The sequence below is a fragment of the Vigna umbellata genome, chromosome 8 (assembly GCF_029865625.1).
Source record: "Vigna umbellata cultivar VRB3 chromosome 8, Vumbellata_1.0, whole genome shotgun sequence".
NCBI lineage: Eukaryota > Viridiplantae > Streptophyta > Magnoliopsida > Fabales > Fabaceae > Vigna > Vigna umbellata.
In genome coordinates this window covers 4491537-4563625 of record NC_142172.1, presented here as the reverse complement: position 1 = coordinate 4563625, position 72089 = coordinate 4491537, and the positions used below count along the sequence as shown (strand labels likewise).

The 72089-nt window shown below is 32.4% G+C and overlaps 1 protein-coding gene across 4 annotated transcripts; it reads right to left on the bottom strand.

Moving 5' to 3' along the window:
• Nucleotides 1–23398: 23398 nt before the first annotated feature.
• On the bottom strand, nt 23399–32421 carry LOC124849220 (uncharacterized). 4 transcript variants are annotated; one of them, XM_088096087.1, is made up of 9 exons: nt 32270–32421; nt 30917–31062; nt 26806–30816; nt 25923–26089; nt 25020–25823; nt 24553–24935; nt 24139–24234; nt 23923–24057; nt 23399–23796 (listed from the first exon to the last, which is right to left on the bottom strand). In XM_088096087.1, exons 4-9 carry the CDS (start codon nt 26020–26022, stop codon nt 23647–23649), a joined length of 1668 nt encoding a protein of 555 aa, XP_087952213.1. In that variant the 5' UTR covers nt 26023–26089; nt 26806–30816; nt 30917–31062; nt 32270–32421; the 3' UTR covers nt 23399–23646. The 4 variants fall into 4 exon arrangements, with proteins under 4 accessions (XP_087952213.1, XP_087952211.1, XP_087952212.1 ...); XM_088096085.1 differs by having other exon boundaries at nt 24523–24935; nt 32270–32420; XM_088096086.1 differs by having other exon boundaries at nt 24523–24935; nt 25020–25805; nt 32270–32420.
• Nucleotides 32422–72089: the final 39668 nt, after the last annotated feature.

The following is a 72089-nucleotide window of genomic DNA, read 5'->3' as shown; positions in this document are numbered from 1 at the left end:
AATTAAGGAAATAAACAATTAAGAAAGAATTAACATTTAGGTTGATGACTAACCCGACCTTTCATCATGTGATGAAGATGAAGGCTCACCACGAAAAGATGAAGCCTCACCACGAGAAGACGATGCACCTCTAGTTTTAACCATTTCTATTAACCAATTATATGCAAAAATAAATTATATTATATTAAAAATATGATAACAAAATAATAAATACAAAAAAATTAAAACTTCATAATAAAATAACAAAGAAATAGAAAAAATAACAACACAAATTACTTAATAAATAATACTTAAATAATTACAAATTATAACAAAAACATTAAAAATTAAAAATAAATTAAGAAACAAAATAAAAAATAAAACATTTAGGCATAAAAATTATTATTTAAATTAATTAATTAATTAAAAACACTACATATTAACAAAAAAATATAAATTTCAAATTAATTACATTATAAATAATATTTAAATAAATATCAAATATCATAAAAATTATAAATTATAAAGATGTTAAGAAAACAATAAAAAAAAGTATAAAAAACCACAAAAATACAACAAATCAAACTTAAATTAATAAACGAATAAAAAACTAAAAACAAATACCACAAATAATTAAATAATAATTATTATTGAAAAAAATATGAATAAGCAATTATAGATTAAAAAAATTAACAAACAAATATAAATTCCGAAATTAGAAAAAATAATTACATTAAAATAATATTTAAATAAATATCAAATATAAAAAATGTTAAGAAATCTATAAAAAAAAACACACACAAACACAACGAATTAAACTTAAATTAATAAACGAATCAAAAACTAAAAACAAATACAACAAATAATTAAATATTAATTAATATTGAAAATAAATATCAATAAATAATTAGAGATTCAAAAAAATTATCAAACAAATATTAATTTCGAAATTAAAAAAAAGTCATTAAAAATAATATTTAAATAAATATCAAATATAAAAATAAATACAAATTAAAAAATATTAACAAATAAATATAAAAATATAAAAAAACCAAAAACAAAATAAATATTATTTAACCCTAAAGCATAACATAAAAATTAAAAATACGGAAAATACAAAGATAAATATAAATTTTAATAAAAAAACTATATAAAATATTAACCAAAATAAGTTTAAAATATTAACAGAATATTTCATATATATATATATATATATTAAACAAATTTAATATTAAAAATAAATATAAAAAACAAATCAAATTCAAAATTTAATTAAATATAATAAAGCAAAAAATAAATAAAAAAGCAATTAAAAAAACAGTTAACTGCAATTCCAACTACGGCGACTGTCAACCGCACTTTCAAGTGTTGTTATCATCAACAACATTTCTAAGTGTGGCAAGCTCTCCACCGCACTCCCAAGTACGGCTAGCTCTTCAACCGCACTTTCAATGTCGGCGGGCCCTTAAGCATACTTCCAAGTGCGATTAAGGCCTCCAACCTTCATCTCCGTAACATATCAAGTCCATAAATGCATCACAGCACAAACAAACGAATATCAATCCTTCTACCACACTTCAATCATTCATCATCCATCAAACAATCTATCATACATTGATCTCAGTTTAAGTAAATAAAAACTAACCTTGACGCCTAAGCAAACGGAAGGCTTGATGTAAATTGTGGGAAGAAGAACTACCACTTTTGAAAGGTGCTCACCACCACCACGACAACCATTAAACGAACAATGAGGAGAGCTTTGTGAGAATGAAGGGAAAATGAGGAAGGAGGGAAGGAGGCACACGAGAAGAGAGGAGAAAGGGGGTGTAGGGTTTGGGAATATGAAATGCGACAGTAAGTGATGGAAGCAGCCTCCACGTTCAAGATTGGAGCGACTTCTCGGACCAGAAGTGGCAAAGGAATGGAGAATGTATGGAGATGTTTCGGTGCTTGCAAGGTGTTTGAGAAAATGTGTGGCTGTGTTTGGATGTGGTGTGGTGAGGAGCTTTCCTAAGGGGAAAGGAGCTAGAGGGAGACAAGCTAAAACATCTTTAAGCAATGAACTTGAGAGAATGGCTGGATTTCAGCAGCATTTCATTATCAAACTCAAGTTGAATTTTACAAGAGATCAAGCTCTCTTTTATAGATGAAGAAGAGCTATGATCCGTGCAGAAGAAGCTGCCAAAGTACATATTCAAAACGTGTTGGAAAACTAAATGAAATGTTCAGGAGCTGCTTCCAAAGGTGGCCATGTGTTCCATGTGGTAATTGTTGAAAACGTGTGCAAATGAATAAGCTCATGGCTGGATGTGTTTCATGTGGTACATGTGGAAAATGTGCTTCACGATTGGCTTCCATATGCATTCTTACTTGCTTCCTTGTCTCTCCTTTGCTTGGCAAACCTTCTAAGATGTATATACATGGATTCCCACCTTTATTGGTAACCTACAAAACAAGGTAAAGATATTTAGTTAAAGATGAACATGCTAAGACTTAGAAAGAAAAGATTAAGTCCTTATTCAACTTCCCTTTCGTGGTCTTAGAGTGAAGTTGATACTTCTTTGGATGGAAAGTCCCTAAAGGGGTTGTCATCATTCCCTCCCTCTTTAAAAACGATTTGTCCTCAAATCGGGAAGAAAGAAAGAAGCACAACTTTGGTTTGTGTTGTCCTCCCGGATAAAAAATATATCTACAAAAGATAGCAAAAATGAGGATGAAGAAGATGTAAACAAAGATAAGAAGACAAAAGAAAAGTCTTGTATTTTTGAAAAAGAATTTCTTAAAATTAGTCTTGGAAAAATGGAGAATTTCATATTCCCAAGTTATTTGATTTTTATCTTGAGTTACTTGTTTACACAAGGGTAACATTAACTCAAGTTTTGAATTGCCATAATTTGAAAAGGATTGCACAGACTATGGGATGGTAGTTGATTTAAAAGAAAAATTAATAATGGAAGAGTGCACAATAATTTGAAGAGAAGTAAAGAATGAGAACCCTTCCCTTTTAGGTTCCATGGTAATGGTAAGAGTAGGAGTTGCCATCATTAGCAAGAGCTTCTTCTCTTTACTTTCCGCTTCTTTCATCTTTTCTTCTTCTCTTTTCTTTTCCTCTTTCCTTCTCTCTCTTTCTTGTCTCTCTTTTTCCTTTCTCTCTTCTTCTTCTCTCTCTCTTTCTTGTCTCTCTTCTTCCTTTCTCTCTTCGTCTTCCCTCTCTCTTTTTCGTCTTTGTTCCTCCTTTTGTCTCTCAACATCTCTTTTTAGTTTTAATTCTATTTGCTTAGCTTGCAGCTCCTTAAGGTTAATCTTAAATTCTAGTTCTCTAATAAGGAAACCATTGTCATTTAAGCTTTCAAGAAATGTTTTTCCTTCTTCAATGTAATCTCTCAAGAATTGGAGGTTTCTCTTAATATGTGAAGGCACAAACTCTTTTCTCATGCAAGATTTTAATTCATACCAATCACGAATGAGGGACTTTCTACCTATCCTAACATGATATTGTTTTTCATCCCACCACTCTCTTGCATGCATTTCAAATCTAGATGTGTAGAGACTAAGGACATAAGATTCACTATTGCTAGAATGGAAATAGGATTCAAGTTTACTTTTTCTAACAATGAATGGATGCATGTCATTAATTTCCCTTTCCCAAGCTAGGTATGTTAATGCACAAATATCCTTACCAAAGAATGGAATATTTGCCCTAGCTTGTTTATACAACTCATCCTCAATCCGATCAAATTCATGAAAGGAACAAGTCCTTCTTCTAGCTTCATCAAGTTTTCTTTTAATTTCTTTGAAACTAATGGAGTGATCAAAACTAGAAGACCGAGAAGACCTATATGAAGAAGAAGACCTATAGGAATCATAACAAGACATCAAACTCTTTAGATTTTGGTGAAGGATTTCTAGACAGATTCTAGAGGTAAAAGAAACCAAATAGCTCCCAAGAAGGAGAGGTGAGTCACAATGGACATGCATAAGAACCTCTTCCTTCCTTAGCCAGAGTTTCTTTGGTTGTTTCTTACCTTAGTGTCTAGGTAGAAATCTTTCAAAAACTTTTTAAATGCAAGAATGCTATGCACCTAGAAACCAAATGAAGGTTTATCTATATGAACGCGGACCTAGATATCACGGAGACGTAAAACAGAAATAACAAGCAAAAATTCTTAAAGAAAGAATGGAAGTGGAAAGAAAAGATGAGACTCGAGCCTAAGTGAAAGTGCAAGTGACACTTGGAGCCACTTGGCACACTTTCACACTAAGATGCGTCTACGAAACTATTACAATGTTTAGTGGTGATCTTGGAATTGCTAAGAAAGCATTTTCCCAAGCCACTTAAGTTGTAAAAATAAAAGAAAAAATGATACACAAATGTTCCGTGATATAGCACAAAAGTACAATTATAAGTGTTTACAAATGAACAACCAAGTGTGGTTGCTGTTTCAGATTGTTGGACTGTCAAAAATGGTGTGTTTTTGCTGCTGACATGGTGCTGGAACAGCAAGGATAAAGTGCTCTTGGAGTCCAAGCTTGTGGCCACTTTAACAAGTCTTCCACTCCCTGAGATGCTACCCCTTTGGAGCAAGCTACCTGTAGTTGAGAATTGCACCACGACGTCACACATCCATAGAAATCAAAAAAACCGTGAGCATCACAACATTTTACTCACCAGATTTTAGAGTGCAAACCACTTGACAGCACAATGGAAAGCCAAATAAAGTTGATTTCTAATGAATTTTGGGCTGGAAAAAGAGACGGCACACAAAAAGAACCTAAGAAAGGGTCTAGAACAGATCACAAAAGCAATAAAAAAAACTCAAAAATAGTGATTGAATTGTGTGATTCGAAACTGTTTGATGAAAACTCCAAACTGTTTGATGAAATGCCACTAAGAGTTACATAATTTGTGTTTTCTGGATTATGACTTCTAAATCTGGATTGCAGGGTGTACTTGCTTTTTATGTTGGATTTATACTTGGATAAGCAGTTAAAAATCTTTGGAAACAGACTCCCCCAGCTTTTGCCAATTCAGAATTGGAAATCAAAATATGGCTAATGTCAAACAACACAACAATTATGATTGCACCAGGAACAAATGTTGAAAAAATGGAAACAACAGTGGTCAACTTGAATGCCTTGCAAAATTTGGTGGTTTACAAAGGAAATCTGCATATAGGCTTCTTAATGACCATTTGAACAGTAGAAACATATTTCAATTCACCAAATATACTTGCTCAAACATGCAAACTGCACCGAAACACCCAGAATTCCAAAATCACCTTTGTAATTGCCACCTATGTAGCAAAAGTGGCCAAACAGCACATGAAAATGAATAAAATGCAAAATCAAAGTTGGATGGATCAAGAAAAAGGTAGAAAAGGTCCTAAGTAACTAGATCTAGCTTGAACATGTTAGCTAGGAGAAGTAAAAATGGCCTAAGACACACAATGGCAGCAGCACGGTACAAAGCTGGAACAATACATAACAATGGTAGAAATCAATTTTTTTTTCACACAACTCAAACATTCATTTTGGAATTATGCACATAACAAGAGTTGTAATCATTTGAGAACGAATCAAACACATGAAATAAACTTGTGCACAACTTCAAACTCAAGAAATCTTGACAGAAACAGATTATACCAAATCAAACCAGAGAATGAGTTTTTCTGCAGAATTTGGACTGGGAAATAGTGTACAATGCTTGTGAGCTCAAATGATCAAAGCTGACTTACTGTCATTGCTTTATAGATAAACATATAGCTAGTAAGTGCACTAGATTCAATCCAAAGGAAAAAAATAAAGCTGGAACAGAATCAATTACTTGACAGAATTAAAAACTACAACGTTTTTGCACAAAACTTGAACAAAACTGGAAATTAAAATTGAAAGCTGGAATTGGACTCAAACAAACAATTTGCACCGATTAAAATGATGATTAAACGCTATGAAATGGTGAATGGAATCAAACATCCACGAAAACGAGACAAACAGAAATCAAAATTGATCAAACAGTAACATAGACGAACAACACATGACGGAAAATAGAGAAAGGAAGGAAAGAGCACTTAGCTCTTGAAGCACCGCAAGAATCGACTGGCTCTAGATGCCAAATGATCGAAGCAGCCTCCACGTTCAAGATTGGAGCGGCTTCTCGAACCAGAAGTGGCAGCGGAATAGAGAATGGATGGAGATGTTCTGGTGCTTGCAAGGTGCTTGAGAAAATGTGTGGCAATGTTTGGATGTGGTGTGGTGAGGAATTCTAACTCAGACGGCTTTCCTAAGGGGAAAGGAGCTAGAGGGAGACAAGCTAAAACAAATTTAAGCAATGAACTTGAGAGAATGGTTGGATTTCAGCAACATTTCATTATCAAACTCAAGTTGAATTTTACAAGAGATCAAGCTCTCTTTTATAGATGAAGAAGAGCTATGATCCGTGCAGAAGAAGCTGCCAAAGTACATATTCAAAGCGTGTTGGAAAACTAAATGAAATGTGCTGAAGCTACTTCCAAAGGTGGTCGTGTGTTCCATGTGGTAATTGTTGAAAACGTGTGCAAATAAATAAGCTCATGGCTGGATGTGTTTCATGTGGTACATGTGGAAAATGTGCTTCACGGTTGGCTGCCATATGGATTCCTATTTGCTTCCTTGTCTCTCCTTTGCTTGGCAAACCTTCTAAGATGTATATACATGGATTCCCACCTTTATTGGTAACCTACAAAACAAGGTAAAGATATTTAGTTAAAGAAGAACATACTAAGACTTAGAAAGAAAAGATTAAGTCCTTATTCAACTTTCCTTTCTTGGTCTTAGAGTGAAGTTGATACTTCTTTGGATGGAAAGTCCCTAAATGGGTTGCCATCAGTAAGGAAGTGCAGGGAGAAACACTCTAGAAGTTAATAGACAAAGTTTATATTTGATAAACAATTTTGTCAACTTTAAAGCACAACCTCAAGTTTACAATGCATGCTATAACATTTTTTTGTCAAATCTTTTTTATGATAAAATCTTTCTAGATTAATAACATTTCATATAAAAAGATAAGAGTGAAAAGAGATTTACAAAAGATATTATTATATTGGTTGGCCTTATAACCCATGAATATGCTCACTTCTGTATTAATATGATCAAGTTTCACTAAACAAATTAATACTATAAAGATATAAGTGAGTATTAATTGGCCCTTAGTCACTCTTAGTTAAAACAACAATGATGTTATTTGAATACGTATACACTCCTAACTGAAAACTAAATTATTATTTGGAACGCAATTACTTTCGACTAAAACCCTTAAGTATAGTTTGAAATTCACCACTCATTCTTCAAACCAAGTATTATTTAGACAACAACCTTTCTAGGATAAGAATGAGTATTTTCGATACTGTAATTACTCTTTGCTAAACTTGAGTATTATTTGCAATACAATCACTCATGGATAAATCACAAAGAAAGTAATATAATATTTCATAAGGTTTTACACTAGAAAAAAAAGGTTATATTTTACAACAGATACAAAGAATAAACACTCTTCTAGATAGCTAATGAACATAAACAATCACTAGTGTAGAATTAGCCTTTAACGTCATTTCGTAGACGTTGGTCCACCAAACAACCAACGTAAATTATTGACCGGTGGCATTTTCGTAAATAAGTGGGCATATAGACGTTCGTTAGGAGGGGCCCCGACGTCTATAATATTATAGACATCGGGGCCCCTCCTAACGGGCGTCTAGATAGCTGAAAAAATAACTTATAGACGTTGCTTAGGAAGGGCACCAACGTCTATAATATTATAGACGTCGGGGCCCCTCCTAACGGACGTCTATATGGCTGACAGGGTTGGTGAGAAGTTATTTTTTCAGCCATCTAGACGTCCGTTAGGAAGGACCCCGACATAGACGTCCGTTAGCTTCTTTGTTGATAACTTTTTTGTATGCATGTTATTGGCTTTTGTGTATACACGTTATTAGCTTTTGCGTATGCATGTTTTTGACTTTTAGGTATGCATGTGTTATTGGTTTGAATATGCATGTGATAGTTGTGTTATTATAATTGGCATGTTATATTATAATTATCAAATCATTGAGTGAAACTTAGTTTCCGTTTGAAATTTAACACAAACGATTAATCTTTTAATCGTTTGTATTAAATTTTGAAGTGTCCGATTGGACAGTTTGGAAAAATTATTTTTCATAATTTGCTATAACATGTATGTTGGAGTTTATGGATAAGATTGATAACATTTCGGTTAAGTATTTGTGTTGTTCTCCGAATGCATATTTGATTGTGGTCATCCTTGACTACTCTTATTTCGTGTATTTCAGAGACCAATGCGAAATGCTGCCGAAATCTTATCAAATTTATGATGTAGACTTCTTTGCATGTGTCTTAGCAATTTTTGAAAAATAATTTTTTTGAATGGGTAGGGCCTAACCTTGTGAGAGTTAAAAAATTGAAACTGATGAATGATTTTACGAACATAGTATGGATCGAAGTTGGATGAATGAACGTCGCATCAGTGAAGAATATGAGAAGGGTGTTTCGGAGTTCTTGCAATATGTTGCACAAAATGCTAAGTCTGTGAACGAGACATATTTTGTCCTTGTGTTCGTTGTCTTAATCAAATACGACAAGACTTAACAATGTATGTGACCATCTATTCATGTTCGGCATAATGAGAACTTATATCGTTTGGACTTGGCATGGAGAAGTAATGGACCAGCCTACCACGTCACGAGGAACGGATTATGTGGAAGAATGGATGAGTGATCATTTAGAAGACATGATACGTGATGTCGGTGAAGATAATTTTGGAAGAGCTAATTTGTATGATTCTCTTATAAATGATTCAGAGCAACCGTTGTTCCCAGGATGCTCGAACTTTACACATCTGTCTGCCACTTTGAAGTTGTTTAGTTTAAAAGCAAGGAATGGGTGGACCGATAAAAGTTTCACAGAGTTGTTGGAGTTGTTGAAGGAGATGCTTCCAGAAAATAATACTCTACCTATTCGTAATTACGAGGCAAAAATATTTTTTATGTCCAATGGGTCTTGAATATCAAAAGATACATGTTTGTCCTAATGATTGTGTTTTGTACATAAAGGAGTTTGCTTCGCTAAAGTATTGTCAAACATGTGGTTTATCCCGTTTTAAAAAGAAATCTGACAGAAACACTGCTGATGAAGGTAATGATGGTGCACCTGCTAAGGTGATGTGGTATTTGCCTATAATACCTAGGTTCAAACGTATGTTCTCTGTTAAAGAAGATGCAAAGAACCTTAAATGACACTTTCTCGACAGAAAGTGCGATAATCTTCTTCGACACCCAGCTTATTCACCACAATGGAAGAAGATTGATGAAAAATTTTTAGAATTTGGTGCAGATCCAAGAAACTTAAGACTTGCACTTGCAACTGATGGTATGAATCCTTATGGGAACTTAAGTAGCAAACACAGTTCATGGCCAGTTATGTTGATGATATACAATCTTTCTCCTTCGTTGTGCATGAAGAGAAAATATGTGATGTTGTACATGATGATATCGGGTCCTAGACAACCTGGAAATGACATTAATGTTTACTTAAAACCTTTAATTGATGATTTGAAATTGTTGTGGGAAGAAGGGGTGGAAGTGTTTGATTCACATGTTGAGGAAAAGTTCCGTTTGCGTGCAATGTTGTTTTGCACTATAAATGATTTCCTAGTGATGAGTCAATATTTTCTTGACTTCACCTAGTTTATTGTGCTAGAATTAATCAGGGAATTGTGCTTAAATGTCCGGTATTTTTTCCATTTTTGCTAACTGTGCTTAATTTGACAAGAAATTCTTATTTTAATTAATTTGAATTATTTGAGCTAATTATTTTCATCATTGATTGAAGGAAAAATTTTGGAGATACATTTTGGAACATCAGGAAGAATACAAATAAATTCAATACTCTCCACATAGACATTTTAGAATTAATTAAATTGTAATTTAGTAGTGTCGAATGTTTTTGGATTAACTTTTGTAGATTGAGCCAATTTTTGGCAAAATGAACTAGGCCCAAAAGTGGGGGTGGATGACTTGGCACCCTAGGGTTTTTTGTGTGGACCCCACCCTCATAAAATAGGACACACGACCTTGGAGAAGGAGTAGCCGCCACTCTCTCGGATATTTTTGGCTTTGCTTGGAATGTTGTTTTGAGAGCTTCTATGCTTATAATGGAACAATTTTTTTACGCTGTTACAGTGGGATGAGAAATGAAGCACATTTACAAAAAACATTCTTGGATTTTAGCTTTTATTTGTTGAAGAATGTGCACAACAACGTCCTGAATGAGAGCATGTTGATTTTATATTGGAGAAATGCTCTCACGGTGGTTGAATTCATTTTCTTTTCTTTTAGAAAGCAAGTGACGCTGATTTCATCTTGATAGGTGCACATGGTGTAGGGTCATGGAATAAAAGAAAGAAAGAAATGTTGTTACGTTTTCAATTTGGAGCAAAACATTTAAATTTTTCATTGAGTAAAGCACGGTGAGAGGGAGAAGGAGCAGCACCAAGGGAAGATGAAGTTGTGTCACGGTAGAAGATTGGCACGGTGATTAGGAGCTGGAGATGCACACATGGAGCTGTTGCTGCCATGTCCAGGAGGTGTCACGACTTGGTCCAGCATCATGTCACAACACACGACTGCCACGTCTTTGGAGCTTGAGGGAATTAGGTGTGCAGCCGCCAACCTAGGAGCATCATCTTTCATTTAGAGGGGATTCGTTTTTCTGGGAGAAAGGAAAACACGCTGATTCAAAGAAGGGCAATGGTGTCATGGTTTGGAAGCACATTCACGATAAAAGAGTTGGAACGGTAATTCAGGAGGGAGCTGGAGCAACTGCACGCGCAAGGTGTCACGGCTTGGATGGACTGTTGCACGGTGATTCAAAGGAAATGGTGATTCATTTTGTTGAAAGGTGTGCACACGGTGAACGTCTGTTGTTACGTCCAGGGAGCACCACAGTATTGTTTAATTGATGGAGGTGCAGCGGGTTACATCCAGCAGGTGTACACGGTTTGCTACAAGATTTCCTTACTTTATTTTCACTTTAGTCACACTGGAACATTGATTTTTATATTTTACATGTGGAATACAATTAGCTTTAAATGCATCTAATGTTTTAAGGTTATTTTCACCGGTTCAACAATTGCAATTTAGTTCACTATTAACGCGTTTTCTTTGTGTCATGATGAATTGCTTTTGATGTTTAGCTTACTCTTTGCCTTGAATTTCTATTCCAGCCACAAGATGCATTTTCTTAATTATAAATTGTTTTCCAAGTGGTTCACGCAATGTGCATTTCATTTTTTACCAAGTGTTTTTATTTTTATTATCAGTTGTGTTTTACTGTTCATCTTGTTTTCAAGAGTTGTTTCAATTTCAGTTTGCTTTTATTGATACTTCTATTGTTGCGTTTAATGTTTAAGTTCATTTGGTGCATTTCAATTTGGTTGTTGTTACGTTTTCTGCGCGTTTACTGTTCCAGCGTTTTGTTTTCAAATCCTGATGAATTCTGCATTTTCTGGTTTTGCTGCGTTTAGACCGTTCACTCTCTAATTGTGCCGTTCGGCTTGTCTTCATGTCTGTTTAGTTTATTGTTTTCGTTCACTATGGTGTTTATTCTGTTCGTCTTTAAGTTGCACTGTTCAGTTTTACTTTTATCGTTCGGTTTCCATTTTTTTTTTCTCCTGCATTTCAATTTCCACTTTTGGCTTAGAGACCGTTCGGTCTCAATGTTAAAACCGTTCGGTCATCTATAGGACCGTTTGGTCTTCGTGCTTTGTTCCTTTATTTCAGTGTTTTCAATTATGTTTGGTTGTATTTAATTTCCAGTTTTAATTTAGTTCATTTCTAATCTCAAAAACACTTTCAAAACCCCCCACTACGTGTTTGACCTAAGACTCGAACCACATTTGGTCCTTGAGAGACGACCTATGAGTCACTTCCTAGCACTATACTGCATTTTTAATGCACATCAAATTTGTATGGGCCGCGACAGTCTCATTACCTAGCGTATGGAAACTTGAGCTGTTATAGTGTTAAAGGTCATTTTGCATGTCCCATATGTGAAGAAAACACTAGTTACCTTCAATTGAAGCATGGTCAGAAGACGGTATATACAAGACATCAGAAATTCCTTCCTCGTAATCACCCTTATCGTAGATTGAAAGAAACATTTAATGGAAGTGCTGAGGATGAGGTTGTGTCCAGATCCCGGAATGGTGAAGAGGTGTACAACGAAGTCAAAAACATTGACATTGTGTTTGGAAAACATCATAAAAGTACCTTTGCAAAAAAATTTTTGGAAGAAACGATCAATATTTTTTAATCTTCCATACTGGTGTAAACTTGATGTTAGACATTGTATTGATGTGATGCACGTTGAAAAAAAGTTTGTGACAGTGTCATCGGAACTTTATTAAACGTGAAAGACAAGAGCAAAGATGAAATAAAAGCATGACAAGATTTGGCTAACATGGGAATCTGATCTGAGTTACATCCACAGATAATAGGAAGACGCACCTATCTACCCCCAGCCTGTCACACTCTTTCTAAAAAAGAAAAACAATTTTTTTGTAACTGTTTAAGAAGTGTGAAGGTTCCATAAGGTTATTCTTCAAATATTAGTAACTTTGTTTCTATGCAAGAGTTAAAGTTAGTTGGTTTAAAGTCTCACGATTGTCATGTATTGATGCAACAATTGCTACCAATTGTTATTCGAGGCATATTACCTCCTTCTGTTAGGGGTATTCTGACACGTCTAAGTTTGTTCTTTAATGTCATTTGCAAGAAAGTTGTTGACCCTCGAGGTTTATATCAATTGGAAAATGAAGGAATAAGACTACTATGTGAATTGGAGATGTATTTTCCACCTTCTTTTTTGGTTTAATCCTTTTCGACATCCCTATTTATGTACGAATGTCTCAATTGGGTCCTCGTTTTCTAAAGTGTATCAAAATGGTCCTTAATTTTGAAAATTGATATCAATTGAGTCCTTTTCGTTAAGTTGGCTGGACGGCGTTAAAAAAATTGATGAGTGGATGCTGAGATGACGAACGAACGCTCGTCCACCAGAGAACGAACGCTCGTCGACCTCTTACTGCTGGACGACCGTTCGTTCCACACTGGAATACCGTTCGTTCGGTGGTCGACGAGCGTTCGTTCGCTGATGGACGAGCGTTCGTCCGCTGGTGGACGAGCGTTCGTTCGTCATCTCAGCATCCACTCATCAATTTTTTTAACGCCGTCCAGCCAACTTAACGGAAAGGACTCAATTGATATCAATTTTCAAAATTAAGGACCATTTTGATACACTTTAAAAAACGAGGACCCAATTGAGACATTCGTACATAAATAGGGATGTCGAAAAGGATTAAACCTTCTTTTTTTGATATCATGGTTCATTTGATTGTTCAACTAGTCAGAGAAATTCGAATATGTGGGCCGGTCTTCTTAAGGTGGATGTACCCAGTTGAAAGATACATGAAGATCTTAAAGGGATATGTCAAGAATCAGTATCGACCAGAAGCTTCAATCATAGAGTGATACGTTGCAGAAGAAGCCATTGAATTTTGTTCAAGTTATATGCCATCTTGTGAACCAGTGGGTCTTTCCAAGAGCAGACATGAAGGAAAATGTGAAGGTAAGGGTGTTCGAGGTGTGAGAATTCAAAGTGTTAGTAGAAAAGAAGTTGACCAAGATCATTTGTACATCTTAAACAACAATGTTGATGTGATTCCTTACATTTCTGAACACATTAATGAAATAAAGGCATCACACCCAAGAATGAGTGAAAAATGGCATCTTAACGAACATGTCAAAACCTTCTTACAATGGTTTAAGAAAAAGATTTATGCGACTCCACATGTTTCTGAAATTTTATTGAGGTTATCTCGTGGGCCGAACACAGATGTCATTACATATGGTGGGTACTATATAAACAATATTTCTTTTCAGACAAAGGTAGAAGATGACAAAAGTAGAATTCAAAATAGTGGCGTTACACTACAAGCTGAAGTTGTGCACTTTGCTAGTTCTAAAGACAAAAATCCAATCACAGCATCCATGAGTTATTTTGGAATAATACAAGAAATATGGGAAGTTGATTATGTCAGTTTTAGAGTCCCAGTTTTCAGGTGTAAATGGGTTGATATAAATTTCGGTGTCATGATAGATGACTTTGGTTTCACATTGGTAGACTTGAACAAGATGAATTACACTGATGAACCATTTGTCATGGCTAGTCAAGCAAGACAAATATTCTACGTAAATGATCCAACGAATAAAAAATGATCAGTGGTTTTAGAAGGAAAAAACATGCAAGGATATGATGATGAAGATTCTCCTAATATACTTGAGACAACATCTGTTGCATCAAGACCCATTGAAGACTCAGTTGATGACGTTGCCGATGACATCCAGGCAATTCGTAGTGATCACAATGAAGGGATCTGGGAGAAAACACTATCTTAATAGGTTGTGATATTTTTTGTGCTGACTTTATATGTAGTTTCATTAGGGCCAAATGCTGATAGGTTTTGGAGTTATATGGGTAAGTTAGCAAAAAAACATGTCTCTATCCTTCATGCATATTGGGATGACGTCCCAGAGGTCGACAAGAACCTCTTATGGCAAGATATTCAGGTATTTTTACTTAAAAGAATTTTGATATACTTATTTCTTTTATCTTATTATGTCATTAACATGTTTTTTATTTAAACATCAACATTATGATATTCCAAACACAATACAGATTAGAAAGAAAGTGTTATCGCATATAGCGATAAGATGGAGGGATTTCAAGACAAGGCTGACATGACTATATGTCTTTGGAGACAGACAACATGAAAATCCATGTCAGCATTATACCTTCACAGAGGAGGAGTGGATACAGTTTCGTGCATCTAGAGAGTCTGAGGAATGGAAGGCATGTTTCTTAACATCTACAAAGTCTTTCCTTGAGTTCTTATGATTTTACACTTATGAATATACATGGTTTCACAGGGTAAAAGGTTAGCCATCCAAGAAAGGCAAAGGCTAAACGATGCACCACACTTGTTATCATGAGGTGGTTATGCAAAACTGGAAAAGAAAATTAGAAAGTCTCGAGCGGATGCCTTGGGGCTTGAGTCCCCGGACCTAGCACCTGCACCTACTAGGTACGAGCTGTGGAAGGGTACTCGGACTAAATCTGATGGGAACATGACATCTTCCTCAGCTGCCTTGATCTCACAAAGAATTTTAAGTTAAAATTCTAAACATTGTTTGATTGTGTATTTATCATAGCATGTTCTTCTAAGTAACTTATTTTTTTTATGTGCAGGATGAGTTGGTTGAGCAGCAGACTCAGGGAACATTTGTTGTCCAAGGTAGGGACGACATTCTAACAATGGTCATTGGAAAGCCCGAGCACCCAGGACGTGTACGTGGAGTTCCTGGGGCGATTGGTCTTCGTGACTACTTTGGCCCTACACAAAAAAACACTCAATCAATGAGTCAGGAGGCACTAAGGCCGATGGATCTTCAATGGGAGGAAAGGCTCAACCAAAGCATGAGATCAATGGAGCAACGATTCATGTAGCAGCTACAAGAACAAAAAGAAATACAAAGAGCGCTTGAAGAGAAGCTGTATTCCATGACGCAGGGCACCATGGGGTCCGCTGAATCTCCCACACCACCTCGTGTCAACACTAGAGGATCATGCTCTGCTGTAGAACCTAGTCAGTATAGCGATCAATATGAGTTGTTGGTTGATGGGGATCCCCCACGCATTGTGGCTGTCGGACGAGTGCTTGAGGGAGGGCAGACTATTCATGGTGTTCCCATATTACCCCACCACGTGCGTGTGACGATTGACGAGGTTTGGGATCCCCAGGCTCAGGTGCTTGTACCCACTTTAGAAATTCATTTTGTGGGGGAGGCCATAGGATCATTTATAGCCTGACCTAGAGCATTGATCATGTCACATATCGCTACTCCACAGGTATAATGTCTTTGTTATTAGTATTTTTATGTTAAATTTAAAAATATTTGTTGATAACTTTGAAATTCTTATCTTCAGTTCACACGTCCTCAAAAGCAGCTGATTCATGATACAGTCATACATGAAGATGGTGACATGGCTGAAGCGGAGGATGATCCTTTATCAAAGCTAATGACAAGATTACCCAGGTTGAAGAGAGCACCATTAGAACTATACTGGGATTTGAGAGTATTTGGTCTCCCCCCCCATGTGCCAGTATATATCACATTGACTGATGCATTTGAGGTAATTGGGGGAGACAGGATGTTGAATATTTCCATCATTCAACTGTGGTGCATGTAAGATAGTTAATTTTGTCTTCCATATTAGTTTTACTTAGATTCCTAGTTTCTAACAACTTAACTTTGTTGTTTTAGGTACATGGACACAATCGTTGTAGACCAAGGTCGGTCTTCCATGTACGGATTTGTTGAACCTCAGACCATTCAACCTTCTGGTAACACACTTGAAAGCAAACAACATTATTTGCAAACATGGATGGATGAGTCAAAAAGAGACATATATCTTGTGCCATACATTGATGGGTAGGTGTTGTTATATGTAAAAGTTCATTAAGGTTTACTTAATTAGTTAACTAACTATTTGTGATTCGTGATAGGTCGCACTGGCAGCAGATGCTCATCATTCCCAAACAATGTAAAATTATATGGTTTTGTTCACTGCACAGGAAGATGAAAATTGACTTGAGAACCATGCTTCAAGGGTAAGTGTTTCTACACCCTTAATGACTTTGAATTTGATGTTCACCTTAAACTTTTATGATAAATATAGTTATATTAATTTTACTTTGTGTTTTCAATCTAAATAGAGTTATTGGTAAATCTAGAGGTCAACTAGTTCAAATTTTGTATCCAAAGGTTGTAAGTCACTTATACTTCTAATTCATTTTCTATGTTATTGAATGATCTAAATTCTTGACTATTTAGTTTGTCATTTTAGTGTAACCAGCAGCTAGATTCATGGGAATGTGGCTTCTATATCATGTGTTGGATTAAGGCCATCATTCGAGTTGTCATTACAGATGATTGGAATGAGGGAATTATGCATACCTTGAATACATTACAAATCAAATTTATCTTTAAACATATAGGAAACCATAATGAATCTTTCTTCATTTTGCACCACTTCAAGAGTACATCTCCTATACCAGAGGACATAATTAGGCAGATAAGACAGGAGTGGACAGCTTATCTTCTGCAAAGATGGAGCTAGGATCACTTATATTTCTTGTTGAACATTAGTTTAGTTTAAGTTTATATTTTGATAGTTTTGGTATTGGATTGTTTTTTACATTAAGTAGAACTTTCTTTATATGAAACGCATATATATATATATATATATATATATATATATATATATATATATATATATATATATATATATATATATATATATATATATATATTATTGTATATTGTTCTAGGACAATTTTCTGTTTTTCAGGTGTGGTTTTATTGCAAAATTAAATTAATTTTAAAAAAAAAACATCCAGTAGACGTCAGTTAATGCACTGCCCGACGTCTATAGAAGTCTGTCAATGCACAAACCGGCGTCTATAGAAGTCTGTCAATGCACAAACCGGCGTCCAATGAGTTACAGTGAACAAAACGTTTTCAGGGCCTATAGACGTCAGATATGCCTACATCCGACGTCTCTATAGACGTTGGATATATCCAGTCCGACGTCTACATAGACGTCGGATATGCCACCTCCGACGTCTGTATAGACGTTGGATATATCCACTCCGACGTCTATATAGATGTTGGGTATACACTATCCGACGTTTGATTAACATCACCCACAAAGACGTCGGATACATATCCGACGTTAAAAGGCCAAAATAGCAGACGTATAAAGCCCTTTCTGCACTAGTGAATATTTTTCCTCAAAATTGCAAAGCTAAAGGAAACAAGAGCTTGTGCACATTCTTGTTAAAAGAGTTTCATCAACCTTTTTTCTTCATAAAGATCTTCTTTATATAGAATTAAGAAGAAAACAGTCGTTGCAAATTGTTTAGAGTATTTTGAGCCAAAATAAGGGTCTTCTTTTGTTACTGTTTCTTATTACATCTGACCATATTTTGAAGTTGTGAAACACGTTAAAGGCTCTTGATTAAGCTTTAAATTCATGTAATTTCTTTAAAAATACCTTTAGAAATGAAAAAGCTTCAGAAGCCTTACAAGTAGCTTCCTTCCACCTTCTAGGAAAAGCTTAGAGACCCATATTAACTTGGCAAAATTACATCTCACCTTTTTCTAGAAAAGTTATTTATGTGATGCAACTTTTAGTACATTCTTCAAGAAATCTCAATTTTGACAAAACTGGAATATCCTCTTAAAAGAATAAAGAAGTGTACATTTCCTACAAATAAAATGATTTGATGTGCATCATGAGATGCTGAAGTTGTCAGTTAAACAAAGTATATTCATTGTCTATCAAAAAAATTATCAAACAAGACATATTTGTTTGTGTTTGTTCAAGAAAAAGCTTGTACGAAGAATAACATTATTTTATATATTTTTTAAATTATTTTTTTTATTACTCCAATCAATTGCAAATGTAATTTATTATATAAATATTTAATTATCCATACTATAAATATTTTATTACTCCAATTCAATTGAAAATATTTAATTATCCATACTATAATATATTCAAACTACATTGCTTATTTCATAAAAAAAATCTTCACTATTTACTAAATATTTATACTCTATTTATATATTGAATTTTTTAATATATAATACAACTTTATACGTTAAATAGTTGTTTTACACCAATTTATATTTATTGACTATAAATCTAATGTTATTTTACACAAACAAAAAATTGAATACTAACTGTGTCTTTTATTTTATATCTATAATAATCATTTTTCAACTTTTATTAACAGAAATTAGATATATTTATAACATATTATAATGTAGTAAATATAATTTCTATATTTTTCTTTTTTATTAAAATTTTATAACAATCTTTATTAGTAATCTAACTTTTTAAAAAATAAAATAAAATAAAATTCAAACAACAGAATTAATATTAAATTATTTTCATTTTATTATTTAAACTTTTAGAATAAAATTAAATTTTTCAAAAATAAGTAAAATTCTATAACTATACATTTATCATTATTTATTTTTATTTTAAGTTTATATTCCTTTTAATTTTCTATCGCTTGAAAGAAATAAAAAACTGAGGTCAGAATTCGATATATACATAGTTAAATTCTAAAGTATGGCCATTATTCCCGTAACTAAAAAAAAATCATTCAATAATAACAAATTTAAAGACAAAAAAAATTAATAGTTATTGATATTTAAAATAGTTATTAATAAAAAATTATAATTGATTTCTGATAGAATTTAAATTAGTTGGCATTAACTATTAAAATTTTAACTATTTACTATGATTATATTTTAAATTAATTTTAATAATATAAAATATACCTATTTCTTTCGTAAATATACAGAAATATATTTAATTATATAATAAATAAAAAATTCGAACAAATCAAATTATATTCATAATTTGGATATATTAATCCTAGGAGATATATTTAACAGTATAATAATATAAAATCTAAATAAATCATATTATCATAATTCAGTTTAACATGTTTAACACATGTAATTATGTCTAACAATCTAATTTATTTATACTTTTTATTATTTTGCTGTTGAATATATTTTTTGCATCTAGAAAACGATATATTTAAATTACAAGACAATTTGATTCGTTCAAATTTTATATTATATAATTAAATATGGATAGATTGACAATTTCAATCAAATGAAGGGAAAAAAAATCTACTAAATTTGATATAAATATCTGTGTGTGTATTTTTTTTCTCATTGATATGTTGTAGAATTCCATGTATCTATCAGTGTAAGTTAAGTTTTGTGCATGTGGGTGTCCTTTATTAAAAAATATTTAATTTTCGGGGGCTTTATATTTATTTTTAGATACTTTGTTTTATGTGTTTTAGTCAATATACTATCGATTGAAGCAAAAGCAATTTATCTTAACCAAAACTTTGTGGACCACTTTCATTACAACAATTCAAACCAAAAACTTTTAATATTTTATAGCGTAAGTATATTAACCTCTTAACTGAATAATCGTATAAATAGTTTAGTCTTTTTGTCCTTTTGGCTGAAAAAAAATAATTCCTTGCTGTGACCTAAAATTGAAAGTTTAACTATTTTTATTTTACTAATGTTATTATATGTTTGATTTCGCTATCATAGTTTTATTTTCCACACAGCATTATAGTTTTATTTTTCACACAACATCAGTGCTGACTTGCCATGAAAAAATTAAAAAAAAAGAATAAAATAAAATAACTTGACTTTACGTTTTATATATTACGTTTAAGTTTAAGTTTAAGTTTAAATTTTTCACACATCATTTAAGTTTAAGTTTTTACATATTTTACGTTTGAAAAAAAATGTTTGAAAAAAAAATGTTTGAATGATAGATGACATTAACATTAAGTAGATGCTATGTGTTTTATATTTTAATGTATTAGATAGTGTGTGTTTGGGAGGCTAACAAGGAAATGTTCTTACTTGAATTTTAAGCAATAATATATGAAATTTTGAAATAAATAAATAGAATATGTGCTTGCGAAGCATCCACGTAAGATGAACGATGCTTAAGACCTAACCTAGTATGAATATCGATGCGCTATCATTTACTTATTGCTTTTATGTTAATTTCTTTTGCAATAACTTCTCAACTTTTATACATTTCGAATTCTTATTCTTTTAACTATTAATTAATCTTTTAACCATTTAAACAAAAACAATATTTGCCAATTAATGTCTTTGTGTCAACGACTTACAGCCTCAAGATTTTACTCCCTTGTTTTATTTACCAAGATACTCGTATATATAATTTAGAACTTGTATCTATACGATTTAATAAATATGCTATAGTTCTACAGAATCCATTTAACGTCAAAGTGATTAAATAATATTTTAAAATATATTTATTAGTAAAAATATTCATGTATTAACATAATATATTAACATAGTATAAAACTTTGATTATATTATAATATTCTTTTATATATTATGGTTAATCAAATAAGATATCATATTATTATTATTATTTTACTAATTATTATATAAACAATAAGTTATCATATTTGTTGATATTCTTGTGATATTATCACTTTATACAATAAATGTTATAGGTTTTAGAAATTCTATAAATACACAGTATTTTATTAGAAAACACATACTATTTTTCATACTCTCTTTTACTCAAAAGATTCAATAATGTATTTAACTTTTACAATAAATTTATTTATAATATATTAAACTTAATCATAACAATAAATTCTATTTTCGTAATATAATTATCAATATATTTAAAAGATTAATCCTTTTTCATGATAAATTTTGCTTATAATAATAATAACAGCTATAATAATAATACATTATTATCAGATTTATTTATATTAATGTTAGTAATATTACTAGTTTAATAAATTACATAATATTGAAATATATTTAAAGTAATAATATTAACTATTGATATCAATATTTTTTTAGTTGTTTATAAAATATTAATATTCACGTATATTTTATATTTTATATTAAAATTAAGTATTAATATATAAAAAATTAAGTTACATTCCCATTAATATTAGTAATAATAATAAATTTTAAACTTAATTTTTTAAAAAAGAAAACCAGGTCACAACTTACTTTTACGGGAATCGTATCTCATTTTCCAGTTTAAGAAAAAAAAAATGAATGAGCAGTATTCATATTGTTCGGGATCGAAATCTGTGATTAAACTTCGATAATTATTTGACACAGAGGTCTATACGATTTTTTCTTGGGGTTTATTCTGAAAAGAATTGCTGAAAGAAAATACAGAACTTTATTCTAAAATATAAAATTTATATGTCAGATTACATATAAAATATATGGAAGTGCGTGTTAAAATTATGAAGGTGTAGGAAAAAATTGTCAAATATTAAATAGATACATTAATTCGGCTTTATTGGGAGAATTTTTATTTTTAAGTTTATTGAAGAAAATATTTGGTCTTATAGCTCAAAACTTGTGCCATATTATTTTGGGCATTTCTTCCCACACCCCTTTTCTCTTCCTACATTTCATAAAATGTATTATTCTACATTTGAAATGTCTATGAAAAACACCCCAATTTAAAAAAAATATAAAAAATACACTTTGAATGGGGTGTTTTGTCCAAAACACTCCTTTTGGTATATTAAAATATTTTTTCTCATTAAACATTTCATTAAATATTTTTGGTATATTTGAAATATGTTTTGAAACACCTATTTTGAAATGTATTTTTTTATATTTAAGTATTTTAGATAATATTTTCTGAATTTAAAAATATTTTTTGAAATACTCAATCCAAAAAATATTAAAAAAAGAGATGCATAGTTTTCTCTTATAATTTAATGAGGAGGAATAGTTTGGGGATTATAGGTTTTATACAGGTGCAGGAAAAATTGTTTTCTGCATTTATTTTCTTTTCCTACTTAAACATGGTAATACACTTATTTATTGGACATGTAGTTTTTTTAATTATTAGTTGCAAAATTTGAATAGAATCATCTATAATTTGGATTAAAAATATAAATAACCTTAAATTATTCTATTAAAGTTAACGTAACAGAATTCGGAAGATAGCGACAATATGATTGTATTAATAAATTAAGTCATCAAATCTATGAATTTAAAATAAAGCTCATTAGTGTACTGAAGGATTAAAGTTAGAATGCTGAGTTCAACCTAAATAACAACTTGTGTGTTGTATATACAAACACTAAAAAACTCAGTTATGAAAGAAACTATTACATCTGACATTTGTTTGGTGGCAAATACTCAAAATCTTAGACGGAAGGTAGAAGGAATATTATTAAGGGTTTAAACCAAAAGTAAAATAAATGTATATATAAAAGCTGTGCCTCTAATAATGAATGGAGTGAAAAAATACTGAAGTCCCAAGTTTAAGATTTTGAAGTTTTACGGTAACTGAACCAATTTTTTTACACCATTATTTCAGAGAATCTAAATTATAATAATAAGCGGATTTATTAAATTTTGACCAACACTACAATAAATGAAATCGATTTAATTGAAGAATCTTAGGTGGAACAACAAAACTTTCCTAACAAAAAAGGTATCTATCAGCTTACTTGGGTACAAGACAACTCTTATAACTTCTATCTGTCACGCTCTCTCGCTTTTCCTTTAACTTTTATATTTAAAGAATTGTCAAATTCGAAAAACTGTTGCAATAGGTTTCCCTATCAATACGAAAGCTCTTTAGACGTAATCTACTATTAACGCAATTATACGAACAAAATCTGCATTTCCCTTTAAAAAGCTTTTCAAGGTTCAATCAATAAAATATGGAAGTACCATAATTTGAAGGCTTCACATAATTAAGAGTGAAGCCAAAGGCAACGAATCCATTGAGATAGAGTACCATTCCTATTACAACATGTTTTAAGAGGAAGTCTGTTTCCTTCAGTTCAAGAATATCCAAATATATGTACAGAATGATATACGTTAAACTAAAGTAGAATGAATATGTTGCTTATTTATCCTTCGTTTCCTCAGGCAAAGCAGAAGCTTTGCATATAGGACATACTTTCTTCATTGATAACCACTTTCTAATGCAACTCACATGGTAATCATGCCCACAAGCTTTCAGCGTTCCAACATCGTCCACGTTCTTGTATTCTTCCTGCGATTTTCACCATGGATCAGTTAAACAACGGACTAAGGCCATCTAAATTTCAAAAGGGGTCATCAACTAAATTTATTTGGCGTCACTATATTATTTTATTCTGAATGGAACAAGGAAACATACCAGGCAGATTGCACAAGCTTCTTCTTGACTTGGCTCGGATGAACAGTATATCGTTTCTGTCAAATACTTGGAAATCAAATCCTCAGATAATCCTGTGCTGACATGGCCTATTCTCTCTCCGAGTGCAAGGAGTTCCTGGTTGAGCCAAACATCCAAATGATTAATTTTTTTACAGTACATGATATTAATTGTAAGATGCGAAACAACAATAATTACCTCATAACTCATGTTGTCTATGTCCATCCTCATGTCTCTATGCTGATCAATCATATTCCTACCATAAAGTGAAGTGCGATCAACAATCATGAAACCCTGTAAGAACAATAAAACCAAACTTGAGTCATACACCCTCAATGAAAGAACAAATTTGAGACTAAAGCCCAAAACTACAATTTTGCTAATACTAGGTTAATAACTAGTCAACTTCACGAAGGATTTATAGGAGCCAACATGCCAATGAAGTTTGCTAGCTCACCAAATATCTCAATCAATGTTATATATAGCTATACTGGAGCCAGGGTAAAAAATATAAACATGGCACGTGTGTTTCCAATCATTACTCACAAGAACAAAGCTCTTGAGAGAAGATGCAATAGATACCTCAAAGTTAAATTGATCATTAAGACCAACCTCATCAGCCAATGCTCGATATCTATCACTATGTATTCTTGACCTTCCATTTCTATCATTGCTGTGCCAGCCAATGGTGGTCAATGGCCTTGGATGTCTAGAAGAGTAACTTTCAGCCACCATATGCAATCCATCATCAGAAGGTGCCATGCGACCCAAGCGCAAGCTGGAAGAAGCCCTAAAAGTTGGAGTAGATCTTTGAGAGTAGTTACTGCGAACTCCTCTAGCAGGTTGAGCCGGACAATTACTATGAAAACTTTGTGGAGCAGTAGGATTTCTGTTAGTTCCAAATTCATTATGAAAACCTCCAACATCTACTGGAGCATTACTAGAACCATTTCCAACAAGGAAATGATTAGCCTCATGATTAAAAGCATTTGCATCTGCATTTTAACAAAAAAGGTCACTTCAAATATAAAGTAGAGGCGATTAGAATGTATTCTGTTGGTACCAAATTACAAACTAACCTGATGATGGCACCCTTCCATGAGCAAGACACACACTCATTTGGCTCCAATCCCTTGTCAAAGATCCAGATGTTTGAGTAGAAAGATCTACCATGCTGGAATGGTCCATTTGGGGACCGGTAGAGAATGAGTTGTGTGAATGAGTATTCGATAAATGGGTCCTAGCCAGGTTGGATTCCAAATCAAGTGTAGAACGACTCCTCACATTCCTTAAAGAACTCTCACCCCGTATTGAAAGGCCTCTACCTCTAAATGAGGGTGTCATATTCACATGATCGGGTGTCATATTAACATGATCCCAAGGCATATATAGTGAATCCATAGTGGGCTTCTCAGGCCGCAATTCTGAAGATGTAGGACGATCAGCTGCATTTGCACTTGCAGCATTAAAACATCTGCTTGTACTTCCTCTCTCACAGACTGAAGGAACTCCAGGGCTCTTCCGCTTGTGAGGCCCAGGCCCTCGCCCATTTCCCATTGTGAGATCAATAAAACCACCATTAGCAACCGGAAATGATTGTCTGTCATAATTGGAACTAGAAGGCTGGTGTACATAATTTTCAGACACCGCATAAAACATTCCACCACTTGATGGATGCAGAAAATGATCATTAGAAGTGCCTGATATATCTGTTTGATGAGAGGGTGCTTCAATGTTGAGACTTGTTGAGGTATACCCATTTGACCTTGGAGCAGTGTTCCAATGAGATGGAAAAGAGATGCTATCTATGGACATATTTTCCATAGGATAAATAAAAGAGCCATTGTCGGAAGTGGTACTCCTACCTGCAATAGAGATCCAATCTAATTGATATGACTATGACTATTTACAAATAGTGGCCACAAAAAAAAGGCCAATAACCAAAATAAAAACAACAAATATGCCATTTCAAGTAACACTACCAAGGTTCACATATTGTTGATCAGTATGCATATGATTCCAGTTCTGGTCAGGTTCACCATCAAGCATTGGAGTTGAGCTATATAAATGTCTATGCCCCATGACTCGCTAGCAATCTCACGAGTCAAAATAGACAGTATAGCTAAGTTATTACAGCAAATAACTCAACCTGCAAGAGAAAAGGGCATGTGAATATATCAGTAACAAAATACAAAGTTCAAAAAAATCAAGCAACAACATTTCAAAGTTACAAAGTATGTGAAAGACAAAATTCATCCATGATAGAAACATGTTAAATTAACACAAAATAAATAACCATTTGTATTTATCTATTTTATTCCATTTCAAACACACTCACTTGAAACTGGAGAGCTTTATCATACATACATACATAATATTTAACAAGATCCAGGTAAAAATCTTATTTGAAAGAAAATCAGTGTGTATTCTAAAGAGTTGTTTGGATCTTAAATTCAATTTAAACACCCAGGGTGAAAATCCCGCATTGCATGCAGAACTTCAACATATTCACAACATGTAGAGTAAAGACTCAAGAAAAGTGAATCATTTACAGGTTAATTGGAAATATTTGCAAGGGACAATTGAGAGAGAGGACAACAAATATGTAGACGCAAACTCAAGTGAAAAGAACTAGAGTTAGAAATAGAAAGTCACATGTCCATGGTGTAACCTTCTTCCTGAAAAAAGGTAATTACTATCATAATCATAAATTGTCATTAACACGGAGTTGATACTAAGGGATAATTTAGACAATCTTGCAAGGCTAGGGAGCATATAATCTATAAATCATAATTTCAAATTTAGTACAAATACAGTCTTAGTATATTACAAAAAAAGTAGTCCTACAATTAAATCTAGCCTGACCTTCCTCTTCCACTTACAGCATATACAAGCACCACTGGCACTTCCACATGTCTAGTCAATAGAAAAATTCCTTAGATTATCGATATATTATTCATCAGTTTACATCATTTGTAATTCAATCCTTTACAGGCAAACGGATCTAGGCCTACAGAAGACCACCTAGCTTGAAGCTTCAGGTCCAGCTGCCAAGAATACCAAAGAAAATATCGAAGGGGTAAATAAGAAGTAACTAACTGATATAGGAGCTCAATGGATATCAAGATGATGTGTTTAATCAGCCAAAAGGACAATACTCACAGCATGAACTATACTATCTATGTTAGTGTTCCAATTAACCACCGAAATTGCATGATAGGTGTAGGCTACAGCCCTGTGATTTAGAACGCCATCAACAGGCATGCACAAAAAGAGAAGCATGACTACCAGCCACACAATTTGGCAGAGTGAGTAGAATCGCCACTGGCAATTATTTCTGGAGAGGAGGAAATATATGCTTCTGGTCATCAAGGCGTGGGAATTCGGTGTAAACTGACAGAAACTGGCCTGTAAAATACTAAACAGGTGCCACTCATATACTCCTTAACCGTAACAAATACCAAGAGTCCCAGTAAGTCCAATCACTTGAAGCCAAACTAATGGGATGTCTCTTCATTGACACAAGAAAATATAAATGAGGGAAAAGGGACATAGTTGAGATTTAAATTAGACGGATAACGGTTCCTCACTCTAGCTTATTATGAGTAACAGCATATGACTTAAAAAGAGGAGTGATTGGAAGTAGGATGACTCAAGCAACAGACTTACCTGGCAAGGTTTACAAACAGCAAATGTTAGCATTCCTATCATTTTCCTGCACTTGAAAAATATAATCAACTAATGTGCTCAACCAGGCACAAAAGGAAAGACTCCTAAATTTTCCTGATAATAAGTATCAGTAGGAAAGACAAGACCAACTAAACACAAATAATTTATGCAAATACAGTGTATAAACTAAAAAACAATGTATTTGAACTACAATGGTAATTTGTTATTCGAGGGGGAAATGGAATAACAAGAAGGAAAAAGGTTTAATAAAACAAGTTATATATCTCACAATAATTAAAAGATGAATCCACAGTCAGAACGAAAACAATTTCACCCAGATTATCTTATAGAAAACACAAGAGTCCGGGGAAAAAAATACTATCAAAACTAGACTACAGTTTTTACTACAAGGAAATGGAGTATTTCTCATATGTCACAAATAGTTTAAGAACCAGAACCATCTACTTCCAATACCACCATCTAATAATCTCCAAATCACAAAATTGTAACATAATTAGAGTATAGGAGAGCAGAAAGAACCCTTCATGATTATAATGTACAGATGGTCGCAACCAGGCAAGCACAACAGTCAAGAAAATAGAAGTTACATTATCCCAGATGTTACAATTTAAAGCCAAAATAAGAGGGATGAGGCACGCCCATCCTCGTGAGTTAAATTTGGTTCATTCATTTCATTTTAGAGAGGAAAGAAACAGATTAAAACCATTCAAGAATGTTAAAATCATTCATTAACTATATGAAATCAAATCAGCACAGTACAAAGATCATGCCTCTGACCATCTACATTTTACATGTCTCCAGATATTGGCAACGTCGGAAATGTACACACTTAAAAGAAGTCACTGTGCATGCAGATTGTTTTCAAAAATGTTACAAAGCAATTTTTGAAGAAAATGGGTGAATAACATAACAAAGTACAAAAGACTCAAGCCCACAACAATCCATTAGAAGCAAATTAAAAATATATTAAATAATTAGAACCGGTAATTATCATAAAAATAAAAACAGATTTAACTTGGTTTTCAATTATCAATAAACATAAAGCTCTGGGTTTACTTTCAAATTTCACTATAATCAAAATACTAATAATACCCTTACAGAGATATAAATGGATATCAAGACAGATAAAGCTGAATAAAGCCATGATGATTATGATTTCAAAACATAGGCCTCCGGTGTTTGATGTAATCTAGCTGTAAATAATATTGCATTTCTTATGAAATATATTTCTAAATCTTGTAATATCTGAATTAAATGGAATAAGAAAATAAAATAAAAAGGACTTAATTAAATTTTAAATTCCTCGAAAATTTGAGTATTTTCAATTGAATCTTTCTTAAGTTCTTTTGATATATTGAATACTCAATCTTTATATGTTTCAATTGAATCACTACCTTATAATTTTTTTCATTAATTGGGTGACATGATTGTTATATAACTCTTACTTATTTCACATGTTAAAAAATGAGTTTTTGTGATTGATATAAAATGATATTACAGTTAATGTAAAACGGTAACTTTTATTACTTTCACTAAAAATGTGTGGGATAACAAGAATGATCTTACCAATGGTGGTGAAGGGGATAGTCCCTTGGTTGTTGTAGGTGATGACATGGAAGTCAAGCATGATAACTTCATTATCCAACATATTTTCAATGAAAACAATAAAAGTCACTTCTTATTTTTACATAAACCGCAATATTATTTTTATATTAACCATAGAATCTCACCTTTTTTTAATACACACATGGAAACAAGTGGACAAGATGACAAAGTAATATACAATCACATTACCGAGTTAACAAAAAGTTAAACAACAACTCAATTGAAAAATTTTTAAAATTTGAGTACTTAATAGACCAAAAAAATTAATAGAATTAATTGAAAATACCTAAATTTAGGAGGAATTTGAAACTTAATCAAGCCAATAAAAAACTTTAAATTCAATGCAATGACGATATTTCCATATAAAAAAAAATTGCCTTTTTCCATAATACCAGCAATCAAAGCACATCCCAACATTCAATTGTAATAACCTCTCTTCACAAACCAGAGGGACAAAGTAAAAAAACTGAATGAGGCCTGCCTTAACAATGTCCACTGTCCCCAATAAGAGATGACAATTCAAAAGTAGGACGAATAAGTTAAAACTAAGAAGAATTTTGCCAGCCCTCAAACTAGCTAATACAAAAGGCAGAAAGTCCTGCATTATGGCTATGTTATGAAACACTCTTGACACTAGTTTCCATCCATTCCTCAACATTTAGGAACATGAGTGAAGATAAATTTGTGGTGATCAAACGGCTTCTCTGTCAGTAAACCCAAGGTTCATATCCAAATAAAGAATCATCGAGCACTACACCAAATCCAACAATGAGTAGGTAAGCTAATGGAGGAATCAACTTATGGCAGAATAACAAGAATGACCAGCATAAATGGAAGTTCATATCAATTCAGGGCAAATGAACAGTAGTCTCCAGCATCATATGCGCTATTGGTCCAACATTGAAGTCTATATAGTGCATACCAATGTGCAGTGAATTCTTTGTCAATGCTGTCACTGCTATGCTCATTATACATCCCCACAAGCAACACCACCACAATAGGAAGCGTAATGTCAAATTCAAAACAAGAAGAATTTGACAAAGGCATACAGAAGTCACTGGGTCAAAAGAGTATCAAGGTTTGCAAACATCTCATCTCAGCCCCCAGACCCACTAATAGAACTATAACAATAAAATACGGCATAAAATGCCATATCACGCCCTAGATTGCCCGTTGCACTACAAACCAATATCTTGCCTCACCAAACATTGGAATGTGACAGAGCAATTACCACAAGATCCTCAGCGGCCATTTCATACCAGAAAAGCACCCAGTCCCAGATGATGGAAGAACTTCATCTAAAAGGCCACATTCTTGTTGAATAAAGCCTATGCAATTCTTCCAATTAACAAAGGATCTTTGGTGTAAAATTCTTTCTGTTTCCTATATGAAAGTCGGCATATAACAATGCATACAGGCAGCAATATGCTAATATATCCTGACATAAAGGTTCGTCATGCCAAAGTCATCATTTCTACAGCCATCCCTTTAACCCAAGACTCAAAAATCCCTGCTACATCATATGTGATTCAGACAACGTAATTGAGAAACCAAATGGAGAAATTCATTCACTTCCATAACCTGTACAGTACAAATGCGAAGGCAAACAAAACCAGCTCTCACCAATGATAATAGTAATATATTACTGTAATATGAACGCAAAGGTAAAGTAATAATATACCAAGAAACTGCTTGAAAAGTCCATGAAGGGTAAATTACTAAAGAAAAGTGGGGAACAGAGACAAGTAAGAAGAATTTCCGATGCAAGTCATCTCACCAGCGCATGCAGATGTAGAGATGTATAATACACCACCAGCACCAAGAAACCTGCATAATAAAACAAATCATCTAAACCTAAGGGATTCGAAGAATATCTGAACAAAACCAGGACCAACAATATATGCCAGAGCAGCCAATATTCAAAACCACAATTAGTGTTCAAGACTTCAACTACAAAGCCATATATGCCAATAATATACAACATACAACCACAAGAGGGTGAGCCTAGGAACAACTATAAGGTTGCTGCCTTGTGACTTCGTAGTTTCAAATCCTGGGAACGACCTTTTCACTTGTGCACATACAAAAAAACTCTTTTGGCATACAAAGACAGCAGAAGTTGATAAAATGTCATAACATAAACACTTCTTTTCCTGATCAGTGTTTATGTTATGACTGTAGTTCATGTTTTTACACTTCAGCAATAAAAAAGATACTAAGCAAGAAACCACTCTGTGATGTCAATCCATCAAGCATAAAAATAAATAAACGCGTTATACATGATTTATCATAATAGTTCAAAAAAACTAAATGTACTTCCCAGGAAAATATACGAAGATAACAACATCATGCTATCCATCATCACAGAACAAAAGGGGATGAAAATGAAAAATATAATTTCATTAAAACTAAGACCTTATAAGAATTCCAATTCACATAATTTCTAAAAGCAAGGAGGGTAGAGGAGTACTCCACACAGAAGGGGATACGTCTATAAAACACAACCTCAATCAAAACACATTACACAGATGTATAGATTCTCATTTCCCCTGTTTTAATAATTACTTATTCATAAAAAAAAATGTTTGCGGTTGAGCTAACACAAACAGCGTGATTCGATGGCGACTTTGCCGCAACTACAGAACAAGAGAGCACACACGAAGAAAATCGAAATCCAAACTCATAAACAGCATAATTTCGGAGGGGAAATTTAAAATCCCACACCAAACAAACAATCCGGAAAGCAGAGAGTGGTGATACAGAAACAAAAAGCGTAAAGAACGGACAATATTCTCTTCTCTGAAGAGAAAGGGAAAAAAATCACAGACGCCCCTCGGAGAGGGCGATGACACGTTGGAAATAAGCAACGAGAAGATCGGCAGCGAAGAAAGTCGAAGCGATCAAGCGAGGGATTGTGGATTTGTGGAAGTCAAAGAAATGAACGCATATACAGTTGGATCATGATGATCATGCATGTAAAAATTGCAAGCACGTGTTGAGAGAACATAAGGTGGAATCGGTAGGATAAACGTGCCTTGAAAATCGGTTAAGGTGGTGCTGCGACGGCGGAGCTCCGATCTTTGAAAAACGGAAAGAGGAAGATAGAAGAGAGAGAAGAAAGAAGGAGAAGAAGATGTGAAATTGTCGTGAGAAGGAGACAATGAAATAAAGCGGTTGTACGCAGAAATAAGAAACAAGAGGAGGAGAAATTCGCTGCACTGCCCAATCTTACCGGTTACCTATACCATCAGTATTCACTCCTTCCATTAATAATTACTAAACACATCTACAACATTTTTCTTTTATTATTTAATTTAATTTTACTTTACTTTACTCTATGCATTTCGCCTTTGCTTCTAACTTTTTTTTTATTTGAGATTTTTTTTTACCTAAAGATTATCTAGCATATTTTCCTTTTTTACAATGAAAATTAATAATATTATCGAAATAAAACTATGTAATTCATCGATTATATTCATGTTTCAACTCTTTCATTTTACATTAGTTAGATCTGATAGCATGTTATTAATACATATTTAATTTCTCTTAAGAAATGGAATAATAGATTTCTCATTTTCTATATTTTAATAGATTTTAATGAATGGTAAAATTAAAATGCGGTAGAAACAATACATTAAAAAGTGTGCTGCTAATAACCCTCCTCTCTCTCATAAATATTAACAGAGTTTTGAATTAATTATTACAAATAATAATAAGTTAAGAGTTTTAAATTATGCTAACTCTAAACTATATATTTCAAACGAAATATCTTGCTTGCACATTAAATATTTTGGATATGCTTTTTTTTAATAAATAATAAAAATTATCAACAATGAATTTTATATCAGAAACTGTTTTTAAAAAAATTAACAAAATCAACTGAAGTTGTTATTTTTATTGGTACATATGATTAAGTTATAAATATTTTATATTAAAAGATAGAAAATATTATTAATTTTAGGTGAACTAGTATCGTCTTCAAGCATGTGTAAACTCTGATTTGTCACATGAAAAAGTCTATCTACAAAGACTTCAACATTCAAATCCGATAAAAAAAAAATATTGTGTAAGTATGAAAATAAAATTAAAAAAAAAAAGTATTGAGTGACTATACTTCATGATATCGTATAAATATTTATAATTTTTTTTGTAAATAAGTTAGTATAGTAATAAATAAAATAAACTCAATATATAATAACACATTAACAATGTAATAACTGGATTTAGTATACACTTACCTAAATTATATTTATATATCTGATATAATATTGCGTACAGATTTCATACTTGAATTTCATTTATTAAACTATTTTGGGTTTGTTAATAAATAAAAATAATAATGTAAATTTGGACAGGTACAATTATAAAAACCTGGAAGTTAGATTAATCACAACTTTAGTAGTTATATTTCATATATCTGTTAATATTTAAATAATTTATCGATGAGTAGAATATATTGTATATTTTATCTGTGTAAAATAATAATTTATAGGACATAGGAATGGAGAGAGTGTATTTAATGTGTGTAATTATTTATATATTTTGTTTTGGGATGGGTGCATGTTTACCTCTTTAGTGCTTGATTTGTTACTGTTGAATCAAAATGCGATTTGTTACTGTCAGAACGTTTTGGGCTTTGCGGATGCGTGTTGACTAGAATCAGCTAGTTTTTCAGTGACAGAAGCAAGTTGTATGGGTTGGATTAACTCACGTAACACGTGACTTCACCCAACATGTTTTTCGAATGTATTTTTTACATTCTTATTTTTTTCAAAAACAATAATTCTACTACTACTTTTACCCTTCTCAAGGATGGAAAATTTAACTTTATTGTTTTAGGAATCCAAAATATGCAACAAAATCTTCTCATCACTTTCATTATTTTAATATAGCGTACAAATAAACGGCCGATGATTCTTCATTTTAAATTCCTTACATAGAAACTAATGTTGAGGCGGTTGGATCTATTGAAAAAAAGTTCATGCAAAGATACAAAATATTATCATCTTCAAATTAAAACCTTAAAACAATAAATTAATAAGTTTTATATCTTTATATAATATTTTATTTTTTTATTTTTATACAATGTGAAATTTAGATTCAGGTTTGAACTTTCAACACAGACGTTATGTTGCACTCATATTTATCATAAAGAATGAAAAGTAAATCATATTTTTGAAGAAGAATTGTGACAAGAGTTTGAATGTTAAATATATATATATATATATTGAAAAAAAAGAAAGAAAAGTGTGACATATTGTTAATTAAAAGGATTAAGAAAACAATGAATTATTGAAAGGCATTGAAATCACTTGTTCGAATTATGGTATATATTGATGAGTAACATCATCCTTTAAAAAAATGATAGGTTGTATCAAATTTAATGCCTCCTCTCATGTGCTTATCATTCCACCAAAACACGTACGATGGGCTGGATGGAAATTTTAATGCTGGAGGACGATAATTATATATATATATATACCCATGCATTATGAATTTTTAACATATTATCATTATAAAGATGTATATAATTAATGTGTTAGATATGTAACACCTTATTATTATTCTTACAACACTAACACAGGCAAGTCTTTTTACATTTATCTTAGTTCTAATGGTACTGCAGATAAGTAAATTTACACCGCACTATATCATATTCGATGAAAATATATCATAATAAGTTCAACGTAAATGCGTCTATTTATATGGAGTTATACTGACATAAAAAAAAATACTACAATAAAATAAATATTTTTAAAATTATTTCAGTTTAGCGTAGTATGGAGAATTTTGATAAAATTGAGTAAGAGTTGGTAAAACTTAGATGAGAAAAAATTGTGAAAGTTCAAAAGTATTCAGTTCAATAAGTGATCTAACCTTTATTTCAAATTTGATTTTTATTTTCATTAACTCTTTTTAACTTTATAAAAAGTCCTTCATTTGATCAAGTTTAGAAGTATTCATTTCAATTTAGTTTTTTTATTGGTGGTAGAAATGAATTAATGTGAGAACTTTCAATTTTTATTTAAATGTTATAAAAGTCAAAAAATATAAAACCTTTTTTTACAACTACAACATATATATTTTATAATGACAAACACAACAAACAAAATAAGAGGATATTAATACAAAGTTAAGATTGAGTTTTCCAATAAACTTCCACGATAAATAAAAATGTATAGCGAATCAAAACTAACGACGACGCAAAAAAAAAAAAATGAATCCCTAAATCACTATCATTTTGTCATGGAGACCAAATCCTAATTCGCAAGAGTAGTTTTATTATATGAATTTAAATAAAAGAAATGGTTAGAAATAAGGGAAAGGGAGTTATCCCTGAAGCAGAGGTGGTTCTTTGGGGATGAGAAACAACAAATGAGAGAGTGACATGTAAAATTGAAGGTAGCAAAGTGAAGACTTTTCTTCTTCTTTTCCTTTTATTCTCTTGCCCCTTCCCTTTTAGTTAATTAATGAAGCAATTATCGTGATGAATAGAAAGAAGAAAATGCCCAAAACTTGACTTCAAGATAGGGATAAAAAATGCTGAACTATGTACAATGCACTGAGAGCAAAAGTTAGGGTGGACCCAAAGGAACATGTGCATACGCATTTCGTTTATTAGGGTTACCAAATTAACCTTTTTTTTTTTTACAACCAGGTCCCCACTTTCTTCACTTTGCTTTGCTTTCACACCCACGAATTGCAGCACGGTCACTCACACGCTTCCACCAAACCAACTCACTTTACCCTATTCTTTTTGGCACCACACTCGATCAATTTTTATATTATTCATTATTTTTCAATTGGGTATTTCGATTGATTGGATTTTTTTTATTTAATTATCTTCTAAATAAATAATTGTGTGACCTAATTGGTATCTGCATTCAATATTGTCACGTTTGCACACTTTTAATCAAATTTCTCATTTCTTCTATATTTCCACCTCTAACTCTTCAAATATATTCTTTTACAAGTCTAAAGGTTTATTCTATGATATTTTTACCGTAAACTCGCACAGTTCACTTAGGTGGAAAACTTAATTAAAACCTAGCATAAATTCAATGATCTATTTAAAAAATAATAATTAGAAATTTAATGAAGAAGGTTAAACAATTCATAAACTTACGAAGTTTTACTCATTTACTGTCTGTGACAAACTTTATTTGAGTGAAATATCGTTATTATCTGCAATGAAACTGTCTCTTTAAATATTTAATGCAAATATATATATATATATATATATATATATATATATATTAATTTGAAAATATTGACTAAACTAAATAAAATAATAAATATTAATTTATTCACATTAATATTAGTTTTTATATCAATTTTAAGTTCACAAAAAAATTATAATTAATTACTATATTTAAGCTATAGTATGTAAAAATCTAGAAAATATAGTATTAGAGTTAGTAGGTATATTAAAATAATGAGACCGAGTATTTTATTATAAAATAATTTTATAATATAAATAGAACTAAACTCGTTTCATTACTTAACACTCTATCTCTCTAAAATTATTTTTTTTAGTTCTCTCTCACTTCTCTTTAAGAGTTCCTAATCTCAAGTCATCTATTTGACGATCAGAAGGTGTTTAGACGATCACGACGTCAAGGTCTACCTTTTTATCTGAACAATTTGGCGATTAGAGCATGTAAGTTTCGTTTCTTTTTTCTTAATTTCCCTTTAACCTGTAATCATGCAAAGGATATTTTTTTGCACGAGTAGAGTCTCTCTTTCTTGATTCTTAGCTCAATTTAGGTTCTAAGGTTTGTTTCCTATCACCAATCGGTGATTTGTAGGTTTTCCTAGAGTTTCCTTACGATGTAAACAATTGTTAGGGTTTTATAGAGCTGTGCAGATTTCATTGATGTAAGGGAAGCTAGAGTTGCTTTAATTTATTATTAATTGTATATGTTGATGAGTTTAGGAGTATTGAGCTGGTTGAATGAAATTTTGTCTTATAAGTAGATGTGGAGTAGTCAATTTGTGCATTTTAAATGTGTGGCGATGAACTGTGATTGTGAAGCATATTGTATGATGATTTGGTTGTTATTGAATGTACAAAATGTTAGAAATCCTTTATAAGATTGGTTGGTTATGAGTAGGTGCAATTTATCTTTGTTTAGAGCTAGTTTTGAGGAAATGGAGTAGTGAAAAATTGATTTGGGAGTTAGGTGCTCAATTGGTCAATGGTGATAGTCTTGGTAAGTTATTTGGGACCTATTAGAGTCCTTAAAATGGTTGAAATTATGCCAAAAGTGGTAGAATGCAATTTGGGTCTATAGGTTGAGTTTTGTTAGATTTTGAAGTTTAGTTTGGTTAGTAAACACTTTAGAATGAGGTTAGGATGGTTTAGACACAATTGTTCAAGCTTAATTAAGTATATAACACGATCTAGGAGGATTAGAAGTTTGGAAAAATACCTCATTTGGTCATTTTGGTGCATGTTGCATAATTCTACAGTTTGGTGTTGGACAATTATGCAGACTCGTTGAGCGAGTGGCTGTAGGTCTGGCCCACTGTCTCAGGCCTCGACTAGTGAATTTGGGTCGTTGAGCGAGTGATTTGGGGGTTTGGGCCATTATCTCTACTTTCGCACAATGAGCTGGGTCGCTGAGTGAAAGTTTGGGGTTTGGGATCCCTGAGACTTTTATTCGCACAACGAGCGGGATCGCTGAGCGAAGGGTTTGGGGTCTGGGAACACTGTATGTGTATTCGCACAACGAGCCAAGTCGTTGAGCGAGAGAATCCTATGGTCGCTCAGCGAGAGTAGTCGCTAAGCGACTGGTCCAAGTTAGTTTTACTCTTTCCTTCTTTGTTCTTGATTGATTTTAGTTATGCCTTGTTTCCTTATGGATGATGTATAATTATGCATGAGAGTATATGATTATCATAGTTAGGTATTGAGATTCAAAGTGAAAGTATGTGGTTTCAAATTTATGTAAGTAAGTTCCAAAGTGGAATCTCTTGGTGAGATTCAAGTATGTTTAGAATGAATGCAGGGAGCTCAGTCTTGGGGGTTATCCTGAACTCCAATGGTCTTTCATTCTCAAGTAGAGAGGATTGACACATGTGGTGAGGAGTAGTAGGAGGTCTTAGTATTGGGGGTTTCCAGTATGCTCCAAGGCGTGGAACAGACTAACCTTGTGAGTGTGGTAGGGTGAAACCCGTTGGCAATGGCTTTGCAAAGCAGTGGAGGCCACCACAAGTGCACAACCCGCCACAACTCGGCAATCATTCTAAGTCCGGACAGTCAAGTCTAAGTCATAACATGTTTAGGATGTTTAAAGTTAGTTATTCTCTATGCATGATTTATTGTGTTCAGTATATTCTATCCATGTATGAATCTTTTTGTATCTAGCTTACCCTTCTATGTGTACTTGTATTTGTATGTGGCTATTTTCTTTGGTTGACTATGATCATCCGGTGGGTGTGAACAAAGGGAGATGAGCTTTCAGTGGAGCAGGCTCTTGACAGAGGATATGCTACTATTTAGTTGGCTTTAGACTAGTTTTTTGTATAAATTTCGTTTAGCTGTTTCTATATAAAGTTTAAAATTTATAGTTGGTTTTGGATAATTGTAAGTTTATACTTTATATTTTGGTCTATAATTGTTTTATCATACTAATTATGTGATGACTATGATATGGTTAAACACTATATTTTGGGATGTTACATAGTTTCTTTTGAAGTTTAATGGAAGAGAAATATATGCAAAATAATTTTTTTTATTTAAAAGTATGTAAGATTTGTGTGTACTATAACAAACCTTAAATTCATTAGTATATTTGAGGTATAGTCTTTTTGAAGTTTAATGATTGAAGGAAAGTGTATATATATATATATATATATATATATATATATATATATATATATAATACTTTTATTTTTTATTTAAATGTATGTAAGATTTTTGTTTGTACTAAAACAAACTCTCAAGTTGAGAGTTAAGAGTGTCCATTGTGAGCTTTCTTCACAAATGATATTAATGTTTCAATTTCAAATTTGCTAATATAATATTGTTATAATCAATTATCACATTTGATGTATGGTTCTGATGGACAAATTTGTAAGCACCAAAATATGATGTCACAAACTTGTTTCACAATCGGCAAGTATGACCGAATCGTTCAAGTAATAAAACTTGGTAAGACCAAGTATCGTTCTTCCCAAAGGACTCACGGCCTAGTTTAGTTATGTGGTTTCTTGATTAACTAAGACTTACAAACGAAATATTTGGGTTTAAAATGCAAGACAGAAAATAAACATGTATGCATGAATTTTGATCAATGGCAAAGACAAAAGATAAACACTTTCAATGGAATATATGAATGAATATGTTGTTGGGGGTCAATTTCATCTCATCCACTCTCATACATTTTAGGAATTCAACATTCAAATCATCATTGTTAATGCCACTCTCTAAAGTACCATTCTAGATGGCTTCTCCCTAATCAAATAGTTCATACAATTCCTAGCATTCCTAATGATTAGTTTATTTTGCGCAGGAGCTTAAGGCAACCAATATAATATTGTCAGTATAATATTGGGAGAAATTCCCCAGATCTAGATTTCCCCGTACGTGTCCGTATCAACAAAACCAATGATCATGCATTAGAATGAGTTAAACAATGCAAGCATTAATCAAAGAGGAAAAACCCTAACTAATGATGAAAGAAAGCATATGTCTTAATTTAAAGATGTACTCAACAAATCCATATATGAGAGCTTCAAGAGATTACTTTGACTCCCCAACAAACATACAAGGTTTAGTTCACCATATTCATGGTGAACCTAGATGAATTACAATGAAAGTATGAAAGAATAAACCCAATAAAGGTGAAGAGGTAGCCTGAGCATCCAAGATCCTCCTTCAAAGGGGTGAAAGAGAGAGTGTTTGACTCGTTTCTGCCAAAGATGCCTAACTATAGGACGTACAAGCCCTTATATACTAATCTAGAGTTACAAAAGATTACAAAAGTCCAAGCCCAAAAAGTGTCGCTCAGCGGTATTTACCGCTCAGCGGTGATTGCGCGTCTTCTTTCTTCCCCTCAGCGGCCATTTTGCCCCTCAGCGGTTCCAACGTCACCTCTTGAGTGCCGCTCAACAGTAGTTTGCCGCTGAGCGGTGCCTTCGACTTCTCCTTTTTGCACTCTTTCTTGTCTTTTCTAATGTCCTCTCTCTTATTCTTCACTTCTTTCACCAAATTCACCTCAAAACCTGCACAAAAACACTTAAATCAAGCATAAACCTGTCCAGCTCTCTTATTTCTGAAAATATAAACAAAAGGCATGATTTCAAGCTAGTTTCTAAGTCTAAAGGTTGCTTTTAGTATCAACTTTAAGCATGAAAATAACAGTTTTTCAACTGTTATCACAACCCCAAACTTAGAACTTTGCTTGTCCTCAAGCAAATAAGATGTAACTCCATCTCCAACCAATTCATATGATGGTTCACTCATTCAAAATCCTCTTTTCAAGATAAGTAATAACTTCACTCAAACTTAAGACCAAGAGTTCAATCAAGATGTGCACATGCTTTAGTGTTCACAAAGTCATTTAAATTCCAACAAATGCTATTTTTCATGAATAATCAATCAATTAAGCATGGATGTTCATGTGCTTATGGAATATTTCCTCACTAGGTAAAGTGTTTCACTCAACACACAAGTGTATAAGAGGTAAAGTGTTTCACTCATTCACTCCACTATCACAATGTCACATGAATCAACTTTGCCTTTCATTTAACCACAATCAAATACATTCACAAGCATGCATCATCACAAGGACTTTTCAATGGCTTATAATGTGGCTGGGCTAACAAGAAAATTGGTTTTTCTGGATCACAAAATCCTTGAGTTAAGAGAATCATAACAACACAATCTTCTTATTCATTCCCAACTTTCTTTTGCCTTTGCTTTTGCATTTGCATTGAGCTTTGCTTCTTTTTCTTTTCTTTTCTTTGCATATTCTTACTTTTTAGCTCTTAGCTCAATGCTTTTTCCTTTTTCATGTTTCCCCAATAACCCCAAACTTGAACATTTAACAATACCACACAAGATCTTCTACTTAACTCAAGGTAAAGATTTTCAATCAAGGGTGTTCAGTGTATATTTAAGGCTAAGGGTTCAAAGGATAGAACACAACGTGTTCTCTTTTAGAAGGCTAACTTTATGAATTTGGCCAATAAAAAGGGTTTCAAAAACACGGCCTTTGATTATATGATGCAAAACAAGCAATTGATTCAATCATAGAAAACCTGGGCAAAGTCATTCATGCTTTCAAAGTAATAGCATTCAACAATAACAACTCTGGAGCTCAAAACCTCACATATAAGCTCATTCACATTTGACATGCACATCCTGCTTAATTTCACAATCACAATCATGATATTATGCATTTGTTCACAAAGCTTGTGAATCACCTGTATAAGCATTTTAATGTGCACATCATCTCAACATCATTCAATCATAAGCATCATTCAGCATTACTTATCACACAATCACAGTTAATAGCAAACCATCATAACAAACCAGGTTTTAAATAGAGTACATCAAACCCTAATCTAAAAAGAAAAACAAATAAGTTCAGAAAACTTAAACCACAAAAGCATAATCATATGATAGCATTCATCAGTAAATGCTATCTCAGCTCCTCATCAGTCCGAACTCTCTGTATCTTCCTCTTCCTCTTCATCATCATCTTCATCAAATGCATCCTCCTCCTCAGCTTCATCTTCATCCATGTCTCGGGCTGAAGCTTCAGCTGCTTCAGCTCCTCCATGCCATGGTTCTTCTGGCCAAGCTACCACATTATGGAATTCATCCATAGTCCACCTGTGTGCTGGAGGGGTATCATACATCCCCACTATCATCTCAGCCGTGGCCACCTGCCCTCTGTGGATGGACTGCAACTGAGCACCTATAAGAGACATATACATGTCCCTCATCTGGAATGGTTCTGCCTCATGAGTATCAGCAGAAGTCCTGCTCTGTGCTGGCCTTCTCTCTCTACGAGCCTGGCGTGGTGGCACTGGCTGGGCTGCCTCCTCACCTCCACAGTACTGTCTGTAATAGGCCTCATCTATAGCTTTTCTTGGCCTCTCAAATGGTGGAACAGAAGTGTCCACCCCAGCTAGCTTGCAAAGGTGAGTGATCAAAGAAGGATGTCCCAGTGGTGCTTTGTTGTTTGAGGTGTTAGCACACACACTAATCTCATCAGCTATCACCTGCCCAATATTAACATTCAAGTTTCTGATAGCACAGTAGATGAAGAGTGCCCTGCTGAGAGTAATATCTGACACATGTGAACATGGCTGAATGTTGGCATGAGAAAATGCCATCCAATACTTTTCAAGAGGAGTCAAATCTGTCCTCCTAATATTAACCACTGAGCCAGATCTATTCCTTTGGAAGTGTCCTCCAGGTATGCACAATACTCTCTCAACATCCTCAAAGTCAGCACCTTCCTCCATGCTAAGAGCAAACTGGCATTGCTCACCAGCCCACACAGTATCCAGAAAGTTATTGATGGAGTCAGGATCATACCTGATAGCATGGCCTCTAACATAGCCCAAATAATTCTCAGCTGGATAATCACCAATCTTCTTTGCATTGGTGTAGAATTCTTTCACCACAGCTATGTTGGCAGGTGATGGATAAGTGGCTAGCTTTCCCCAATCATTCCCTAACACTTGCTCTCCAAATTGAGGAGCAAAGTTAGGTATCATTCCAACTTTTCTCTCCATTAGAAGTCTCCTGTCCTGAACCACCCTAAAGTGCTTCTCATGTTTCCTAGAGAGGAACCTGCCATTATGGGGCTGCTCTGGTTCCTTTTCCTTTCTCTTGGTTGCCATGGTTTTCAATCTCTTTCCTGAAGAGGATGCCATTCCTGCATTCAAACATACATCCAAAACCACAGAACATGATGTTAATCATTAGTAAACACAAAACAAAACTCCTTTTGAAGCTAAACCACCGCTGAGGGCCAGAATTTCCCCTCAGCGCCACCAGTGCCACATTCAAACACGCAACAAACCAGAAAAAGCAAATCTGGCAGAGTGCCGCTCAGCGGTAAATGCCGCTCAGCGGTGATCTGCAGATTTTTGCAAATCTCGTTTTTAAACTGTCCTAACTCCACCCAAATGCAATTTTCAGTTTTCCAGTTCATAATCAAGCAGTTTAATCGGTTCAAACATCAAATATATCATCAAATCATGCATAGAAATCAAAACCCCTAAATATTCATGCTTTGACAATCACAGTCAATTTCAAGAACCCTAGAATGAACAAAATGCATTTTACTTACTTGGGTGGAGATGCTAGATGATATGAGAATGCTTCCAAACTAGAATGCTCTCTTCCAACCCCAAACTTTGATAGCACACTAGTGTAAAAGTGAGTGGAAGAGAAATTTTTTAAAGAGGGAAGAGTAAAAAGATGTGGGAAAACCTAAGAGGAGATATGTGGGAGTCTTAGTGCAGAGAAGAGCTTGAAAGAATGTAAAAACGCGCAGCTTAGGGTTTAAAATTACCCCAATGGGCTCGGGTTCCGCTAAGGGGAACTTAAGCCCATCTGCGATAGTACCGCTCAGCGGTAATTGCCGCTCAGCGGCACTTTCTTGATGTGCCCTTCTCCTTCTTTTCTTGACCTACGTGCCTTCCTAGCATACCCCTCATAGGTTCCCTGCAATTCAATGTTAAAAATGCTTATGCAAATCCTAAAAATAAACAAACAGAAAACAATCAATCAACTGGGTTGCCTCCCAGGTAGCGCTTGTTTAACGTCACGAGCCTGACCCAAAATCCACCAACACCCAGCAGTAGGTGTTTCAAACTTACCAGCACCCATCAGTAGGTGCAAAATCTTCTCACCAACACCCATCAGTAGGTGTTACAAACTTAGTATCCTTCAGTAGATACTTAACCACCTAGCATCCTTCAGTAGATGCTAAATCCAACAAAAAATAATTACAGAATAATATCCACAGTTTAAAAGTTACAAAACCAAATCAAAAGTTTTTAAATCCACTGGGTTGCCTCCCAGCAAGCGCTCTTTTAACGTCATTAGCTTGACCCAGTAAAGTTCAAGTTCCATCTTCTGTTTCTTCTTTCTACTGAACTTCTTCAGAAATTTGATCAAACCAGGAACCTGTTGCAGTGTCTCAATCATAGGAACTTTAATCTCCAATTTCTTGAAGATTTCCATAAAGCACTTGAATTTCTTTTCCTTCCTATGATTCTTCTTTAGATGAGGATGTGATTTTTCATGTGATTTCTTCTTCTTTCCTCTCATCTTCTTTTTCTTCCTTTTTCTCTCCCTAAATTTTCTCTTTTTCTCTTCTTTTATTTTTTTCTTCCTTTCTCTTTTTCTCCTCAACTTCTTTATTTTCACACAAATTTTCTTTCCCTCTTCTCTCTCAACCAATTCTTTTTCTTTTTCTTCATCGTTATCTTTCTCACTCAATTCTTCTTTCTCTTTTCTCTCTACCCTTTCCTCATCTCCCTCTAATATTTCCTCATCAAGAATCTTGTCACTTTCAGTGATAATGACTTGCCCTTCCTCCTTAAGGTTAACTTCAGTATTAACATCATCATTTAATCTCTGACTAATGTAACGAAGGTGCATCTCCATTCTTTTACATGATTCTTCAATGCTTTTCTGAGTAGAGTCGGAATTTTTCAAAAATCGTTGAAGGGTGTCCTCCAACCTATCCAAACTTCCTGATAGAAAGGGTTGTTGCTGCCATTGTTGTTGTGGTTGGTTCTCAAATTGTCCAGCAGCTTGCCAAAATTGGCTTTGATCCATGCTTGAGTGAGGTTCCCACCATTGGTTGAGATTACTTTGGTAGAATTGAGTGCCCCTATAGTTAAATTCTTGACCAAATTGCATTCTGCAGACATTAGGCACAAAACCCTAAAAACAATTGTTAGCACAAAAAGATAGAGAAAAAAAAAAATCAAAGGATATAATTGAAAAGATAAGAAGATCGGAAATAAAAACAGAAAAATAAAAACAGAAAAATAAAATAAAATAAAATAAAATACAAACAGAAAATAAAATAAAATAAAATAAAATCTAATCTAATCAAATAAAATAAAATCAAATAAAAACCGAAAAATAAAAAAAAAAAATAAAAAACAGAAAACAGAAAAACAGAAAACAGAAAACAGAAAAATAAAATAAAATCAAATAAAATACAAACTGAAAAATATAAACAGAAAAATAAAATAAAATTAAAAAAATTCGAAATTTAAATTAAAAATAAAAAAAAATAAGTCAAAGATAATCAATAATCACACAAATTAACCAGTTAAACCACGAATCCCCGGCAACGGCGCCAAAAACTTGATGGACAAATTTGTAAGCACCAAAATATGATGTCACAAACTTGTTTCACAATCGGCAAGTATGACCGAATCTTTCAAGTAATAAAACTTGGTAAGACCAAGTATCGTTCTTCCCAAAGGACTCACGGCCTAGTTTAGTTATGTGGTTTCTTGATTAACTAAGACTTACAAACGAAATATTTGGGTTTAAAATGCAAGACAGAAAATAAACATGTATGCATGAATTTTGATCAATGGCAAAGACAAAAGATAAACACTTTCAATGGAATATATGAATGAATATGTTGTTGGGGGTCAATTTCATCTCATCCACTCTCATACATTTTAGGAATTCAACATTCAAATCATCATTGTTAATGCCACTCTCTAAAGTACCATTCTAGATGGCTTCTCCCTAATCAAATAGTTCATACAATTCCTAGCATTCCTAATGATTAGTTTATTTTGCGCAGGAGCTTAAGGCAACCAATATAATATTGTCAGTATAATATTGGGAGAAATTCCCCAGATCTAGATTTCCCCGTACGTGTCCGTATCAACAAAACCAATGATCATGCATTAGAATGAGTTAAACAATGCAAGCATTAATCAAAGAGGAAAAACCCTAACTAATGATGAAAGAAAGCATATGTCTTAATTCAAAGATGTACTCAACAAATCCATATATGAGAGCTTCAAGAGATTACTTTGACTCCCCAACAAACATACAAGGTTTAGTTCACCATATTCATGGTGAACCTAGATGAATTACAATGAAAGTATGAAAGAATAAACCCAATAAAGGTGAAGAGGTAGCCTGAGCATCCAAGATCCTCCTTCAAAGGGGTGAAAGAGAGAGTGTTTGCCTCGTTTCTGCCAAAGATGCCTAACTATAGGACGTACAAGCCCTTATATACTAATCTAGAGTTACAAAAGATTACAAAAGTCCAAGCCCAAAAAGTGCCGCTCAGCGGTATTTACCGCTCAGCGGTGATTGCGCGTCTTCTTTCTTCCCCTCAGCGGCCATTTTGCCCCTCAGCGGTTCCAACGTCACCTCTTGAGTGCCGCTCAGCGGTAGTTTGCCGCTGAGCGGTGCCTTCGACTTCTCCTTTTTGCACTCTTTCTTGTCTTTTCTAATGTCCTCTCTCTTATTCTTCACTTCTTTCACCAAATTCACCTCAAAACCTGCACAAAAACACTTAAATCAAGCATAAACCTGTCCAGCTCTCTTATTTCTGAAAATATAAACAAAAGGCATGATTTCAAGCTAGTTTCTAAGTCTAAAGGTTGCTTTTAGTATCAACTTTAAGCATGAAAATAACAGTTTTTCAACTGTTATCAGGTTCAGTATGAACTTATCACTTATTTACAATTTTGTTAGTGTTTAATAATTTAATAATAGATAATTTATTTTATAAAATAACATATATTTCAATTCTGAGCAATATAGAACTTTTACATGCAATAGAATAAGTCCCCTAATTAGATTGTTAATGTGGGTTTACCTCTTCACATTTGTTGCCAAAAATGAGTAAGGATGGGTTAACCTACATTGACTTGTGAGTTAATAGTTTTGGCTTAGCTCATAGAACTACAAGTTTGTTAGCTTACATGCCAACCTGCATAAATTTAAAAAAGTTAAGAAAAAAAAACAAAGTTTTGTTGTAATATTTTATTTCCAAATTTGAGTATCTCATTAAATACAAGTATTTACTGCAAGTATAACAAATCACTGGAAAGTAATTTATTATTTATTAAAAGTAAATAAGGAAGTATACTATGGAAAAAAAATATTAAAAGTGAACCATAAAATAAAATCTAGATGAGTACTTACATTAGTGTAGAAAAGGCCTTTAACGTCACCTATTAGACGTCACATGTCCAAATATCCAACGTAAAAAAATGACCGATGGCATCTTTTGTAAATAAATTAACTATATCAACGTCGGATTTGGGGGGCATCGACGTCTATACTCACAAACACGTCAACCCCCCAGTTGGACGCCAAAAATGTGGTAGAAATTAATTTTTTTACTACTCTTAGACATTCGACTAGATAGCCCCCAACGTCTAATGTCCATTTAGACGTCAGATTGGTCTATTGGACGCCAAAATGGTCATGCCAAAATTCCAAAAGTCATTTTTTCCGCCATTTAGACGTTTGATCCCACCACACCGATGTCTAAATACAAATCAAACGTCGACCGCCCTTAAATCTGATGCCAAATGAACTATAGAGGTAGGTTAAAAGGTGACTATTCCATTGCTTTTGGACGTCGGCTCGTCAGCCCGGACGTTTGATTTGTATTTAGACGTCGGCCCCTCTAATATCAGACATCAATAGGCTCCGCCAAAATTAACTTTTAAAACAATTAGACGTCGGCTTTGTAGGGGCACCGACGTATGAAAGCATATAGACGTCGGCTTGGTAGGGGCACCGACGTCTAAAGTCTTATTAGAACCAAACCGAGCACTCGAAGCAGTTACACGTACTGTTCATCATCTTCCTCCCTCGCGTTTTCTCTCTGCGGCCATTGGTTTTCAGGTTCGTTTTCTCTCTTTTGCACCGTTTAAAATTAGTTTTACTCCGATTACATTACTCTTTGACGAATTATCTTCCATTTGAACCGATTAAAATGTGTTTTGGTTACATTTTGATGCAGTTCTATACGTGTTCTTAGGCGACCATTTTGCGCGTTTTCGAACGGTGCACTCCTCCATCTCCCTCCACTACGTTTTTAACCTGTTAAGATGGTTAGCTTTCTTGTTGAAAAGTTTTTGCGTATGCAAGTTATTGGCTTTTGGGTATCCATGTTATTGGCTTTTGAGTATGCATGTTATTGGCTTTTGGGTATGCATCTGATTGGGTTGTTAGTTAAAACATGTGATAGAATTTGTTGTGTTATTATGATTGGCATGTTAAGTTAACTTTTTAGATTGAATTTTTGTAATGTATATTGTTGAGTTAATTTTGAAAATATTATAAGTATGAAATCATTGAGTGAAACTTAGTTCCCATTTGAAATTTAACACAAACGATTAATCTTTTAATCGTTTGTGTTAATTTTGAATTGTCCGATTGGATAGTTTGGGAAAATTATTTTTCATAATTTGCTATAACATGGACGTTGGAGATAAGATAGGGGTTTTGTCAGAGAATTTGTTAGATTCCGTTCTGGCTTCACATAATCAATGGAGATAGTTTCACTCTTTAGCATCTACTTCACTAAATTGTGTCTCAATTGCATATGTATATAATTTCCATTATAATTCTTTTTTTAGCTATAGTTATTGCCGATTGACAATTATAGTGTATTGACACCGATGGGGTTGGTTTCATTCCTAATGGAATGTTTGCTTAGAAATTTTTCAACCACTCAACCTCCCTACCATCCATATCAATAACAACAAACTCATATTTCATTGTTGATCTTGTAATAATTATTTGTCTAGCTTATCTCCATGTAATCACACCACCCCCAAGTGTCAATACATAACCACTAGTGAATTTTGTCTCATATGAATTAGAGATCCAGTTAGAATCATTGTACTCTTCTATTACAACGAGAAATCCACTATATTCAATGGCATAATCCATTGAACCTCTTAAGTATCTCTTGCACTTAAATATCAATATTCCTAATTAGAATATCAACACTAGTACAAAAACACCGTATAACGTCAGTGTTTTTTGGCCTTTCACGTCGAAGATAGAACAATTCGACGTAAAGCAAATTAACGTCGAATATTTTCAATATTCGACGTTAATCAATTAATTGTGATACTTTTTTATAACTCTACGAGACCTGAAAAGCAGAAAAAGAACAAATTGCAGTTTTTTGTATTTTATAAAGCATGAACTATGAACGTGTAGTGTAGTATCAACAACAAACAACAATAATAAACAACAAACAAGTTCAATCAAACAACAACAACAAACAGGTTCAACAAACAACAATAACAAACAAGTTCAACAAAAAAAACAAGTTCAACAAATAAGTTCTTCAAAACGAAAACGAAAACTAACCTTCAAAATGTGGGTTCGTCTGAATAAAGTGTTGCCACCAGTGAGAGAGAAAGCAGAATGTGCCTATGAAGGACAAGAACATGAAAATAATCGGTCAAAACAAACGAAAATCATACCTAAAGTATTTAATTAACATGCATTTATAATAAATGAAAGAAAGATTACATGTGATGGTTGTCAAACTCCCGCTCAAATTTTTATTGAATTCGCTAACCTTTTAACGTCTAAAGCTGGAGCATTCGACGTTTTATATCCTTTTGATGTCTAATTCTAGGGAATTCGACGTTTCACGCCAAACATTTTCGCAAAATTTACCCAATATAACAAATTTGACATCAAATTACAATTCTAAACGCCGTCTAATAATTGCATTTATTTACAAAAATGCCACTGTTCATTTTTAACCTTGGTTATTCAATGGTTGGACGTTGAACGCATGACGTTATAAGCAATTTTTGCACTAGTGTAAGTGTATCTTCTCAGTCTACTTATTGCATAAGTAATATCAGGTATTAGAAAAGCTCATCAAATGTGCTAAGCTCTCAAATATTTGGGCATACTAAGGTTGAGAATATATTCTCATCTACCTTTCATTAATTTAGAGTTAACACCGTAAGGGGTTTTTTACCGTTTTTGAAGTCACAATACTCACACTTCTTAAGAGGTTTCTTAGTGTATTGTTTTGGAATAGTAATTTACTATCTCTCTCCCTTATGATTCTACCTTCTAAAATCATATTGACTTCACCTAGAAGCAACTTATATTTCAAAATGAGATTCTAGAAACATTAGTTTTTAGAGACTATCTGATTGCATGTGTCAATCATTAGCATGTTGTTCATATATAAATATATAACAACATATTCTCTACTTCCAGATTTAGAGTAATATCATTAGGTGAAAAGTCAAACTTATTTCTTCAAGTAATTAAGTAAAATTACCTACACCCCCTCAATTTTAAATTATTTAAGATTGGTAGACGAGAAAAATACCTGGTTGTGCTTCTCTCATTTGTAGGTAGAGTATACGAAAAATTATTCCAAGTACCTGATAATGCTCCGCTGCATCACTTACCATAGGAGATGCTGAAATTAATTTGGGGGTGCACAAATTAAAAATCAGAAACCAACCTCATCTTCTTATTTCTTTTTCTTTCTTTGGAGAGAAATTCTCCTCCACCTTTCCTCAAACATTACAAAGGCACGACACATGAACATTAACGTTCATCATCCTAACTTCAATGAACTCTAGGCTGTCATCTCGTCTCCCTCTTCTTCATCCTCATTACCGATCCTTACAAACGCGATCAGAAGCCACCGCTGTTGTGAGCACCTTGCCAACCTTTGGAAGTTCTATCCAGAAAAGACCTCGATTTTTAACATACCTGGAAGTGGTTTCGCAAATGTCGTCTGAGTTTCGAAAATATTTTTTTGAACTTTCCGGAATTGGGTTGTTGATGTCAGTCATAAGTCCTTAAGATTGTTGTAGAAAAGCTGACAAAATCACAAACAAAATATCCTGAGGCATGTAGATCACTATCCTTACAGACTTATCCTTAGTGTATTGTGCAAGTCCCCTAAGATACAACAAGAACTTCTTAAAAAATTCTGAAGATTTCAGAACTAGCAAAGAACTCTAAAGAGAGTAAAAAAAATAAAGTTATGATATAAAGATGATAGGAAAAGAAAGGAAAAAAAACTAAGAAGATAGTTTGAGGAATAAAATTTCCTTTTGAGAGGAGAAGAGAAAACTTGAGTTGATGTGTTTCTGGAATGCAAAGAATGTTTTATTTATAGAGTAGAAACTTGGCCAAAAATCATTACCACACAATAATGAATAATAAAAATTGATCGTTGGGACTTATGAACTTTAGTGAGAGAAAAAAATTGTGCACTTATGAACGTTAATGAAAAAATAAAAAATGTTGGCCAACATTTAAAAGTAATGTTTCTTTTACAATAAATACTTATTTTAGAACACATTATTCTTTGTTTTTTTAAGATGAATTTAAGGAGTGTGAGAATGAATTTAAGTGGTTTTGAAGATAAAAATTTTGTGTTTTTTTTAAGGGATTTGGAGATAAAAGTAAGTGCATTTGAGGATAAGTTTTGTAAAAGTTTGTAAAGGATTTGATAGATGTGAAAAGTTAAAAATAAATTGTGTTAATATATTAAAATGTAAGATTTTGTTTTTTTCTCTTATATTTATTATTATTGTTATTTATTACTTATTATATATTATTTATTATAAGAAGTTGCATTGATGCATGGATATGAGAAGTATATTGTCATGATCATAATTGCACGATCGATTCCTCAAACATATCCCACTTGTAGATCTCTCACAAGCAAAATCGGTTCCAAGGCACCTAGAACCGATTCCCAACCCTCCAACATCACAAAGGCTTGCATCTATTGCATCCCAGAACATCACTCTTGTTGCTACGGAATTCTTAACCATCAACCATACATTCACATCACCCCTCTCAAGCTATTGTTGGAACCAAAATCATAAAACAAAAGAGTACATACACTTGAAAATAACATTTATTAAACGAGAGATATTATAATAAAATAATATATATCACTTTCAAATATCTTCATCTCAAACGGGATGGAAGGAGGTGAACATCCTTCTAATATATGCGTCTTACTAAGTGTGTCCTCTTCACATGGTTGGTGTAAGTTAATTAATTTACGTTTTTAAATATATATGCATGCATATATTGTGGTATACAGAACTTTGAATAATTCAACTTCAGATGTCAAAATAGAAATGCTACACTTCAAATTCTTATCGTGGAAGTAAGAACAAAGTCATGTGCATGCACCGGCACAACTCACAAAGATAAGTATATGTTCCACCATTTTTGAAAGCACAAAAATTCACAAGTGGTATTCTGAACCACTAATTAAACGAGAGAGAAAAGTTGATAAGTACTAAGTCCATGTTCCAAGAAAAATGAGTAAGTTAAACGTAACTGCCCTTTTATTTAAAAGCAACATAAATATGTTCAAATAAGGTTTTTTTTTTTTTTAAATAAACTAGATTTTTTATTATACTTAGGCTTATGTTTTCAAATTTGTAACTTTGAATATTTTCAGTTAAATTTCTATTGATTTTTTTTAGTATAATGAGTAATCAAAATTTGTATATTTTAAACTGAATTCATATAATTTAATTTTTTTTCATTATTATTTTGTCATGATATTTTGTTTCTTTGTCTCTATGTATTGAGAAATACGATATTTATATGAATAACATACTCACTTGATGTAAAATAATAAGTTATTTTTATTATTTTTATTGTTTATTTGAAAGACTTTGTTATCTAATATATTTTCAATAAAAATAATAAAATTTAAGATATTCACATTTATGTAATACATTTTCAAAGAAAATAATAAAATTTAAGATACCCACGTTTACGAGGAATTTAAAACTTAATTATTAAGTATATATTTATATGGTTTGATATAATAGTATTTTGATAAAATTATTATCTTCATTTAAGATTTGTTATTAGATTTAATTTGTTTCTATATTTAAATATGTGATTCATTTTGGTTCTATATATGTTTTTACTCAATTGAGTTCAATATTATTTTAACAAAGTGAGTGTAGTCATTTCCGTAGATCATCTTCTACCTTAAGACTTTTCTGGTATAATACGTGACATTTTCCAAATTTTGATACATAACATCTTCTAAACAATGTTAATGTCAATTTAAGAGAAAAAACTAAATTGACTCTATTTAAAAATTATCAAAACTTATTTGAATAAAATAATATATATGAACCAAAATAAATCATAACTTTAATGTAAGAATTAAATTACCAATTAAGCCTTATTATTATAACAGAGATTATCATTATGATATAAATCTTTTATAATTTTAATCTAAATTAATCTACATTGAAATTATTTTGAAAATGCAAAAGGATAATAATAATTCTGATATATTAGTATTTGTAATTTCATTTATTAATTCAAATAAGTTTTTTTAATATTTAATATTCCATAAAAATGTGAATTTAAAATCTTAACAATATATATATTTTTATCTAAAATTATTAGAGATGATAATGTGGTGAGTCTATCCATTTTGCATTGTTCCACATTTGAATTGTGGGATTGGTTTATTTCGCATAAGAAATGTAGACTTATTTTTGGGAGTTTCACTCTGCACTTTCAAATGCAAAATGAAGGGTTGGAGGTGTACGGTGAATCACCCCCTTTTTTTTATCTACATCACATAATGGCCTGTAGGTTTCATATAAAATTTTTAATAAATTTATTTTTATTTAAGTACGTTAATAAAAATAATAATTCATATAAACCTAATTCGTAAAATAAATAATATCTTTAAGTTTATAATTTTTAATTTTTAAATTCAAGCTTATTAAAATTAGAAAAAATAACTTTGAAATAGATTAAAACAAAAAAAAAAACTGTTGAATTGATATTGAAGGGTTAATGATTATTTAAGAATGGATATGTTATTCTATGCAACGAATATGAGATATATAATAAAACTAAAACCTTGACTATGATAAAGAAAGAAAAATACTTTTCTGAAGTTATTCACGATAAAATTAACTGATTGAAATTTGACATTTGTACCCTGTTTTAGAGTTAATTTAGAGTGGCAAAGTATAAAAGGAAATATTTTGTTATTTTTGTTTTCTGATGGTTATTGAAAGTAGAATATATATTACATTATGAACATAAATAGTCACACAAAAACTAAGTGCTTTAATATTGTTCTTTGTTAAATAAATTAGTATTCAATTAATTTAAATTAAAGAATTTAATTTGATTAAATAAATAATTAAGTTTTAAAAATAAATATTATTATAATATTAACTAGAAGATGAAATATAGTTAATATAAAAAATTTTGGTTGAGAGATTGCTAAATGTTAGTTATAAAAAAAAAAAAATATTATTATATATGTTATAAATAGAATATGTTCTGATTTTCTGATTGATTTGTTAGAAAAAAAATAACAAAAGTTCTTATAAATTTTATTGTGATTTGTTTGTTTATTTGTTAGTAAATAATAAATGTTATGACATATTTAGATATAGAATATATTGTAACTTTATGATTAATTTATTAATAAATAAAATGTTGTTATATATATATATATATATATATATATATATATATATATATATATATTAAAAATAAAATATTTTGTAATTTTCTTATTAATTTTTTAGCGATAGAAAAATGACAAATGTAATATGTTTTAGAAATAAAATATAGTGTTTTTTTTCTTGATTTGTTAGAAACAGAAAATAACAAATGTTGTTAAAAAATATATTGTGATTTTTTTATTTTGATGAAAAGTAGTTTTCCTTCAAATATTATAAAAGTTACCGAAGGGTTACATTTTAGAAATATAGTTATTATTCTCTCCTCCATTTCGTATAAATGATCAATACCAAAATATTTTAACATATTATCTCAATCTTATGTGAAATAGTTCAAAACACACAATATCAGGGTTCATTTATGTTTTATACTTTTTAACTTTTCATATGATATCGTCTAATTAAATAATGATTTTGCTTGACAAACATGCTATTAAGTGTTTTTTTAAGAGATTGTAGTTAATGATAGTTACTCACAATTTTAAGTATGAAAGATGAAATGTTAAAAATTTGTTTTCACAAAATTCTCCTTTAGTTAAAGTTAAATAATAGGCAATTTAAATATACGATCGATTTATACTGTATTTTTATATTGGTTTGTCCATTATCCACGATTAAAATTCAATATTTTTCTTAATGTAATCACTCTTGCTTAAAACTAAAAGATTTACAAAGAATGTAATCTAAATTATCACAAATTCGTTATTAGAAAGAAGGTTAGCATCTTACTATGTATACAAAGATTATCACTCTTCTAAGTCACTAATCAATACAAAAATGTTCTTTCTCATAACTACAATGCTTAAAAGTTTGATATCATTATACTTTTAGTTAAAGATTGACTAAATCCCTGTAAATATGACACTTGGTACCACAATTGAACCAATGCACATTTAGTGTGATTGGTTTATTTAGAGGTTATAAAGTTTTTGGCATCATTGCCAAGGATTTTATTCACATTTTTATCAGAAATATGTGATCATTTGGATCTATTGTAAATTTGTTTATATCTATAAAGTCATTTTAAATTTTTTTAGTTTAGAAATTTATTTTTTGTGCTCACTTGTCCTTAGAGTTCTTGTGTATGCTAAGAAGGAAACATGATAGCCATGTGTTATTTGATCTTGAGATCGAGATGACTGCAAGAAGGAACAACAAAAGGACTAGAAAACACAAGAAAAAGGCAAGGCAAGCTATTAGAATAATCCTAAGCATGGGTTTGATGCAGCCAAGGGTAAGGATTCTTTGTTTTCATGACTACAATTATTTCTATCTAAAAATGTGTAGCCTTTTTATGAGAAATTGGTTTCAGACTCTTGAGTTTCTTCACAAAAGACAATAATTTGAATAAGTATATAAAAAGACAAAGTTGAAAAGTATTTGATTCAATGCAATTATTATTGTTTCCTAACTAGTTGTAATACGAGCACAGACAACTATTGTTGTCCATTGCATTACATAGTAGTTGCGCCCATATGAGCCAATTTGTTTATTACACTACAATATATCAGCATAATTATAAATAATTGAGAAAGAAAAAGAATAAAAAAATTATAAATATATGGACCAAAATACCAAACTTGGAGAGACAACCATGGAAGTTTTTTTGCCTTAGCAGTTGATTTCCCTAACAACATGCTATGTCCAAAATTGAACTATGAAAAATGGAATGTTTTAAGATACACTTATATAACAAAGAAAGTTCATAACATTAAGGTTCTTACCAATCTATTACATGTATGAGATGGTTGGGGGAGACCTGTGCAAGGAGCAAAATACCACATAACAATCTTGTCCTTGAAGGAAAGCACAAGTATTTTCCAATTACGTCTGAGTTAAAAATAAATTCATTGTTATACCTTAAAATGACGAATTATAATTACAAGTCAACAAACTACACTTTCGCAGCAATATAAGGGACAAAATATATTTGTTTCCTCTGTTTAAAGCATTTAGTGATATATGCTTAGATGTCATCAAACTTACTACCTTCATAAGTGAGTTGGGGTCTATGAATTCATATACATCATTCAACCTTGTATTGTTATTGACACCAAAGATATACCTGAATACAAAACATTTATTTGATATGACTAACTAGATAAATCAATTAAATATAAAGAATGGTTCAGAGGCTTACATTAACCATAATTGAATAAGGGTAATATTCAATTTTTTGTCCCCTATCATATCATGTTCTGATAAACTTCAGACACATGATTGAAAGATGGAGTAAGGATGTATATTCTATCGCATGTCAATACTCATAAATAGCTCCTAAAGACATTCACGTAAGGACCTGAAGCCACACCAATGATGACATCAGTAACAACTGATGTCATCTCACTACTAGCTCATCTCATTAAGAGTTATCTCAATCTAATGGCTCCTCTGGTGGGTCTCGCATGGGTCCTTTATCCTTTAATGATTATGATGGTCAACCATATATTTGTTTAAAGAAAAAAACACAAGATTAATAACAAAAATATAAAATAACATATAAAATGTTATTTAACAAAAGACGTAAATTCATACAAGAATATGAAATTCATACTTCAAGTTATGGATTGGTCATATGTATATTCCTTCATTGTGATATGCTCAAATTGCATATAGATTGTTAATTACAGGGTTTTCATCAAAAGTTATCGTCGTTTTAAATGGATGAGTATCAACAATATAAATATTACTTTGATTCTCTTAATTAACATCAATTTATTTTTTGCCCTGAAGAGCGACAAACCAATGTTTAGACATAGAATCTTTTACATAAAAAAGCTAAGATGCTTGTTGTGTCATGATAAAGGGCTCATCTCGATAATCCACCTTCCAAAAATCAACTAGAGTCATACCCGATTCATCCATTTTGACACAAATCTTATTGTCAACGTACTTACATTTGAACACTAGAATAATAAACACAATATAATCAATCTCTCATATCTCTTCCATTATACCATAGTATGTCATTGATCTAAATATTGGATTTTGATATTTGGATATGGAAAATTGTAGTAACTCAGCTTCAAGATTGACTCTAATATTTTGTATTATGTTTTTGTCATCCAAACACTTTGTATAGAATGTGCAATTATTGATTTTGTAACCTGTACAATATACGACATCCAACTTCAATCCATTTTCTAGCCACATCAAAATCTCAGAAGATTGTGAATATTTCAAAACCTCAAATTTAGACTAAGGCATTAATGTTATGTTATGCTCCATCAACTGCCCCTTCTCTGATTGTCTCTCCTTTTTAATGAATTTGTGTGCAAATAATAAGCAATCATCTCATCCGTGTTGTTCAATATGTATAGGTGTGCTTGCAATAGTACTTCACGATCTTTGGTTACCACATTCAGATCTCAAAGTTTCTTACTTATACAACACTTATCGAACCATGACCTTTGACGAACTCTTATTGGATTTACTTTTTGTCATATAATCTAAACAAAACTCAATACTTTCTTCAGCAATATACCTTTCAATGATTGAAGCTTTTGGACGATATTGATTTTTCACGTTCCCTTACAAAATCTTCATATAACGTTTAAAAAGATACATCCATCTTTGGTGTATTGATCCATAGAACTTGATTTCTCTTACCAAATGAGCAAACAAATGTACCATGATGTTAAAAAATGATGGAGGGAAAAACAATCTCCAATTGACACAAGATTATAACAATCTTGTCTTGAAGTTCATCTAACTTTACAATTTCAATGACTTTACTACAAACTCAAGTCTTCAACTGGTGGACTAAGATAAACATCTATGTCATTTCTAAGCTGTCTTGGACCAGATATCATCATAAATAACATTATGGACCAGATATTTTTTCAAACTTTCGAATTCTTTCATGTATAATATGAAATCATTAGGACATGCATGTATCTTTTATACTTCACTTCCATGGGACAAAGAATTTTTTTGGCATCATAATTACGAATGGGTTGTGTATTTTCGTCTAGAAGCATTTCATTCAATAGTGAAACTCTTATCGATCCACCCTTTTGTCACCTTTAAATTCATGACTGTTAACACACCTTACAAGCATGTGAACTTAGTTGAATCGACATACAACGAAGTCTCTGCATCAATAAACATCATCTTATACACATGCGCTTGGGCAAAAGCTTCTACACCAATATCGCAAATCATGTCTTCTAATTTGTCTTCCTTGAGTCGATCTTCCATTGTGGAATCAAGAACATGTTTAATGTGGGAGACAACTGAGAAGTCTATTAATTCATCGTGTCACGTCCATGTTGTATAACTTCGAAGGAAACCATAAAAAATAAGATGTTCCCTAATTTCAATTGCATTCAACATGCTTACATTCAAAAGTTGACACAAGGACATCTAAAGTTTACTTCATTATCACTTCTACTCTTATTACATTGCGCAAATTGTATAAATTCTTCTTAAAATATGCACTCGGAGATCAATACAAAATACAATTGACAAATATTCATGAATTTTAAGTCTTATATATTAAAATATATATGTATTAATAAATTATGAAAAAGACATTAATCTTCTTAACTTGTCTAACCGAACAATTCAAGATCCAATACATAATTAATATTTTCTCCTTTTATATTAATGTTTAAAAAATTCAATTTTTTTCATAAAATTTTGAAACAGTAAATAATTTTTAGGGTTAATAGCGTATTTTGTCCCCAGTTTTGTTGAATAATGTCAATTCAGTCCCTCGTTTTAAAAGTAATTGAAAGTAATCCTCACTTATGAAATTTTGCGTCAAAATCGTCCCTTCCGTTAAATAGAACCAAACGGAGTTAAGGGATTGATGATCTGACAATGCAGTGGTAACGTGTCATTCTTAAGTTGTACGCATGGTGACATGTTACATTGTTAGAGGTTGAGCTAGATATTAAAGATTGGGTATTTGAAATTGGAGAAAATTGATTTTAGGGCATTTTCATTTTTGCATAGTTCTTCACCTACATTGCATATAGTTTTTCACCTCCATTGCGAACACAATACAATTGATCTTCTTGTTTATCTTCTTCTCGTTGTTGTTGTTTTGGGTTTCAATTTGAGTGTTTTCTGTTGGTGTGGTGGTTTGTGGTTGGCGAAGTGGTGTTGCCTCGTTTGGAGTCGCCGGCGGGAAGGCTCCAGCGCTGCTGAAGTTGATCTCTCCGGAATTGTTGAACTAGCAATCAATTCTGCCCCAGAATCTACTGGACCAACCGATCGGAGCCTGGAAGCTTCTGGAACCCCCCCTTCGCGAGTTCAAAGCCCGTGCTTGCGAGTTCCAGCGTGCCTAAAATCCCTGCATTTCCCATGTATGATTCTCCAACACCCATTTTGTTAATTCGATAAAAGAAATTAAATTTACCTCTTAAGACGAGGAAGAGTGTGATGCCCAAGAGCGCTTGAAAAATGTGTAGGGTATATAAGAGCATAGCCATTGTTTGTTAGCTGTGGGTTATGGAATTGAATGAAAATGGAAAACAGATACTAGTATTATGATATGATATGCCCTAATCTCGCACAAATTAAAATGCCCTAAATCAACTTTTTCCAATTTCAAATACTCAATCTTTAATATCCACCTCAACCTCTAACTACGTAACACGTCACCACACATACAACTTAAAAATGACACGTTACCACTCTATTATGCCAGATCATCAATCCCTTAACTTTGTTTGGTTCTATTTAACGGAAGGGACGATTCTGACGCAAAATTTCATAAGCGAGGACCAATTTCAACCACTTTTAAAATGAGAGACTGAATTGACATTATTCAACAAAATTGGAGACAAAATAGACTATTAAGCTTAATTTTTATATTAAATCTCAAACAAAACACTAAGGCTAACTCAATAACAATATCAAGTAAAAAATATATAACCTTATATGATTATAATTAATAAAAAAACAAATAATGCAACATATTATCAAACATAAAAAAAATACATTAAACATAAAAAAGACATACTTTAATATAAATATACAGAAAAAGTATTACAAACATATTTAAAAATAATTAAATTTTTTTATGAAGTTGGGAGCATGATCGTGCTTTCAAATATTTAGAGTAACAAGTGAGGAATTAAGAAACTAGAACAAAAATACCAAAATAAAACATTAGACACAAAGAATTAGGAAACATAAAATAATAGAAGATGATGAACGAACCTTGCAATCTCAAAACAGGAAGAAAAGGGAGGGAGAAGAGTGGCAGTAGTGGTAATAGAGGAGGTAGCGGTAACAATGACGACTTGGAAAAGATTGAAGAGAAGGGAAGGGATGGGAGGGAATTGGCAACGTGAGAGCAACGATAACGGTTCTGGTTTGGGGTTGACGACAATAAAAGTGAAATTGGGGATGATGTAATATGGAAAGAAAAAGGGAAGGGAAAGGACGGAGGAGAATGGTGGATGATGCAATATGGAGGAGTGTGGAGGAAGGGAGAAAGAAAATTGACGATGATAGTGGTGGAACAGAGAGTGGAGGTGCCGAAAACAACTTCTGTAAAATGTTTCCTAAATTTACCCTAGACGGAACTTTAGGCTTCAGTTATTTATAAAACTAAGGCTTATATGCCACTTAGGCTTCAATTTTATTAATAACTGAAGAATAAAGCTTGCTACTAACATAAAAAAAATATACATTTTAGTGACAATTTTGAAATTTTGTTAAATTGTTAGGTTTCAATTCCTCAGCAACAGAAGCATATAGACTGTATATGTTTCAGTTCCTTAATAATTGAAGCTAACATGTCTCGCTCAGATAAAATAATTAAACAAAGTGACAATTTTGAAATTTTCACAATTTTATAAGCTGTGGGAAACGAGACCTATAAGTTCGCAAAAATTTAAAAATTGATACCACTTTTTTATTTGTTTCCATTTTCTTCAAATCGAAGCATATAAGGTGATTTCAAAACGCAAAACTACAATAGTATGTGTAAAAATACAAAAAGGTTGTATGACATAGAAAAATATAAAGTAAATTGTCTAAAAATATAAATGATAGGACATGTAGGAAAATGTAGAGTATACCTACTTCCTTACAACTTTATAGGGTTTACTCTTTAATTTTTGGCTTAATAGTACTTTTGGCCCTTATTTTCATCCGCTTTGTTCAATGTGGGACTCAACTTTTTTGAGTGTTCAATATGGTCTAAATTTTAGTAATTTTGTTCAGTTTGGTCTTTTTTCGTGACAGTGTTTAAATCGTTAATGACGTAGTGTCCACGTGAGCAATCAATGAATGAGTTATTCCATTTTTTGTGACGTGACTCACCACATCATCTCATTTTCTTCCCAACACACCCAAAAACCCTAGGCAGCCACCATGCCCTCCTCCATGTCGTTGTGCCACCACAAACTACCACAAATTGCAGTGTCTCTTCAACCATCTCTTCAAGACATAACAACCATGAAACTACCGTTGGCCGCGTCACCATCTTTGTTCATGCGAAACCTATGGAAAAACCACACCACATCATGCCATCATCATCACCTACAGAAAAACTAGACCCAAATGGCACCACCATTGTCACAATCTTCATTCATGAGAAACCTGCAAAAAAACCAAACCCAAATTGAAAGAAAATATTAGGACACCATCATCACAAAAACCCTAATTTTGGGAGTGATTCTAAATCTATGGTTTGCGATTAGGGAAGATGGATTCATAAAAGCTTTCTTTGAGACTTGATTCCACATTGCAAATTTGGCTTCAAGCGATTCCCATGGCATTTTACACAAATATTCCATCTTAGCTTTCGTCAAAGTAGAAATCTTTTGTTGCGAAAAATCAAAGAGGTCTTGGGTGTGGTGATCCTGTTAGGGTGGCCTAGGGGAGGGGGACTCAGGAACGAGGGAGAGGCGTGAAGGAGAACTAAAGGAGATAGGTTTGTTGGATGGTTTGGATTTAGTGGTGGCGGGACAACATGGAGGAGGGCACAGTGGTTGCCTAGGGTTTCTAGGTGTGTTGGGGAAGAAGATGAGATGACGTGACGAGCCACGTCACAAAAAATGGAATAACTCATTCACTGATTGCTCACGTGAAAACTATGAAAAAGGACTAAATTAAAAAAAATTACAAAAATTGAAACTACATTGAACATTAAGAAAGTCGAGTCTCACATTGAACAAAATGAATAAAAATTAGGACAAAAAATTATATTAAACCTTAATTTTTCTGCATGTTCTATCTTTTATATTTATAGAATCCACACTTTATGTATGTTAATTTTAAACTTATTGTTAATGTACTATATTGTTAATGTACTATGTTACCGTGTTCACTCTACTTTTGTTTTTGTTTTTTTTGTTTAATTATTGAACTCACAATGAACATATGTCAACTAACTCCATTGCTTGATTTCTTTACGAGAAAATTAAAGAATGGAAAATTGGAATGTCGAAAACTAAATTAAAATTAAAAATAAACTGAAATCATTATAGTGCAGAATTAGCAACTAAAAATTGGAATTAAAATGTTGTGAAATGAATATTATATATAAAGTTTAAAAGAGAATTACACGAGATCACTAAATGACAACATTAAGCAGTACATAATATTGCCTAAATGTTTCATATGAATTTTGAATTCTTTATTTTTCTTAACTCAATCATAATATAATATGTTGTTTTAAATAATTATATACATTATATTTATTAAAATTTTATATAAATAACTTAAATATATTCTCATTTAACTTAAAACCAATCAAAATGTTATTATTTAACTTTATAAAATAAAATAAAATAAAATAATTATATTTTTTAAACTTAAATTGATATAAATAAATATATTATCATTTTTAAAAAATCCGTGGGTACAAATACTAGTTTAAATAAAAACACCAACGACTACTATACATTGATAGAAAGAGAGAAAGATTTCCCATTGTTGTTTTAGACAAAAAACCATGATATGAGTGTTCTTTTATAATGTGAATATCAAACTATTATTGCTTGAGCACTACCCCGATTCCTTCATAGCGAACAATAAAATAGTAATTAAATAATGTAAGCATCTAAGGCATTTCTATTATTTTATTTCCTTTAATCTAATGAATGTGTTGTTTAAGGTGTTGTTTACATTCTAAAACATGATGGCTTAAAGCACAAACCAAGCGTGGGATAAGGACCAAACAACAAGAGAAGAAAAGCTAGTTTGATAGTAAGTTATTTTCACAATGTTAACTTCAAACAAACAAAAAAAGCTTAAAGAAAATAAGTTGGTGCTTTTGATTTTGTATGTTTGTTTTAAAGCCGAAACTAGAAGAATACCTTATAGAACTATTTTTTTCTTGAGAAACATGTCTTTGCATTGTTATTTATCTCACTCGATTCTATTGTTAACTTTTTTTAGTGACACAACATGATAAGAAGCTTCATCACGGAACTTTTGAATGGACGTATATGATTTTATAATATGGAAGATAAGATTAATTGGAAAAACAACAAATCAAGAAGGAAAACGCTTCTTTAACAATGTTTTTTTACACAGTTTTGACAACGCCACGTGGCGGTTGTCCATTGGCTCAATTTGAAAAAAGAAATTCAATATTCAATTGATCAAGGGAGGGTATTATGGGAAGGAAAAAATACGAAATTTCTTTTCATGCTTTCCCTATTCTTCTTTCATTCGCGGTTTGGCTCTCTCATCTCTCTCGTTCTCTCATCTCTCTCGTCTTTCTGTGGAACCCTAAAGCCTTGGCCCACCTTTGTCTCCACCGTTCCTCTTGGTCGGTCTCTCACCTCTGTTATACTCTTTGTTTTTTGCGCGACCCAACACCTTGTTGTGCAGCATTGAAGCCGTCTTGGACGTCCCTGTCCACCATTAGTATTGTGCCTTCTCGGTGTTGTGTTGTTTTGTGGTTTTCGTGTGTTGCGTGAACCCTAAACATCTTCTCGAGCATTGGCGTTTTCGTGTTGGGCGAACCCTAACCTTCGTATCCACCATTTTTCCATTGTGCCTTTTTGCTGTAACCCACCCAAGATTGAAGTTTTATCCAAGGTTGGTAGCATTATTGAGAGTGGATCCTGGACAACGAGAACATTAGAAGAATGGAAGCGCTAGCGGAATATGGATTGTTACAGGATTAGTTTCATTTGTAGAGATTTTATTTGTATTTAGACGAAGATGGATTTTTTGCTTTGTAACAAACAATGATATTTATGTACAAATTGTTATTGCAATAAGATGATAGCTTTCATGATTACTTAATGTGTAATGTTATTTCATTTACGTTGTGTGTGTTTTGATGACAAAGTAATGCCCAATATTAATAAGTTTTTGACATTAATCCAATGGTTTACAATTCATTTTGGTGTTTAGGTGTGAGAAGTCATGTTTTGGAACTCCATCATGGAGAAAAGAAACAATGTTTGTGAGATTACCAACTTAGGTGAAGTCATGAAACTTGTGGAAGCCAAAAACACACTGGTAATCAATTACAACTGGCTCCTAAAAGATTACACGTGGAAAATCTTGGTTTTGTACAAAAACTTGTACTATAGAAGCCAACTGTGGTCGATATTTATAACTTTTTGATATAAATTCAATGTTTTTCACGTGATCTTAATGTTTAAGTGTGAGTAGAGGCTGGGAAGTGATGTTTGGGGACTCTATCATGAAGGAAAGAAACAATGTCTGTGATATTACCAACTTAGGTGAAGACATAAAAGTTGTGCAGCAAAACAAACACAGGTAATCGATTACAACGGGCTCGTAAACGATTACACGAGTAAATTATGGGTTGATAGTAATTTGAAAGCTCTTTTAGTCTATATTCCAACAAAACAAGAATCAACTCATTTGGAGTTCGATGAAGAAAGTTATAAGCAAAACAACTAGCAAAGGTCAGAGGTGGCAAAATGTGTAAAACGTTAAATTTAAGGAATTAACTGGACCTACTCATATGTCCAAAAATCAAAAATTTGTAGTCCTTCAAAAGAGATTTGAGTCTATTTTATAATAAAAAAAGAATCACATCATTTGGAGGTACGTGGGAAAAGTTATGAATAAAATAGTCAGCAAAGGTCAAAGTTGACAGCATGTTATCTCACTTAAATTGCTTGAGTCTTTCCTCCACCATGTGTTGCCCAAACCTCAGCTTTCAGGCTCTTCTCACACTTAAACACTAAGAAGAAGTCTCATCCATTAAAAAAGAATGAAAAAATTACGTAAAATGTCTTTGGCTAATTATGTGCCCACAGCTGGCTCCTGTAGCACAACTTTTTGTACAAAACCAGATTTTTTTTCGTGTAATCGTTTACAGGATCCTTGTAATCCATTACAGTGGTCAAAATGGCCTACACTAGATTACCAAGGCATAACTTGGGCAAAAATGGTCATAAACTTCACCTACCTTGGTTCAAAAACATATACAAGCTTTGACGTTTGCTGACTATTTCAATCATAACTTTTCTCACAGACCTCCAAATGATGTGATTCTTTTTTTATTAGAAAATAGACTAAAAAATCTTTCCAATGACTACTAATTTGTAATATTTTGACACCTGAGTAGGTACAGTTAATTCCTTAAAATTAACATTTTATATATTCCTACCACATCTGACCTTTGCTGGTTGTTTTGCTTTTAACGTTCTCCACGGAACTTCAAATGAGTTGATTCCTTTTTTATTAGAAAATAGACTCAAAAAGATTTCCAATGAATACTAATTTGTAATTTTCCCATCTAAAATAAGAAACATGAAACATTAACTTGAAAGCAAACTCATTTAGGAAGCTTAGAAAAATGTTGATTTTGGGAAATTAACTGCACCTTCTAGAGTAGTCTAAAAATTATGGGTTGGTAGTCATTTTAAAGATATTTGAGTCTAGATTCCCAAAAAACAAGAATCAACTCATTTGAAGTTCGGTGAAGAAAGTTATGAGGAAAACAACCAGCAAAGGTCAGGGGTGGCAGGAATGTGTAAAACGTTAACTTTAAGGAATTAACTGTACCTACTCAGATTTCCAAAAATCAAATTAGTAGTCCTTGGAAAGATTTTTGAGTCTGTTTTATAATAAATAAAGAATCACATCATTTGGAGATTTGTGGGAAAAGTTATGATTAAAATAGTGAGCAAAGGTCAAAGTTGACAGCATGTTATCTCACTCAAATTGCCTTTGGCTACTTATGTGCCCACAGCTGGCTCCTGCAGTACAAGTTTTTGTACAAAACCCACTTTTTACTCGCGTAATCCTTTACAATCAAGTTGTAATCGATTACCAGTGTGTTTTTTGCTTGCACAACTTTCAGGACTTCACTTAAGTTGGTCATCTCACAAACATTGTTTCTTTCCTCCATGATAGAGTTCTCAAACATGACTTCCCATATTCTACTCACACGTTAACATTAAAATCAAGTGAAAAATATTGGACTTATGTCAAAAAGTTATAAATATTGACTATGGTCACCCAGGTTACCACAACTGGCTCCTACAGTACAAGTTTCTGTGCAAAACCCACTTTTTAATCGCATAATCGTTTACGAGCAAGTTGTAATCCATTACCAGTGTTATTTTTGGCTACTCAACTTTCAGGACTTCACCTAAGTTGGTCATCTCACAAACATTGTTTCTTTCCTCCATCACAAACATGACTACTCAATCAAATTGGCCACTTTCTTCATTCACATTCCAAACAACACCTCATTTCACAATGACAATAACGAAGGGAATGACAATTCAATTAACATTAACAATAATTAACGAAAGCAAAGATGCATCTTGTATACCATTCATATTCTCATCAAAGATCACTAAATCTATCATAACATACAAAACTTAAACAAGAAACCACATACCAATTGAAAATGCAATCAACAAAATCGAAAACCCAAATACAAATTGAAAATCCAATCAACAAAATGGAAAAACCCATTTACCTTTCTCGAAGGACCATGGTCACCGGACATTGCCATTATGCACAAAAATGGAGGGAGAACGAAAAACAACACCTTTAACAAAGCTTCGACGACGAAAATGGAGAGAGAGCGAACACGAAACGAGGGAGAACGAAATCTGAAGAGAGAGAGAACGATGAAAAATATGACAGAATGGAGAGAGATGAAACAAGGCAAGGGGTATTTTTGGAAGCTAAAAACTCTGAATCAGAAGCCCCTTTCCACGTCATAATTATACATTAAAATTTATTTAAGAACGCACCAATCTTGTGCCCTCACTTGGCATTGTACAAAAGTTGGCAAACCAACATTGTCAAAATAACGGGATCCAATGAAGAATGTACGAATTCCACTACGACCAAAAGTAACTTCAAATTATTATGTTATTATTAATATATTATATATCTGATAAAAATCCAGTTTACTGTTTAAAACTCTTTTTCTCTTATTTTAAAATATACATGTTTTCCATTAAAAAGAATATGAATTATATATTGAGCATGTGTTGTTAGATTTATTATCTCTGTTTGTTCCGAAATTATATTTTATCCAAATCAAGATGAATCCTACTCATGAGACTTAAGGATTTTATGTTTTTATATTTTCTACTGCAATTTGATTTCAAATTGAAAATTTAAATTGTATGATGCATATGATAAAACAATATCTTTATTGATATGAAGTGCAAATAAAAGATTTGGATTGGAAACCAGTCATGTTACGCTAATTAATATTTTATTATGTAAATAATGTATCCCTAATTTTATTTAAAATTAAGGAAATTGTTATGTATGGTTTCTAGCAATCAAGGATATTTATTTATTTGAAATTAAGCATGATTAATTTTGTTAGTCACTAAAGTGTTTAAAATTTTAAAGTTATTTAATTTCAAATTATTAATGATTTTATTTTAATTACTCTAAATTATGAATAATTGATTTATAGGTTAATTGAGGTTATTATTATAAGGCACTTCATGATTGTCCAAGGTTGATTAATTATTCTTATAATTAATGAGCATAATTGTAAATACTTTTGTATGGGTCACTAGTTTTGTTTATATAACTAAAGGTAGTAGGTGACTTTCGTTGATGTATATTTTAATTATCGTTAATGTAATACTATTAACATCATTAAATTTGTGTATTACCAAAAAGAGAAAATTAGTATACATAGAATGATTATTTATGTTTGAACATGTATTTATGTTTATTTTATTACTCAAAACATTAATGTTAGGCATGTGAAAAATATAGTCTTTGTTCTAGCATCTTTATATTTGTTCACTATGTTTATTTCAGTGTTCAATGAGTTGGATTTCCTTTACTGAAGTGACCAAGTCCAATTTCACTTAGGTGTATTGGATCTTGATATGACTTTTTAGGTTGAAAAACTTGATGCTATAAGTGGTTCTAGTAGCAATGAAGAGAAAATCCATTAAAAAGATTGGGAAAGGTCAAATAGACTTAGTCTAATGTTTATGCAAATGGGCATAACTAGTAACATTAAATCCACTCTTCCCAAAACTGAGAATGTGAAATAGTTTATGAAATTGTGGAAGAATTCTCCCAAACTGCTAACAAGTCCCTCGTTGGGACATTAATGAGTACCTTGATCACCATGGAGTTTGATGGTTCACGTACTATGCATAAGCACGTAATCAAGATGACAAACATCAAAAGACTCAAGTATTTAGGAATGACAATGGATGAAAATTTTCTTATGCAATTCATTTTGAACTCATTACCGTTTAAGTATGGTTCATTCTAATGTGATGTAAGGATTCCTTTCAATCCAAACCATAAACACAAATGAGAAGATCGTCTTCATGGGGAATAGAGAGAAAGTTCTTGTGGAAGCTATCAAGACTTATCGTTTAATCCTTAACACTAGATATCACTTAGACCTCGTGGATACTTTTTATGTACCTAGTATCACTAGAAATTTAATTTCTTTGTCTAAGCTTGATGTTGTTGGATATTCTTTTAAGTTTAGGAATGAGTTTCAATTTGTTTAAGCATACTTGTTTTATTAAATGTGGTAAACTTTATGATGGTTTATATAAATTGAATTTGGATAATTTATATATTGACACTCTCATTTGGGTACTTCATCACATTTACTGATGATTATTTGTGTTATGGACATGTTTATCTATTGCATGAGAAATCTCAATCAGTGAATGCCTTAGAAGTTTACATAAATGAAGTGGAAAGGAAATTAGACAAAAAAGTGAAAATCATAAGGTTTGATAAAGGTGATAAGTATTATGGAAGATATGATGGAAGTGGACAACACCTTGGTCCATTTGCTAACTTCCTTGAGAAACGTGGTATTTGTGCTCAATACATAATGCCAGGCACACCACAACAAAGTGGTGTGTGAAAGAGGCGTAACTGAACTTTAATTGATATGATTAGGAATATATTAAGTAATTCATGTTTACCTGTATCGTTGTGGATGTATGGTTTAAAGACTTTCATGTATTTTTTGAACAAGTTCCTAATAACATTTTGCAAAAGACTCTTTTTGAGTTATGGATAAGTAGGAAACCCAGTTTGAGACACTTGCATGTATGAGGTTGTCAGGCAGAAGTAACAATTTACAATCCACAAGAAAAGAAACAGGATGAAAGAATAATCAGCCGAAATTTAATTGGTTATCCAAAAAAATCAAAAAGGGTATATGTTTTACTATCCTACCCATAATATAAGAATTGTTAAAACTAGGAATGCTTAACTCATTGAGAATGGTGAAACTAGTGGGCGTGAAGATTCATGAAATATGGAGATTAAGGGAGTTATAGTACAAGCTCACGTAGCTAGTACCTCTTCTTCAAGAGTTGTTGTTCCTCGTGTTCTAGAGTCACACACCAGTCAAGAAGAACGACAAATTAATGATCCTCAGGTTAATTATGAGCCGGTTGTAGAACAACCACAAATTATAGTATTAAAGAAAATCTTATAGAGAAGAAAGTCTACTATTTTGAATGATTATGTGGTTTATCTAGAAGAGTCATAAAATTATTTAAGTATTGATAATGATCCAATTTCATTTTCAGAAATCATTAATGGTGATAATTTTGATAAGTGGTTAGATGATATGAAAGGTGAGCTTAAATCAATGGCACATAATAATGTATGAGACTGACCTTCTGGAATCTTTAGAAGGATGCAAAAGATTTAGGTGTAAAAGGGTCTTTAAGGCTAAACATGACTCTCATGAAATTAACAAACATTATAAGACCTGGCTCGTTGCCAAAGGTTTTACTCAAAAGCAAATAAGGAAACATTTTCATTTGTTTCGAAGAAATATTTGTTTAGAATTATCATGACATTAATAGATCACTATGATCTTGAGTTGCATCAAATGAATGTTAAAATTACCTTTTTGAATGAGGATTTAGAAGAGAATGTTTATATAAACTAACTAGTGGGGTTCACTAAAGAAAGAAAGGAAGACATGGTGTTTAAACTTATAAAACCAATATATGGACTTAAGCAAGCTTCTCGAAAATGGTTTCCACTAATCTTTAAAAGATTACAACGATTTTTATCACTCCTGGTTTACAAACTATCCAACCTGGATAGACGAGTTTACCCGCTCTTAATTCAACACTAGTCTACCTGACTAAAATGTTTAGCTCAACAAAACTAAACAAGTAAGTGTTTTAATTCACTTTCGAATATACTAACACAAAAATGTTGTTTTTGAAAAACAAGTAAAGATTCAAAGCTCTCGAAGAGAGGATAATTTTAATACAAAGAAATCTGAAATCTTGTAAAGTTGTTTCTATTACAAAGAAAATGTTAGATGATGAAAGCTTGTAGAAAGAGTAACAATGTAAGATTCAAAAGGAAATTCTTGTTATCTTCTATTCATCGAGTCTTCTTTATATAATCGTCTTCACGAAAGATCAATTACTCAGAGAGTTGACTTTAGTGAGAATAAATAGCCTTTTAGGTACGAAGTCAGGTGCTAGGTTCTGTCTTGAAAGAGCAATAATTCTTTTAGCAGAGATGACGTGTACAACTTATTCAGAGCAAAAAGTATTAAGGAAACATTCTAAGAATGTCTTCCTATCTCTTAAAGGCTTTCTAATCTAGTGCAGGGCTTTTGAATAAAGCTTGGTACTTTCCTAGTCTACATAGATAAAGAGAACAAAGAACCACAAATAAAGAAGTACATAACGTACATGTATTTAGTGTTTCAAATGTTATAGTCGTTTAAACATGTTTCGTGTACTAAGCGTTTAATACACAAGTCAGTTCTTTTTTAGTAACACATTGTTTACCATGTAGAACGTTGAACAAAACTTTGTTTTAGACAATTTATGATGCTAAACGCATTTTCATCAAACATTGTTTGTAAGTTATATAACATTTTATACAGACTTATCATAGATGATTTGTTTATGTTGTTCAAC

Excerpts from the sequence above, each read along its gene's own strand:
- LOC124849220 (XM_088096085.1), bottom strand. The coding sequence starts at position 26,022 with ATGGGGCATAGACATTTATATAGCTCAACTCCAATGCTTGATGGTGAA. Across the intron at positions 25,824-25,922 it reads TCAACAATATGTGAACCTTG|ATTGGATCTCTATTGCAGGT; the intron begins GTAGTGTTACTT and ends CATATCAATTAG. Across the intron at positions 24,235-24,522 it reads ATGATCAATTTAACTTTGAG|GGTTTCATGATTGTTGATCG; the intron begins GTATCTATTGCA and ends TTGTTCTTACAG.